Source organism: Papaver somniferum, chromosome 4 (genome assembly GCF_003573695.1).
Source record: "Papaver somniferum cultivar HN1 chromosome 4, ASM357369v1, whole genome shotgun sequence".
In the NCBI taxonomy this organism is placed as follows: Eukaryota; Viridiplantae; Streptophyta; class Magnoliopsida; order Ranunculales; family Papaveraceae; genus Papaver; species Papaver somniferum.
The window spans coordinates 2,928,711-3,000,799 of NC_039361.1; the positions used below are offsets into that span (position 1 = coordinate 2,928,711).

Genomic DNA, 72,089 nt, shown 5'->3' on the forward strand with positions numbered 1-72,089 from the left:
CGGAGACCCAATCGTTGTCTATAGACTTATAGCCAACAACCATCTAGGGCTGATATTCCATACTCCAGTTTCTTGGTTTATTGAGTGTCTTTTTGTTTTCAAATTTTCTTAACTCCTTATATGACTTTGTTTAAAAAAATATCTACAAGCAAACTCACTTTTAAATATTAAATGATTTTAAACAATTTCAATGTAAATTTTGATGGATGTGAAATGAATTCTAACAGTTCACCTCAAATCTTCTGCTATACTTTAAAGGTCTATAGACAGAGAACTCTCATTGTGAGAAGGAAGAGAATCCGTTCATCTTCTTCAAAACTGTATGTTTTCTCAACTTAGATTGTGAATTCGGTCTCTGTTTTTCCATTCCAGCAGCTCATCTCTAGAGCTTCACAGAGAATTAGAGTGACTCTGAGTGAGTGAGAGAGAGAGAGCACCCGCTGTTTAATGTAGTATTTCTTTAACAAAACCAGCAGTAAGTTATCTCTAGTTCTCAGTCTCACTCTGTTTAAGAGAATATTATAATTATTGTCTTTGATTTCTAGGGTTTGTACTACTTGTGGGTTTAGGAGTAAGTGTGTGTTCAATTTTTGTACATATGTTTATGCCGTTCTTGTCTTTGATTTCTAGGGTTTATTATCTGAAACGGGTTTAGTTACTGTTTGTGGGGTTGATAGTGTTTTTTGTTAATGGAGTCATGTTCAGAAGCTGATGATGGGTTTGATTTGTTTTTTTTTTTTGTTCTGATGCTAATTGGGTAAACTTGTTTTTTTTCTTTTTTTCTTTTATAGATTTCTGCTGGTTGTCTTTGGGTTTAACTAGGGTTTTCTTCTGTTTATTGATTCTTCAAAATGTTACAGAGAATCTAAAATCAATATTAGGCATCATGAACCGCAATCTAAATCTTCCAAATGGATGATGCTTGCATGCATATATATACATTTCAGTTTCATGTCGTGATCATCACTGTTTTTGTGTACTTAATAATTTGTAGATTTGAATGTGAAGAACCTGAGAGATGAAGGAAAGCGCTGTTTGTCAAGCAAGATTAACAAACATCAAATTTTGTTTAGCATCTCACAAGGAAATTGTAAGTACACCCAAATTTTTTCTTTTCCTGTTCGCCCCCTCTGTAGTAAAGTAAAATATATCCGTAAAAACTGGGCGGATTGATTGGTCAATCCAAAAGCCAAACTTCCGGGATGAACCAACCCTCCACCTCAAAGTTTAGTTATTGATTTTCTGGCTTTGCCCAAGTGTGTTGACTTATCGTGTCTCAAATAGTCAAAGTCCATTTTTGTTCACACTTTAAAAAAAAGTGTTGGTTTGATATGTTTGTTTGATGGGTTAAGTATAAATTAGATGATTTCATTATCATGCACATATACTAAACTTTTTTTCCTCTGGTTACTTAACTTCTAAGTTAAATTAAAAAATTAATTGCGTTGTCAAATAAACATATTTTAGAGGGTGTGCACAAAACCGGACTCTATAGCATACTTGCTATGATGTAACAAAAGAGGGTTATTGCGGAAGGTTTCGTGTTTTTCCAAGAATTTTAGATGATTCCTTATATACCTTGTATATCTTTCTAGTAGCATGATGAAGTATGTACCTCTTACTATAGTTGGACAAGATTTCTTGCCAGGTTAATGGGAACTCGGGTCTTACTCATGGTAATTCAAATTCTAAGTGTGCTAATGTTGGTGGATTTCTTGAGGTGGAAATTCAAATTGCTTTCAACCAGTTTAAGGAGTATGAGAAATTGTCGTGGGTTCCACTGGGTTGTCATGGTGTTACTTGGATTACCTAGCTCTACAGTTTATGGTTGTGGTAATTGGAGTTTCAGTTGGGTTGAGAATCATGGCCACTTGCTTAAGGATAGCTTATATGCAAAGAACAATGCAAACAGAGAACACACTCTGTGTTATTATTACAATGAAGTTTTCAATCTCAAAACAAAATATATACGACGACATCCATTCAACACTTCACCTATCTTTTGTCATGGGTTCTGTCAAATGCTTCTTAGTACTATTGCTAATCACTTGTTGGAGTCATGTGATGATGGCGATGTGTGTTGTGTTGAACATGGGGATGTTACACGAATTCTTTTAATGGAAGGCACAAGTCTAAGCGTGCTCCCTCTGCAAATTCTATATATTCATCTTTCGAGATTGGATTTTCTTGTACCTTCACAGATTTTCTATAAAACCATTCCAGTTCAAGCTATAGAGGAGCGTATTGAGGTAATTCGATATGCCTGTGGGATTATTTTTCCTACTCTTTTATATTTTCCAGCATGTTGTTGCCGATTGTTGGGGATTCATAGTGGCCCAGGATACTTAGGATTGAAGGGAGTCATGGTAAGAGTGGCGGAGATCATTGAGATGCTTGTAGTGTTTAAGGATTGTGAGAGCATAAAACAAGGGTCGTTGGAAATGTTTAATGTTGTTTGTTCTTGCATACTAGACATTGCATCTTTGAAGTTAACTCAAATATGCAGTCTTATTACAGCTTTGAGAGCTATTTATGAAGAAGACTGTATTAGGAGTTTACAGCTTAAGAATTGTTTGAGTATGAGGATGGAGAATCACCTATCTATGAGTTATTATTGCTCTTTGGGTTTCGAGCTAAGGTTCAAATGTGTCCAGCTCCATACATTCTTGCTGCTATCTGGTAAGGAGTTTGCATGGAGAGTGGGAATGGAGAACAGGGTCAGAGAAGCTGAATGGAACGAGCAGGACCACTTATCTAGAGATTCAGTTAATGGTAATATGGTACATTTTAGGGTCCGGTAGTGTTGAGGCAATCTGGATTATGTCAGGGTTTGCTTCAGGTCATGGGTGGCAGCAATTATTCTTAACTGTAGGAAGAAAGGACCTGGATAAGTACGTTGTGCTGGAAGCTGAGTGTTTTATTGGGATTACCCAACATGTATTAAAGCAACTAAAGCTCTATATGTATAATGGTATAACTAAACAGGGAAAGAAGAGACTGTTAACTCCATGTTAACAAATCAATTTCAGAAATTCTCAACTCGCATTGCTACTACAGCTCCTAATTCAGTTAGAATACTTATGACCGGAGTTATTATGCACAGTATCGAGATCTACAATGGATGTGCTACTTACTATATTTTCCTTGCACAAGTATGGGTCATTGCAATCTTGCAAATGGGTCTAGCTGGAGCTGTCATCGTTTTAGCCATTGAAGGGATGAAGAACCATAGATATGTGAAGAATGGCTTCAAGCAGTTGAAAACTCCACCAGTTGTGAAGGATGAAAAGCTTGGGTTACATGTCATCAATGCGATTTTTATCCCTCTCGGAAGAGATAGACTTGCTTTGTCAGTAGTGGGAGTCTATTGGAGACTGCAACTCTATATACAAGTTAATACTCATTCCTCAGAGGGTACTGAAGGAACATTTGCTGTGTGCGAAGGTGCTTATACAATTATTTGGAATGCAATTTTTGAAGTTGTTGTTCAGCACTACGATCGGACTATAGCCAATATTGTATTATTAGCACAAAATTGAGTACTAATAATACATAGAATTGAGATTAAATCAAACACAATAACGTGTCTATTAAATACCCTCACACTTATTATTTGCTAGTCCTTGAGAAATATAATCTAGGAAATAAAATTCTAACTCAGTGTCGCAGGCAACACGATTGCACTTAGCATGTGTAACAAGCCTTTAGGGGCCTTAGTATCCGAGTTATAGTTTCAGGAGAGTTTACAAAAGGTGTACCCAAAAAACCTTTATTCTAAAGCCTAGCTACCTATGCAGAATCTTGGAACGACGCCAAAAAATCTCCTTAGATGGCATACTCTCATTGACTACATAAGGAAGTATCTTGATGCGAATTCGATTGTAAGTGATAGAGCTCTACACAGATAGGCGCACTATGGACATCAATATCCGGAATCAAACAAATCACTTGAATAGATTTGTTATGAAGATGGATTCAGAGATATATGGTTTTCGATGTTGACTTAGGTGAACAGTGTTTCCCATATCTGTCTGAAGATTGTCAGGATGAACCTATGAATCCTTATGGATTGAGGTACTGGTACGAACTCTAATATCAACACATCTGGTATATACAAGGGACCCAGTGGTCGATAATCCTAATTCTAGATCAACTCAGCTGGTATATACAAGGTACCCAGCGGTCAATTTATTAACAATAATAATCTTTTTCTTTTTTCTATTTTTTTCTATATTTTTTTATCGTATTTTTTTTTTATTATTATTATTATTCCGATTGGTTTAATTGGTATGGTCTTTTTTTCAACTATTATTATTTATTTTTTATTTTTTATCTTTAGTAACTCATTCTGGCGGAGATCAATAAATCGATGTCGGTGCCCTACCAAATCACTTAGATAAACAAAAAGTTTGCAAAAATAAAAACAGAAAATAATAAGACGATTCCAAGATATAAACTACCATGCTCTAACACCCGAACTCTATCATTTTATGAATCAAATCTATTTTTGAGTTCCTCAATTCCTACAACTACAATGCCATTTTGCTGCAAATTCTGACATGTATAATGCCAAAAATAACTTTTATTACGATTGTATTATTGATGATTATAAGTTGGTAAGAATTTTTAAGACTAAGAATTATGGATGTCATCAAGTTGAGGTCTATATAGTAAGTTCAGAATTGTGGAAAACTTTCTAAAGAAATTATAGCTTTAGTGATCAAATAAAATATTTTGTTCGAATATTGAATGAGTAGTGAGAAATTTGTTGCTTTCATGTTTCCCGAAGAAGATAATCATCCGTTGAGCAACGACAACCCTATATTGCATTACTATATGGAGGTTATGAACGACTACCTTTATATATATATATATACTAGGTATCACCGGGGATTTACGGCCCCAGATCAACTTCTGATTAATGTCAAGCGTCATGTAGTTTTCCATATTGGAGACATAAATTTTAGCTTGATACGTCCCCTAAAAATATTATAAAATATCAATAATATGATTGTTATACTCTATTGATATCAGGGACGGACCCAGGAGGATGGATTTTTCATTTTCGACCCGGGTTAATACACATGGTTAACGTAAAATTTGGCGAAACAGGGAAAAATTAGGCTTGTGGACCGGGTGGGCGACCGGGGCTAAAGCCCCAGTTAGCCCTCTCACAGGTCCGTCACTGATTGATATTTTCTGGTTTATGTCATCTAGGTATCACCGTTGACGATTTCCTAAATTTTTTCCTTCGTATTGTCAGTTCATTGATTCCAGGATAACTATATGGTGGTCACCGATTAAACATGAACGTCACATGTCAAAGATGGCGGGCAACTTTAAGTGGATGATGTTGAGCACTTTTATCTAACGAATTAAGTTGAAATGTGGTTTGAACAAAAATTGAATTATTTACTTGAAACGAACAAATGAACAATTGCATTATTTGATTTAATAAATTATTCAGAAGAATTTTTATTTTTTTTTAAGAATTTTAAAGAAAATATATACTTTTAATAAGGCAATCCAGGAGAAATATATATTCCGAAGAGAAAACAGTCTGATATGGATAAGAATTTAAATTACCACAACAATAATAAGGTAAATAATTAGGTGAATAATGAAAAAGCTATTGAAGTTGTTCAAGAAGTTGTGAATGTCTTTGACACGGAAAAAAACCTGGTGAACCATGCGTGTGATAAAGTGAAGAATATAAAATGGAGTTATAATACACCTAGTCAAGAATGTAAATTGACTAAAATAACAAAAGAATTTAGATCCATTAAAAGCTACTCCAAAAAGTGCATGAATACAATTTTGACACGTCCATGAACTCCAAGCTTCTCTCTTTAGGAATTTCATTATTCTTGTACAATTGTCTTCTTTTTCGAGTACAAATTTTTCTACACCGGGAGTTGTATATCCTTTCTAGACATTGTTGTGAATCGTCATAGCCTGTGTTTCTGTTTTGATTTTAAATTAGCCTGTGTTTCGATTTCAATGCATCCTAGGTATCACCGGAGGGCCCATCTCAACCTCTCCTTATAATTTTAGAAGTATACATAATTTATTTCTTTGTAAAATAAATTAAAAAAAAAAACTATAACTTAGTTAATGTGTCCAAATACTTAAAAGACAACAACTTAGTCAATTATACAATAGATAACTTATATTATTCCAGGGTACCCATACTTCTATAACAGCACTAAACACCTAGTAACATTAGTACTAATAGGATCCAGCTAGTATTAATATAATCCAACTTTTTATATTTAGATACACAATTCTAGCAAAAAAATATCTTGAAAAAAAAAATCAATCACTTGATTTAATTTCATAAATATTTATCCCTGATTAGTTTTAAAACCAACCATTGTTACTCAATACCGAAATAGAAAAATCAAAATAACAGATGGATCCATGCTGGTAACTATAAATTAGTTTAGTTTAGAACGTAATGGTGATAATATTTAGAGAATGATATTGATCAGAAGTGCTCAGATTGGGTCAACTTCATGAAAATTCAAATTGATGGTGCTTTACTTCGAAATTAGAATATGGTAGTCATTTTTAGTTAAGATCCATCATGGGAGTTTGATGTATCTTAGCTCGAACCATCCTAAACCATTTTTCAACCACATTATATTCATCTATCATAATTTTTAATTTTTTGATGATTTCTATATCCAATTCATCATTCATCTTTTTCTTTGAAATTTTTTGTTTCCTGTCTCCATCACCTTTCGTTATTTTCAAAATTTTCCATATCAATTTTTTTCTTCAATTATCGCCTTCCACCAAAGGTAAAATGAACCAATGCATGCATACGGTGCATCACTCCCTTTTGATCAACAAACTATTGCATATACAGATTTTATAGCATCCAATTCTGTTGAGACGGTAAAAAAAAATAAGCATCAGGATTTAACAAAGAATTCAATTAGAAATTTGATTATTCAAAACAATATATGCAACAAAAAAAAGGATGTCTCTGTAGTTTTTGCATCCAACCCCTGATTAGACGTTGAGTCTTCTATGAGTTTTCCACATAAAGAAAAAAAAACATCTTGAAATTACATCAAAGTTCATATGTGAATTAAGTAGTTCTACAATAAAACCTCAGGGTAGACAATGTTTGTGGTTGAAAGGTCCTTGGTTTCATCCAGCAGTAGTATAGTTATACTACATGCGGCAGTGCATCTCAGAAATGATACGTAAAGTTGCACATAGCTAAACACGGGAGTGCATAGATCGATTTCGCGTATTTCATTCACTGTCCTTGTTGATTTTCAAAGCATAAGCAGGACGGACAGGAAACTAACACCTCATTAGTTTAATATTCATCTCCGATACTAATGGTTTAAAATTTATCCTTGAGATGAATATAATTTCTCTGATTTTTTCGACATTTTAAACTTGGCTTCAATTACATGATTTCCACATCTAATTACAAATAGTCGTGTACAGTTGCAGAGACCTTCTATTGGTGCAAGATTTCTCAACACCATGATTGGGAAGCCAACTTTGTTATCTAACTTGAATTGAGGCATTCCAGGTGGAATATTTCCATCGTCATCTTCTTTTAGATTATCTGCAACAAGTTATGTATACATATCCCCGTATAAGTTCTTCATTGCTTCTGCATTAATATTTTGCACATCGCATCATTGTAGGATGACAGTATAATCCACTCAATAAAGTGTTCTGGAGATATTATTTCATTTGTTCCCATCCAAGGATACCGACTGGTTATCAGTCCTAGGATTTCCGTACATCTATTTACTAACTGTGAAAGTTCAACAACTTCCTTAAGACTATCACCAACATATCATTCATATTCAACAAATATTGATCAGAGCCATGTTAAAGAACAAACTCAACAAAGAGATGTAAATGACATTAGGGTTATCCATACCTATACTAAGAATTTTGAAAAAATTACATTTTCCGGTTAAAACGCATCCAACAGCTTATTTTGATGGAGCACCAAGACGTTGACATCATTCCAAAGCAATAATATCCTAGAACATGCTCCAACGACTTCTTTATGACATCCACTGGGTATAACAAGCAATGTCTGTCTAAAGTATCCTTATAGAAAAACATTAATTCCACCAAATTTTCTTTCCTTAACCTCAATATTACGTAGCGTCCGATCAACTGCTTCAATGCAAAATCTATGTTGAATGGGAACTTCGTCCCATATAATTAGTTTCACTTTTTTATGGAGTTTATATTGTGAATCGTGTTTGTCAACTCCACAAACACTGTTCTCAGTTATTTTTATGGGAATCATGAACGTTAAGTGTGTTGTACGACTTCCTATTAAAAGAAGTGAAGAAATTCCAGACGAAGCATCGGTCAGAAAGATGTGTCCAACCCTGTGGCAGCTAGAAGCCTATATGTTGTACAAAAATGTTTTACCACTTCTTATGTTGTTTGAGAAAAAACTGTTTACCGTCACGACCTATCTCAGAACTGAACACGGCATTGTACACCAATTCTTGGGAGAATTCAACTCCCTGATACTTTCTTCGAATTCAGAATCACACACTGCGATTTGAAGGCACCGATGCTCCCACATGAACTTGTCACCAACAGGTCACTCCATGTTAGTTTTGCTTTGGCATATCCTCTAAATCTTCAAGAGACTTGGAAGATTCACGCAGTCGTTCATTCAAAAGATATAACCCAAAATCAAATACCTTATCATCGATTAGCTTATTTGTATTATACTTTGTGCGTAGTTTAAAATGTAGATCATCACAGATGTTTAGTCTAAACTTTGACCACAAAATATCTGGCTTATTTGGATTACATTCACAGGGAATAATATTGAAAAGTTTTCTTAGATGAACTTTATATTTCATCACTTTTGCCTCTTGTAAACACTTAAACCATTATTTTCTTCTTCTAAAATTCCAAGCGCAATGCACGCTCCTTTAAACGTATGATGCAGTTCTTATCCCCGATTTTTTTCTCAGGTTATCAAATGAATTTGCATCAGCTACAACCGTTAGTAATAAACGTATATAATACAATTCGCCGGCATTGGGACTGACAAAATACATCCTCGTAATTCCACAACCATGCTTCCTTAATTTCCATAGTTTCTTGTCCCGTACAAAATATTGTGGAAACTCTTGATAAGTATATCTTTAGTAGTGGGATTCTTGCGATAATACTCAAATAATCCCATCAATGTTGACGTACAGTTTTTTGCAGCAGTATTAACCTTGTCCATTGACTTAGTTGCATTATCGGCCTGAAAGACGAATATCCATTGACTCAATCGGTTCCTCAATCTCACTTGGTCATTCAGCTAGTGTTATTGGATATGGTGTTATTGGGTAGGAAAATGCCGCTAGTGTTATTGGATATGGTGTTATTAGATAAGAAAATGCTCCTTCTGGTGGATCTATTTCTGTCAAATAAGTGTATAGTCTTCCAACTCAAAACCAATTGTCAATGAGTGGAGTGGCCCATACAACTTATTTAGAGCATCTAGGCTAAGGGTCTAAGCAATGTGGGACTATTCCTTCACACGCCCTCTCACGTGTAGGGCACTAATTCGTTGGACTTGGCTCTACACATGGACCTTCGTACGTCGTTAGACTAATACGGGTCGCGCCATTTGACGCACCTACCTAGCTATGATACCATGTCAAATAAGTGTATGGGATTCCAACTCAAAATTGGAAATGAGTGGAGTGGCCCATACAACTTATATAGAGGATCTAGGCTAAGGGTCTAAGCAATGTGAGACTATTCCTTCACAATTTCAGACCTTGCTTAATTCGAAATTGTTAGAAATATTGTATTTATTCATTAGGTTTCAGGTTCTTCAACACAGCTTGGTTATTTTAGTCCATATGGTGGATGAGCTTCTGATAAAGAAAAGTATATAAAATCGGGTTCATTAGGTACATCTGGTCTTGTTCGCTCTGTATCTCGTGCGGACAATTACCTCCTTCCCATTGTCGTGACGATGATATATTATATATCAACCTTCATCCATACTTGTAATATCGATATGTTTTTCGGATATCCTCTGCTACATTTTCCATTCTTCATGTACATGAAGTCCACACCAGATGGACCATGTACCATGTTGTATTTCCTAACAGTCTCAGATAAAACTGGATCGGTTTTTTCATCCATCAGGACTGCACAAATTTGTCAACCTATTCAATTATCTTGTTTCTTCAATACCATCCAAGAATGTAAGAGTATGCGTATGAGCTAAACCATGTTTCTTAAAATCAATTGTGAACACATGAGCAACTAATTTCCGACACATTTCCTTTCTTCATTTCTTTCATCAACTCGGCTCTTTTCAAGGCCCGTGAGATCAGAATTGAAGCATATTGTCGAGGTAGAAGATCATCTTGAATTTCTTGCCAACACGGATTGGTAGTCATTGTTAAGAATATACCTGAATGATGATCAAACCGTGTAGTGGCCATTGAATATTTTGATAAATCTCATATATATGCCTCGGACCACCAATAAAACTCGATGGTAACATGTACAACTTACCTTCATCGCCGGTATTAAACCTAGATCCGCTAAGTCCTTTATATTTTTGCAAGAATTTTAGGATAATACAGAAGGTTATGTTCAGTTGATGCCAAAACATACGAAATATTTTTTTTTTGCTCTTAGAATAGTAGAATATTCGCCTGAACACTTTAAAAAGACAGAAAATGTTTCATAGTATGTTTTCACGTGTCCGGATCCAGCTGTTTCATGTCAGGATGCCAACTGATTTCGCCGTATAATATTTCATAATGCCACCGGCACGAACCAATGAGTTTTCCGAGGAAACATGTTAGATTGAAAAAACTGGGAATCAAATATATGGTTGCAAGCTAGGCAAACACGTCACTTCGAAGATTAATGAAATCTGGCAAAAGACGATATTTCCTTACATTGTCATCCAAGTTTAATAAAATTGTCATCTTGTACAGAATCCACCATAATGGTTTGATAAGAACTTTTACACTTACATGAAAGTACTCACTCAACAATCATTTATCTAACAAATACCCTGGAAATCTATTGCTTTTCAGAGTGACGATCTTATATATTGAAGACCATTTCAGATATTGGTAATTTAGTTGGGAAGTATAGATGCATTTTTGTGGGTCTATTATTAGATGTTGTCCCTTCAAAGCGTAACTGGATTCTGAATCAACTTCTGGCTGGGTATGTATTTGTCTTTTTGACTTCATAATTTAAGTTGGATGTATGTCAAAAGTTCAAAGCGCTTTATGAACCTTCAATCACACCTTTTATTTGTTCATGAACTTTATAAATATCTACTTAAACACTATCATATTTCCCGAACATGCTGTAATTTTTCTATCTGGCCCGACACGATTAAAGTTGATTGATAACTACCCTTCTTTGCTTGTTACTTACCCGTATGTTGGCAGTCATACCAAACCTTCATTGGTATCTTCTTCGCATGCAATGTGCCTGAATGTTATCGAATTACAAATTATTTGGTTAAATCCTATGGTTAATATCTGAAAACTCTGGAACATAAGATACAAAATACACGATAGATAGCTTAAAAGCAACTAAGTCAGTTCATAAATTCACATCTTTGAAAACCCTGGAACATAAGATACAAAATACACGACAGATATCTTAGAAGCAAGTAAGCCAGTTCAGAAATTCACTTTATAATTGGGAGGCTGTAATGAGTTAGCTCTTATTTATAGTTTTTGCTAGGTTTTTTTGTTTCTTTCTTTTATTCTTTTCCATTCGATTTACCTCTGAGTGTTTTGGATCCCTTTTGTAATTCTTTCTCAGTCTCGCTACTACCTTAGTGGTGAGCTTAACTTTTCAATAATACTTCCCTTTTCTGAGTCAAAAAAAGAAAGAAAGATAGGGTATACAGGTCCTGTATCAGATTGTGTTTTCAAATATCAGCAGAATATGATTGATTTTCCACTTATGTTATGCTAAAATAGATATTTAGAATCTTATAAAATCCTTTGAAGAAAAAACTAAACTACAACGAATTATATATATTTGTGAATATGGCCCGTATGTTACATATCTGTTATTCCAGTCTTGTGAAAAAGAATGCTATAACTGACTTGGGAAGCTTTACGATGCCTAAGGTAAATTTCTTATGGATCATCTAAAGGAAAAAAATCATTTCTTCAATACAAAACAAAAACTCAATAAGTAAGCAAGCATGTACTTGAGATTCAGTACCCCTGGTCTTCCCAGTAGAGCAAAATTCAGTCAACAGTTTCATTTCATACTTGATCCTCAGCACCCCTAGGTCTCAGTAGAGCAAAATTCAGTCAACAGTTTCATTTCATACTTGAGCCTCAGTACCCCTAGGTCTCAGTAGCAGGATTTACGAAAATATCATTTCAATAAGAAGGTTTTAGGGAAGACATGCATATCAATCGTCCAGTTAGTGTACTCTTAGCTACTCACAACCTCTTTAAAACCAAGTGGACCAAAGAAAGTAAAGAAATTTGAAATATGGAAATAAAAGTGTGCCAAATGACACAATTTCATGGTCGTTATATTTTTATCTTTTCCGAGGGGAAAAAAATGTCACTCCATTACTGTCACCTAGGTAAGAAAAAATTCACATTCATGGACATTCTTAATAATTCATTAATATTTCTCACTATTTGCATCAACTTATAATCCCTGTATTTTCAAGTGCCAGTAGGAGATGTTCTAACGTAAGCATATCACCAACTACGTCACTCTAATTTTTTTGGCCTTGGTAGCACAAACAACTATTCAAGCGCATAAATTCACGTTGATTCTCGTCCAAAAGTTATCCATTACTAAGGTAAATAATCACGTACATATAACTTAAACTTTGACCAAAAACTTTGGGTTGTGTTGGATACATTGTAACCAATCACGATCGTCTATTATCATGCGTAATACACATTGGTTTGGATATATCACACAATATAGGACACTTCTGTTTTTCCATCTTTAACAGTATGTAAGAAAACTGAAGTTAACCATATATAAAAGTATGCAAGTATTGGACTAAAACTTCACCTTCCACAATAGTTATTAGTAATAAGCATAATTAATACAACTCACGACAATGGAATAACTAATTGTTCAGTGAGCAGTTGTTTTTTAGCAAAATACTCAAAGTAAGTCATTAACATTTATTTATGGATTATTATAGACTACTTAAATGTCTTTATTGATTTTGTTGAATTACATAATTCTTTGAAGTCACAGCAGGATAAATGATCCACTAAATGCCAAACAACCTTGGGTAGTCCGATGTATCTTGCGTGAGTCTAGGGTAATACTTTTTGTGTTATCATGACCTTTGTAAATAGTTTTTCTCTTACACCTTCTCAAACCACCACATAATGTGAAAAATGAACATTCTTGACATATATGGGTTGTAAGGAACAATATCAGTGTTGTTCGCCTTACTGAAACTTACTTCTTTTCCGTCATTCAATAAACATCCATTTTCATCCAAACATGTACTATTAGTGTGTTTATTCATATAGCTTTTAGTACAACGCTACTTTTTCATCCATGGAGACTCGAAAGTCCAGCTACCACACGGACCAAGTACCATACATATATTTATGGTTATGGTTTGAAAGATAACGGGGTCATTAGAAATATCTGATATATTTCCTATGCCAACTTAGTTAATCACTCGCATTGTCTCCAGGTTATGCCTGAGACAGTACAAGCGTTTTTGTTCATTTGATGCCTATACGTCTAGTAAAAATTATTGAAAATGTTTTCTTTCTCTCAGTATAGTAGAATACTCAATGGAGCGAGCGTTGAGGAAACATAATGTATCTGAGTTAATTGGTAAATTATTAAATTATTTTTCCGTTCTTCCACTCTTTCATTTCAGGTTTCCAACCTAACTCACCATTATTTCATTCAAATTAATAATTTGATAACAGATAAAAAAATTATGGCCTAGAAAGACAACTTAGATATACTTTATTATTGCAACTTACATTGGTTTCGAACATCTACATGCACAAATTAATCCATATACCAAAAACATCTAAATCACCATCATTTGTAAATTTAATAATATATCATCCAACCGTAAAGTTTCTGCCGATTTCTTAGTTCAGCACAACCAAATCGGCATGTAGATATCATCATAAACTATTAGTACATGAAACCTTAACTTGATCTTAAATATTAACACAAACCTAAAAAATTTAAAAATCCCTTCAAATAGAAACCAAGCAAATCAAAATAATGTAAAACCCACGGACAAAAAAGAAAAAAAAAATCAATAAAAACCCTTAAAACCTAACCATCAGTGAATGTGAAACACGTCATCAGTAAATATAAAAAGATGATGACACTTGAGATCACTGAGTCTGTGGTTTTTATATACTGGCGTGGACAATCATCTCACTATCCCTGAACCTGTGATTTTTATGTATCTCGTGCATATTATCTCACTAAATCTGTGATTTGCACTACTAAAATAAAACTGCAGGCGCGTGAAACAGCACCCAATATCATATTTCATGCAAGCATCGAAGTGGAGCTAGGGATGTTCCGTTGCTGTAAGTTTTGACGGGAAACTATAATACTATCAATCTTAATATGAAGTTAGGCTTGATATGTACTTGAATTTTTTTTAGAAATTACCAACCAAGAGACTACTGCGTCGATTTTGAATTATTGTCCTATGCATTATTGTATCTGTGAAATATATGTATACAGAAATAACCATTAACTAAAAGCTCTTATCAACAAACAGCCAAATACCCGAAGCAGCATAGGCTACACACATGTAGACTTCACTTTAAAACAGATAATACCTGTGAGTAAATTACTCTTAACTGGAATTATGAAAATTATTACCTATGACCACCACAGCATATTATGTCCATGCATGAATCATTCACTTATTGCAGAAAGAGTTTAAGAAGCTTACACTAATTTATACCCTGAAAACCCATGGATATTTTGGCATCAATGGTGATCATTCTAATATCCCTTGGACACTTTTCTCTTATGTTCAAAACTGTAAAAACAGATCAAGTTTGTTAGGTAGTTCATTATGTACATATGTGTCGCGTAAAATGAATGAAGCAGCAGATATTATGGCTAAGTTAGTTAGGAAATCCCATGTATCTAGTGTTAGGGATAACACACCACCTGTATGTATTAAAAATAAGCTGCTTCCTGTGTTGTTATCTCTGTACTCTCTGTTCTGTTCGGTCTTAATATAATGTTACCTTCAGAAAAAAAAAAAAAAAAAAAAAAAAAACCGGCAAAAAATACCAAAAAAAGTAATGTTCAGCTATTAGACATAGAATTTACAGAATTTTTGCCAGTTGTTAGATTCCTTGCGACCATGTCCACCCATGCCCACGGTCCCTGAGAATCCACCAGTGACATTTTTACCTGTAAAGGATTAAAAAAAAAGAAGTTAAACGTTTGAGTACCTCTGAAAACAATCCAAGATGTCTCAATTCGATAAGAAGTCCACTTCAATATAAGAAGTATAAGTGGCCTGAAAAAATGAATAAAACTAAGGTAACTAATGAACTACCTCAGTGTGGTTATCTATCGATCTATCAATTTCCAGTGAAGTCCAATTCAATATAAATGTGGTACGTAATAAGATTTGGTACCGCAGGAAGAACCATGTTAGAGTAGTTGCAGCCTAAAATGCGTACAACTATAGGGTCCCTCAGCCATCTGTGGGAATCGAACCCACGATCACATGGTTCAAGCCCATGCGCTCTTCCAGCTGAGCTAAGATGTCAAGTGGTAATACATCGAAACTGAATGAGCTCTGCTAGAGTAATGAGATTCATAATCATATATCATCTTGGTTTACTATATTGTAGTATATTCACGGAACAAACAATCATTATGAATTAAATATTCAACATTAGAAAATCAGTCTTAGCATCGTAATGAACTTATCTAACAAACAAAGGATCCACATTCTTAGTAATTTCATTTAGCAACTGAGTTCGCTACCTGCAACAAAATCGTGTTAAAAGACATCACAATTCATACCATCAGTGGAATTTTGATCCATTACAACCATGAAAATGACATGGATTTCTGGATGGTCTAGGAAGTTGAACGTATTTAATACAAAAAGTAAGTTTTTAAGGAAAAACGGGATTCTCATATCTAGGAAATGCAAAGGAAAAGTCATATGTTCATGGATCTAGAGTTGACTATACCAATCAACCATACTTGTAAAAGAAATTTGCCAATTTGGCATACCTTGGCTATTGAGAGATAATTTTGCTTCTTGAACATATGCTACCAAGCCTTCCGAGGATTAGTCCTTGGTTGAATACCACCAACGAATCGAGAAATCTCCGTTGCAACGACAATTGAAATTAGGTTGGTTCACCTGCTTCAACCATTGAGCACATTAGTTACGATAATAGAGAATAATTAAGGCCAATTTGAGTTCAAATATGAAAATGGAATTCCCTGAGAAGGAACTTGATGCTCCTGCAAAGAAATAAAAAACCCAATTCAGTTATTCATCTTAATATATCGACTATGTTTCCAATTTCAGTTGCTAATTTTAAGAAGTGTGTCACACACATTTGCTAAAACATGAACCGATTTGCTCGTTCTAGAAGCCTTGTAAGATCCTTCATGGGTTAGTTGTACACATTCGCAAAGTTCAAATCATAATAGATACTGGCATTCCTAGGGATAATACATTTATGCCATCAGTTTGATGACCAAACGTAAAAGGAATTTACCTAATCATCTCCTCATTATATCCAATGTTGTAAAATAAAAAATATGAGGGAAAAGAATAACAAAAACGAAGGATTTGTTCAGGGCATCAGATCTCCAAGTTGTTAACATCAATGAAGCATTCAGACACACATTACCAATATAATTTCCTCATTTGCGCCTGTCACATCCAACACTTAAAGAAAACCACCATTATCATTCAATAAAATCTAATAAAAGCAATGCAAAAAGGAAATAAAAATGGTGTAAATAATAATAGAGGTCTACAAACTAACCTCGCTTGAAAACACAATAGAAGGACGTGTCTGACAGCTGAGGTGCAAAGTCAATGAAATGCAAGGATGCATACATGATATAGAGAAATTCAGAAAACACATTACTATACTATCATAAAGGCAAGAGCCATTTTTAAAGAATACAGTTTATATGTCAGTGGCAATATCCTGACATAACCAAAAAGAACTAATTTGTACTTGCAAAAACATGCAACAACCCTATGGCAGTGTGAATACACAGAAGATTCCTAACACCATTAACAATACATTGGAATGTTGTTGTGCATGTGAACCTTTTTTTCAGCCAAGGATTCCGACTCATTCTACTTTTATGCAAATACACACCGTGAGCACCATATCCTTGTTGGACATAATGCCACTCCTGATCTTACTTATTCAGCAAAACTATATCGCCAGAGCATAGCACGTGAAGTAAAAATATTATACCTTTTGCTTACTTCGAGAGATAAGGTCCCGTTGTGTTCCTATAAAGAAACTCCAGGGATTTTAGGGGAAATATCGACAAAATATTTATATATTTTTTTAATTTGGCATATAAAGGGTAAACGAATTTTAATTTTAAAAACCAAAAAGTTATATATGGAAATGATAATCATTTTCCCACCCATTGTGATCATGTTCGTTCTTAAACTGTCAAGTACTCAATTTCTTAAAATATGCAACTGCAAAGTGTAGGAACTTACTTGTGATGTGGGATGCAATTTGAAATGCTAATCGATGTCAGTTTATGTTCATTCATAACCTTAAACGCAATCTCCTCATTCCCCAATTAATGGGTTGCCATATACATATCAAGGAAAAAATACTAAACTCAGAACTTAATAGGGAAGTAAGAACAACATAAAAAAAATAAAAAAATTGTCACATGGGCAGTAATAATCTTACTACGTTTGTAGTGATTTCAAGTTCAATCCATGACTTGCAATCTTCCCTTGCATCAGCTCTCAAATGACATAAACAAAATGATAAATTGGTGATGCTGATGATCAAACATCGCCACAGAACACTCTAAAAGAAAATAAAAAAAACCAATCAAAGATTTATAGTTTATTATAACCCTCACTATAAAATTAAAATAAAAAATCGAAAGAAATGTATTACCTAATTAACAAAGGATGGAAAAAACGGTAAGGAAACCATTATACCAATGAAATTTAATATAAAAGCCCTTATCAACAAACAACTAAGTACCCAGCATCGGCTAAATATATATTAAAATTCTATGGATAACATATACAAAATAAAATTTCAATTTGAAAATGTTATAGTCCAAAGCATGCTAAGTACATATATGGATCTTAATTCCCAGGTAAGATTACAATGCTAAGCCCATAAATTTCACAGAAAATTTTAGAAGCTCACGCCCGGCTATACCCTCAGACCCCGCAAAAGATACAAAGAAAAGTAATGTTCAGCTTTTAGGCATGTAACAAAGCTTGCAATTCCGTTCCATACCTCCTTTTTATCATAATGAACCTATATCAATAGTCTTAGGGAACAAATTAGTTACCATCAAAAAGTCTAGGCACTTGGGAGAAAACTCATCAAATTCAACTGAGATGAAGGCATGCCTGACATTACTTCAAGTTCAACTTTTTAGGTTTGTACCAACTCTCATACAGAACCCAAGAAGCTTTTGGAGGAACAAAAGGAACAACCTCGAACTTGACATCGCCTTCGGCAGTGAACTGACTCAAAGACATGGATGGTCCTCGCTTAAAATCTTTTTAAGAAAACAATAATTCATAATTTGAATTAACAACTTATATAGAATCAATACACTTCTAGCAAGTAAATTGAAGAGTCACCTCATTAAGACTGCACAACCATACAACCTTAAGTCATTAAGAACTTTCCACTTAGAATCCTTCACTGTCTCTGTCTTTGGTTTTTCTCACGATCTTCCTCTTGTTTTTCATCCTCTGTGGAACTCTTTGCAAAAGTAAACCATGTGAGCAGAGTTCAATTATGAGCATCAGGTAAAAGTTAAATGACTAAGTACGTACGTGATAGACACATTTTTGTATCCAATTTGTTCTCAATACTATATATTGTTGGCACTCGATTTTGTACTAATTTTGTTATTTTATGTATTTGTAGGTATTTTTTTGGAAATAAATATTTTAAGAAAATTCGGCTCGAAAAGTTGGTTTTGGCACCCGGAGGACACGTGTTATTCGGACTCCCAAGTTTGGATAAGGGGTAACCTAATTACTAAGGGGCACCCCCAGGTCACCCCCAAAGCATCTGCTATTCTCACCCCAGTCCAGGATAAGGGGCACCTTCTTCAACAATTTGAAAACTGAAAATTGGCGGGAAAATGTTCACAGTTCAGGAGAATTTTCGATCGAAGAAATGAAGTAGTGGTAGGTCGATTCAATGGCTGAATTTTGGCAGAAAGATGTGATTTAGTCTAAGGAAGATAGTTTGGGTGTCGAATTTGATCGGAATTGGCTAGAAATATCGATTTAATTCTCGAGCTCAAAACAGAGCTACACGGAGTGAACACGACCTGTACACGGTGTTGTGTGTGTTTTGGTTGTGCATGGAAGTGTTTTGGAGGAGTTGGATGACTTATGAGGAATGTATAAGGCTTACTAGAGCGTGCAGGATCAAAGTTTACGTGTGAAATTCTAAATCTGGTAAGAAAATATTCAAAAATAATGTTATTCACTGCCGAGTAAAGACGAATTATTTGGAGTTATGGCGAGGGATTTCAGCGTGTCTTTGAGTATAAATATGATCTTTGGGCCTACTAGAATGGTTGTCGAGAGTTGGGAGGAGAGAAGGAACGCTGCAGATCGAGAACCATGATTTCTCTCTGCTGCTGCTGCTGCCATTGATGAAGATGAAGAACACGAAGAACGGACTCGCATAAGCAGTCGTTTATCAACAGTGTCTAAGACGCACACGCGTGGGTCGTAGTTCTTCGTACAACAGCAGTTATCATTTATCGTTCTTTTTGTAACAACTGAACAGCGCCTTTGCAACAGTTATTTCTGTTGCGATTTTTCTGTTCAATTGTTTTACTCTTTTTTATCATTTGTAAACAACTTTTTGAGCAATAAATAATTATTTTGAGAGCATTTTTACTATGGTGAGTTAAAACCCAACACTGGGACGACGGAGGAGGCCAAACTTCATACTTGGGGTAATTTTATTTAATTCTATATTTACTTTTTGCACCAATTTTAATTAATTATTTGTGATTTCATTTGATGGTTTATGCTTAGTCCTAGGGATTTTTGATATGCCATGCTTAAGAAATACAAGTAATATTTTATAAAATCTATCTTGGCAATAAACTAGAGTTAAGATTTGTTTTGTTTTGAACTATAATCGCCAAGAATTAAATTCTGAACCACTTGAAAATGAAAAATGGCCGAATCTTTAGTCCCAGTAACTCTCGCCCATTGTGACAAATATTGTGTATATATTTTTATTTTTAAATCTTTACAAGTCCGAGCAACGAACTTTTACTACCACTTTCAAAATTACAATAGTACGTGATTTATATTCAATGTTAGAACTTCAACAATATTTCCCTGGCTGGGAGGCTGGAATTTATACTATATACTAAATCCCATAACTGAAAGCATCATGCAGAAGACAAAGAGATCATAGAGACTAATAGAAATGAGGACGAACATGATCTTGAATATTGTTTCTTTGGCACGCTAAAGAGCTGAAATAAAAATTTTATACATAAAATTCTTCTGATTCTTCTTATTACTCTCGAGTGGATGGATGAACGCAAAAAGGCGAGAATACAAAGATGTTGCAGGAATTGACTGATCAGTTGTTCTGCAAAAATATCCCATAACAGATAAAGTAAAGATACGTCAACTTGTACATAAAACGTATGTAGGTTCAATTCTTCCTACTTATGGAAGGGCAGTGTCATACTGAAACCGGGTGCAGAATAAGGATGCAAAATACCCCGCTTTTATCTTAAATATACAACCAAACGGCCAAAGAGAAGAAATAATCTAGGGTTCCTTTCAAAAATACATATGTGTTTGATTAATTAGGGATTGATAAGAAGAAAACAATAAAACACCAAATAAGAACATGAGATAGCTAAAAATTAAAGAGAAAACCCTAGAATTTGTGCTTACTAAGTACTAACCTAGTATCGATTTTTCTTCTCATATAAATTCTTCACATCTCTTATCTTCGACAGAATTTTTGAAAGGAGCGCAGAACTAAAAGAGATCGTCGAAAATAAAAATGAATAAGATGGGAATTGGACATAGAATATGGGAATATGTACTGTATAAGGTCAATACATTTCCTTTACCTTCGAAACCTTATCGAGACTCGAGATTACCAGTTCGTTTGAAGGTTTGATCAAAGTGAGGCCTGCAGTAAAGCACTCCGCCTTCAAAAGAATTGAAGTTGCCAAGCTACATATAACACAAAAGAAGCAATTCAGATTAAAATTTGAAACAAAATGAGACAACTTGATGATTAAAATTAACAATGCTTAATAGAATGTTGCACCTACCGGGTTCAATTCACAAAACTAATAATATCATTGAATTCCAAAAGAGAAGAAAATATTTTAAGGTATCCTAGGATGCGCTCTCTTTACTGATATAAATCAAATGTCCTACGATCCCACAAAATTAATGGAAGAATAACAAATCAATAATACCTTAAGGCGAAACATATTTTTCAATTGAATATCATTATGCGTGTGTGTTTATATTACCTTAAGGGTGCCTTTGCAGTGGTGGCATCCAAAGCAAGCCACCAATTGCACACCAGTAAATCAAAAATTTGACAATCCAGAAGATGAAATCCAGGAATCTATCACTCAATTGCACAAAAGGTATGAATCGTTCCAGTCCCTTGACGTCGATGATTTGAGTTGTTGAGGAAAAACTGATGGAAACCCATATTTAGGCCCTTTACGTGGTGAAATCTTCATAATACACACTGAAATCGTTCAGAACTATGAAATAATCATTATCGACCTGTGATAAAACCGAATAAACAACCAAAAAAGTTTAACCTATATAAATTTAAGATAAAATCAAATACACCCTGCATCTTGCTTCAATCTTTGTGTGTTATGTCTGAACAACTCCCAAATCATTCCCTGTTAGATTTTGATTTGGGAATTTTGTTAAGAGTTGAGCAAAGAACCCTAAACTAAATCAAAGATTATCTGAAATTAAAAATAAAAAAATCAAAGAATATCTGAAATTGAAACGACAAAAAAGTTAACCTATACAGATTTAAGAGAAAATCAAACAAACCCCAGGTCTTGCTTCAAACTTTGCGTTTTAGTTCTTAACAACGTCGGAAGATCAGATCCAACGCCATGCCTATCATCACTACTTTACGTATTTCAATTTCATGTTTATTACACTTTGATTTGGAATTTTTTTTAAGAAAAATGGTTTTGGTTGAGGCGGAGATAGAGAGGAACATACCGAGAAAGATGAAAGAAGGAAGAGAAAGAGGAGAGGGAAGTTTGATTTTTTTGATTTATTTTTTTTCCCATCGTTTTAAATATCCAGGAATCTATCACTCAATTGCACAAAAAGTATGAATCATTCCAGTCCCTTGACGTCGATGATTTGAGTTGTTGAGGAAAAACTGATGGAAACCCATATTTAGGCCCTTTACGTGGTGAAATCTGCATAATACACACTAAACTCGTTTAGAACTATGAAATAATCATAATCGACCTGTGATAAAACCGAATAAAAAATCAAAAAAGTTTAACCTATATTAATTTAAGATAAAATCAAATACACCCTGCATCTTGCTTAAATCTTTGTGTTTTAGGTCTGAACAACTCCCAAATCATTCCATGTTAGATTTTGATTTGGGTATTTTGTTAAGAGTTGAGCAAAGAACCCTAAACTAAATCAAAGATTATCTGAAATTAAAAATAAAAAAATCAAAGAATATCTGAAATTGAAACGACAAAAAAGTTAACCTATACAGATTTAAGAGAAAATCAAACAAACCCCAGGTCTTGCTTCAAACTTTGCGTTTTAGTTCTTAACAACGCCGGAAGATCAGATCCAACGCCATGCCTATCATCACTACTTTACGTATTTCAATTTCATGTTTATTACACTTTGATTTGGAATTTTTTTTTTAAGAAAAATGGTTTTGGTTGAGGCGGAGATAGAGAGGAACAAACCGAGAAAGATGAAAGAAGGAAGAGAAAGAGGAGAGGGAAGTTTGATTTTTTTTTGTCCCATCGTTTTAAATATCCAGGAATCTATCACTCAATTGCACAAAAGGTATGAATCATTCAGTCCCTTGACGTCGATTATTTGAGTTGTTGAGGAAAAACTGATGGAAACCCATATTTAGGCCCTTTACATGGTGAAATCTGCATAATACACACTGAAATCGTTCAGAATTATGAAATAATCATTATCGACCTGTGATAAAACCGAATAAACAACCGAAAAAGGTTAACCTATATTAATTTAAGATAAGATCAAATACACCCTGCATCTTGCTTAAATCTTTGTGTTTTAGGTCTGAACAACTCCCAAATCATTCCCTGTTAGATTTTGATTTTGGAATTTTGTTAAGAGTTGAGCAAAGAACCATAAAAGAAATCGAAGATTATCTGGAATTAAAAAGATAAAAATCAAAGAATATCTGAAATTGAAACGACAAAAAATTTAACCTATACAGATTTAAGAGAAAATCAAACAAACCCCAGGTCTTGCTTCAAACTTTGCGTTTTAGTTCTTAACAACGCCGGAAGATCAGATCCAACGCCATGCCTATCATCACTACTTTACGTATTGCAATTTCATGTTTATTGCACTTTGATTTGGAATTTTTTTTTTAAGACAAATGGTTTTGGTTGAGGCGGAGATAGAGACGAACAGACCGAGAAAGATGAAAGAAGGAAGAGAAAGAGGAGAGGGAAGTTTGATTTTTTTTGTCCCTTCGTTTTAAATAAGTGTGTCCCTATCATTCTCATCCGTCCAAGTCAAACAAAATCCAGACGATAAGGACCGTGAGATGACCCTTTTCGGTGAATCATGTCCACCGATTGACTCTTTAATCAAGGAGACAAACAACACCTTTTTTTTATTACAGAGATATATGTATATATATATTTATTCTCCCTCTGTTCCATATAGCATTGATGTGTGGCAGATGCAAGACTATAGAGTAGGAAAATGTTGGACTAAACCTTACCAACGAACCTAATTTTCAATATTAGATATTTGCAGCTGTAGGAAAACAATGGGTTTGGTTCAACTTCCATAATAAGATGGAATACCTAAATTGACCATAGTTTTCTAGTTTAGGATAACTTCCATATAAAGATGAGTTACCTAAATTGACCATGGTATTCTAGTTGGAGATGGTTTCCTTATTCAAGGAGGCTAATACTTGGTAACTAAGTTTGCGAATCATATATAAGGAGGTTTAGGATATGTGGTTAGTCATGGAATATTCAATGAATTATCATCAGAGATGCGAGGGATTCATCCAATCTCTTGGGGGTTGTATATGAGAGACCATGAATGGTGGAACGAGTACATTGTTATGGTGCTTGGGGAATACTTATCAATGTTGAAAGATATGTCGTTATGGAGTATTCATATGGAGATGTTGATAAGATATTTTGTTGAGAAGAAGATCATCTTGGTGGTGATGGCTTAGATTATTATTGTTGAGATGAAGGCGTGCATGGTAATCTATGTCAGGGTGTGCACAGAAGATCATCTACTTGTGATAGATAATATGGTAAACATTATCACATATGGATGAAGACACTTCTTTTGATCTTATAGGGTGGTTATGAGAGTTCTTGTATTCGGTTACGTTGTGGTGAGTCGGTGGATTGATTTAATCAATGAGGATGTGTAATTCTCAGTTGATTCTATAATGAATAAAGAGGCCATAGCTATAATACCCAGCATTTTTAGTCACCGTTTCGGATCGGATTTTACCCAAGTTAGGTTATTGTTCTATTTTCGTTAGCCTAATTAACTTTAATAATTAAAAAAATTATGAGAAAATAAAAAAGATAAATAAAATAATTAACAAAAAGGAATATATTTATAAATATGATGTATTATTATTATTAATAATAGGAGTGTTATTAATATGGAAATTAGAGAATGGTTTCTAAAGATATTAGAGAGAAGAAAAAAAATAAAAAGTTTTAGCCAAAAAGCCAGAGAAAAAGAGAAGGAGATGAAGCTAGGTTTTTAGAGTAGAATTATATGGACAACTTAGAGGAGCCTGTAGCTAATAAAAGGTCGAATGTTAAATCCTCTTTCTCTTTGTCTTTCTTTGTTGTACTTGATCTTAATTCTTATATCATTAGGCTTGTGAAATGTATCTGTGTAACATTGTGCATCCGAATGATGACCAGCCTCTGAATATTGATATATAACATGATTGGGCATATATGGTTAAATTTGAATTTAATCCACCATTGAATGTTTGTTTTAATTTGGGTGATAGTTTCTGAATTTCTTGACGGTTTCGCTTTGGTCATAGTTTGGGCTATCTTATGTAACCTAAATGATACTAAAATGATTATATAAAGAAAAACGGTTGTAGCTTTGTGATTTATCTATCACTATGCTTTGGATTGGGTCAATTTCAGTTTGTTATGAATTTATCATGAATTGTTTGCTAATGACTTGTAATCTGCCCAGTTTTTAGAATGTCATAGTAAATTCGATATATTTTGTTTGGACCGTTGGTTTTCTGTAAATTTGTTTTTGAGTTTTTTTATTGAGGTATATATGTTATCCTAGAATTTCAGGAAGATCAGAAAAAGTAATCACCATGAGATGTATGATGTAAAATGTCTGCAGTTATGTTGTTAGCATAAATGCTTGGAAGAAATTCATGTGGTTAATCCATGGTTTATTGTGTTATTTGTAAAAATATTTTATAAAAGTAAATGAGTTCATGTTTTACCGTTATACGGAACATGTTTCATGCTAACGGCGAGAGTTAAATGGGTAATGATCCCCATGTAGGAACTTGTGTTTCCGGACCATCGATGGTTGTTCGTGCCGGATAATGAAAATGAAACGGGTAATGATCCCCGAGAGAAAATGGGTATGATACTCATAGAAACTTTTGTTCCTGGCCATCGTTGGAGGATGTTCGTGCCGAGAAATGATAGGTGGGTGTGCGAATCAAGGTTTTCGTACCGTAAACTCATGGTTTGTTCATGACAACATTAATTTGTGAATTTTGTGTTGGAATCTCTATTGAATGATTTGTGGAATTTAAACTTATTGGTTTTATAAACTCAAGCATTGAAATACGAATTGAAGTACTTGTAGGAAATATTAATAGTGTTATGAACTCATGTGTGAAATCTAATTGGATGAATTGCTAGAACTAATACTTGTGTGGTAATCTTGTTGGTTCAATATATGTATCATTAATTGCTTGAAATCATGTCGTATACCCATGTTGTATGCTACTTGACTCATTGATCTTGTTATGCATGTTTGAGATTGGGAATGCATTCTACTGAGCTGTCATCTCACCCCAATTGACATCCTTGTAGATTTCATGGAAGTTGGAAGTGGCAGTTAGAAATGTCTAGCTTAGCGATTTCGTTGCGTCCTTTTAATTGCTTGACGTGTAATTTGATATCATTGTTTGTTGGAAATATAACTAAAGATGTTTAAGTAATGTATTATTATTTTTGAATTCTATTGTGCTTGGTTAAATAACTTAAACAATAAAAATAGATATATACATAACTCTCCTTCCGACCTGTAATGCTTCGAGTGCGGATCTCCAAATGGATTTGATCCTGGTACGGAACTCGGGGTGTTACAATATATATTTGGTGGATTATACAATAACAAATCGTGTATATTTTTGAACCACGCTAAATCTGTGAGTACTTTACTTCTTGTTTCTTTTGTTTAAGGATTTCATTTGTGTGGTTCTGTTTCTTTTCTTCTTATCATAGATCATAGTAAGGTTCATGGAGAAATCCGAGATATCAATTATTTCTTGTTACCTATCTTGTTTCCGCTAGATTAATTAGAAAGTGGATAGCTCTGAACCCCAATAATTGGTATCAGAGATTTAGGATGGATAAAAGATTATGAAGAGAGAAGTTTTGGGTTTTCTGGTTAACGAAAGGTTTTGAAGACAAAGGATTTGGTTTCATCAAGTATGAGGATTTGATGTTACAGCTTCCGAAGATGCATAGTTTGGGTACCAAGCAAAATAAAGCGCACTTATAAAGGAATGATATTATATCAGGTGATCTGCATTCGATATGGTCAAGATGTATGGTATTGATATTTATGGTGTTCTAAACTAGAGATTTGACATAATACTTATTGGAGCGTAAACTCTATGCATGGATTCAAGTAAGTTTATTTATTCTTTATACTTCGTACCATATTCTTGTTAATTATTTGAAAGACCTACATGAATTTGTTTTCAATTAATCGGTGTTTGTTTGAAAAGACACAAGAAGGAAAAAATATCGTAGATGGGATACAAATATTGGTTTGTATGTTTGTGGAAGTAAATATGGAATATTAGCATGTCAAAGTCTCAATTTTTCCATACCAAGGGAAACAATAATTTCATTATCAATTGTCATCAGTTGGATCGTGTTGCTGAGTTGTCTTAACCTGAAGTTGAAGAATATGAAGATGAATTCATACTCGTTCTGCCTTAGTTGTTTGTTACAATAAGGATATGGGAATATCTTGCAGTAGCTTTCCCGTTGGAAGTATTGATCGTTGGCCAGGATTTGATACGTTCTAGCTGTTAATAATTTGAAATTTGTCTTAGTATTTGAAGAATGTGGCTACAAATAAGTTGTAGAACAATGATCGTTGGATGAGATGTGATATTGTTGGTGGTGGATCTATAGTTTCTTATTATTGTATAAGAAACAGTTTGTTAACACAATTTGTAGGGTTTGTTTTCCTATGTTGAGCATGACATTATATCATGTAGATTAATCTTTTGGACTTTCTCTCGTACTGTTTCCGATGGAGAAGCTAGATAGTTTGTGTTATTTTGATTCTTGTCGATGACATTCAGTCGAAGAGTTGTTTGGTTGTACACCTTTTGGAGTCGATCGAAGCTGGTTGAAGTGCAAGAATGTTGGAAGAAGAAAAATTGGTATATTGTGTTGCAGATATGTTCCTACTTCGGTAAAGACCCGTTTTGAGGAATTGAAACGGTATTGCTTGGACACTTCAAGAGTATAAAGAATAAAGATATGATACTACAAAATATGTGTGGTGGTGTGGTTATGGAATCTAGCGCATACTACTTGACTCATTGATCTTGTTATGCATGTTTGAGATTGGGAATGCATTCTACTGAGCTGTCATCTCACCCCAATTGACATCCTTGTAGATTTCATGGAAGTTGGAAGTGGCAGTTAGAAATGTCTAGCTTAGCGATTTCGTTGCGTCCTTTTAATTGCTTGACGTGTAATTTGATATCATTGTTTGTTGGAAATATAACTAAAGATGTTTAAGTAATGTATTATTATTTTTGAATTCTATTGTGCTTGGTTAAATAACTTAAACAATAAAAATAGATATATACATAACTCTCCTTCCGACCTGTAATGCTTCGAGTGCGGATCTCCAAATGGATTTGATCCTGGTACGGAACTCGGGGTGTTACAATATATATTTGGTGGATTATACAATAACAAATCGTGTATATTTTTTAACCACGCTAAATCTGTGAGTACTTTACTTCTTGTTTCTTTTGTTTAAGGATTTCATTTGTGTGGTTCTGTTTCTTTTCTTCTTATCATAGATCATAGTAAGGTTCATGGAGAAATCCGAGATATCAATTATTTCTTGTTACCTATCTTGTTTCCGCTAGATTAATTAGAAAGTGGATAGCTCTGAACCCCAATAATTGGTATCAGAGATTTAGGATGGATAAAAGATTATGAAGAGAGAAGTTTTGGGTTTTCTGGTTAACGAAAGGTTTTGAAGACAAAGGATTTGGTTTCATCAAGTATGAGGATTTGATGTTACAGCTTCCGAAGATGCATAGTTTGGGTACCAAGCAAAATAAAGCGCACTTATAAAGGTTTTGATATTATATCAGGTGATCTGCATTCGATATGGTCAAGATGTATGGTATTGATATTTATGGTGTTCTAAACTAGAGATTTGACATAATACTTATTGGAGCGTAAACTCTATGCATGGATTCAAGTAAGTTTATTTATTCTTTATACTTCGTACCATATTCTTGTTAATTATTTGAAAGACCTACATGAATTGGTTTTCAATTAATCGGTGTTTGTTTGAAAAGACACAAGAAGGAAAAAATATCGTAGATGGGATACAAATATTGGTTTGTATGTTTGTGGAAGTAAATATGGAATATTAGCATGTCAAAGTCTCAATTTTTCCATACCAAGGGAAACAATAATTTCATTATCAATTGTCATCAGTTGGATCGTGTTGCTGAGTTGTCTTAACCTGAAGTTGAAGAATATGAAGATGAATTCATACTCGTTCTGCCTTAGTTGTTTGTTACAATAAGGATATGGGAATATCTTGCAGTAGGTTTCCCGTTGGAAGTATTGATCGTTGGCCAGGATTTGATACGTTCTAGCTGTTAATAATTTGAAATTTGTCTTAGTATTTGAAGAATGTGGCTACAAATAAGTTGTAGAACAATGATCGTTGGATGAGATGTGATATTGTTGGTGGTGGATCTATAGTTTCTTATTATTGTATAAGAAACAGTTTGTTAACACAATTTGTAGGGTTTGTTTTCCTATGTTGAGCATGACATTATATCATGTAGATTAATCTTTTGGACTTTCTCTCGTACTGTTTCCGATGGAGAAGCTAGATAGTTTGTGTTATTTTGATTCTTGTCGATGACATTCAGTCGAAGAGTTGTTTGGTTGTACACCTTTTGGAGTCGATCGAAGCTGGTTGAAGTGCAAGAATGTTGGAAGAAGAAAAATTGGTATATTGTGTTGCAGATATGTTCCTACTTCGGTAAAGACCCGTTTTGAGGAATTGAAACGGTATTGCTTGGACACTTCAAGAGTATAAAGAATAAAGATATGATACTACAAAATATGTGTGGTGGTGTGGTTATGGAATCTAGCGCATACTACTTGACTCATTGATCTTGTTATGCATGTTTGAGATTGGGAATGCATTCTACTGAGCTGTCATCTCACCCCAATTGACATCCTTGTAGATTTCATGGAAGTTGGAAGTGGCAGTTAGAAATGTCTAGCTTAGCGATTTCGTTGCGTCCTTTTAATTGCTTGACGTGTAATTTGATATCATTGTTTGTTGGAAATATAACTAAAGATGTTTAAGTAATGTATTATTATTTTTGAATTCTATTGTGCTTGGTTAAATAACTTAAACAATAAAAATAGATATATACATAACTCTCCTTCCGACCTGTAATGCTTCGAGTGCGGATCTCCAAATGGATTTGATCCTGGTACGGAACTCGGGGTGTTACAATATATATTTGGTGGATTATACAATAACAAATCGTGTATATTTTTTAACCACGCTAAATCTGTGAGTACTTTACTTCTTGTTTCTTTTGTTTAAGGATTTCATTTGTGTGGTTCTGTTTCTTTTCTTCTTATCATAGATCATAGTAAGGTTCATGGAGAAATCCGAGATATCAATTATTTCTTGTTACCTATCTTGTTTCCGCTAGATTAATTAGAAAGTGGATAGCTCTGAACCCCAATAATTGGTATCAGAGATTTAGGATGGATAAAAGATTATGAAGAGAGAAGTTTTGGGTTTTCTGGTTAACGAAAGGTTTTGAAGACAAAGGATTTGGTTTCATCAAGTATGAGGATTTGATGTTACAGCTTCCGAAGATGCATAGTTTGGGTACCAAGCAAAATAAAGCGCACTTATAAAGGTTTTGATATTATATCAGGTGATCTGCATTCGATATGGTCAAGATGTATGGTATTGATATTTATGGTGTTCTAAACTAGAGATTTGACATAATACTTATTGGAGCGTAAACTCTATGCATGGATTCAAGTAAGTTTATTTATTCTTTATACTTCGTACCATATTCTTGTTAATTATTTGAAAGACCTACATGAATTGGTTTTCAATTAATCGGTGTTTGTTTGAAAAGACACAAGAAGGAAAAAATATCGTAGATGGGATACAAATATTGGTTTGTATGTTTGTGGAAGTAAATATGGAATATTAGCATGTCAAAGTCTCAATTTTTCCATACCAAGGGAAACAATAATTTCATTATCAATTGTCATCAGTTGGATCGTGTTGCTGAGTTGTCTTAACCTGAAGTTGAAGAATATGAAGATGAATTCATACTCGTTCTGCCTTAGTTGTTTGTTACAATAAGGATATGGGAATATCTTGCAGTAGGTTTCCCGTTGGAAGTATTGATCGTTGGCCAGGATTTGATACGTTCTAGCTGTTAATAATTTGAAATTTGTCTTAGTATTTGAAGAATGTGGCTACAAATAAGTTGTAGAACAATGATCGTTGGATGAGATGTGATATTGTTGGTGGTGGATCTATAGTTTCTTATTAGTATAAGAAACAGTTTGTTAACACAATTTGTAGGGTTTGTTTTCCTATGTTGAGCATGACATTATATCATGTAGATTAATCTTTTGGACTTTCTCTCGTACTGTTTCCGATGGAGAAGCTAGATAGTTTGTGTTATTTTGATTCTTGTCGATGACATTCAGTCGAAGAGTTGTTTGGTTGTACACCTTTTGGAGTCGATCGAAGCTGGTTGAAGTGCAAGAATGTTGGAAGAAGAAAAATTGGTATATTGTGTTGCAGATATGTTCCTACTTCGGTAAAGACCCGTTTTGAGGAATTGAAACGGTATTGCTTGGACACTTCAAGAGTATAAAGAATAAAGATATGATACTACAAAATATGTGTGGTGGTGTGGTTATGGAATCTAGCGCATACTACTTGACTCATTGATCTTGTTATGCATGTTTGAGATTGGGAATGCATTCTACTGAGCTGTCATCTCACCCCAATTGACATCCTTGTAGATTTCATGGAAGTTGGAAGTGGCAGTTAGAAATGTCTAGCTTAGCGATTTCGTTGCGTCCTTTTAATTGCTTGACGTGTAATTTGATATCATTGTTTGTTGGAAATATAACTAAAGATGTTTAAGTAATGTATTATTATTTTTGAATTCTATTGTGCTTGGTTAAATAACTTAAACAATAAAAATAGATATATACATAACTCTCCTTCCGACCTGTAATGCTTCGAGTGCGGATCTCCAAATGGATTTGATCCTGGTACGGAACTCGGGGTGTTACAATATATTTGGTGGATTATACAATAACAAATCGTGTATATTTTTTAACCACGCTAAATCTGTGAGTACTTTACTTCTTGTTTCTTTTGTTTAAGGATTTCATTTGTGTGGTTCTGTTTCTTTTCTTCTTATCATAGATCATAGTAAGGTTCATGGAGAAATCCGAGATATCAATTATTTCTTGTTACCTATCTTGTTTCCGCTAGATTAATTAGAAAGTGGATAGCTCTGAACCCCAATAATTGGTATCAGAGATTTAGGATGGATAAAAGATTATGAAGAGAGAAGTTTTGGGTTTTCTGGTTAACGAAAGGTTTTGAAGACAAAGGATTTGGTTTCATCAAGTATGAGGATTTGATGTTACAGCTTCCGAAGATGCATAGTTTGGGTACCAAGCAAAATAAAGCGCACTTATAAAGGAATGATATTATATCAGGTGATCTGCATTCGATATGGTCAAGATGTATGGTATTGATATTTATGGTGTTCTAAACTAGAGATTTGACATAATACTTATTGGAGCGTAAACTCTATGCATGGATTCAAGTAAGTTTATTTATTCTTTATACTTCGTACCATATTCTTGTTAATTATTTGAAAGACCTACATGAATTTGTTTTCAATTAATCGGTGTTTGTTTGAAAAGACACAAGAAGGAAAAAATATCGTAGATGGGATACAAATATTGGTTTGTATGTTTGTGGAAGTAAATATGGAATATTAGCATGTCAAAGTCTCAATTTTTCCATACCAAGGGAAACAATAATTTCATTATCAATTGTCATCAGTTGGATCGTGTTGCTGAGTTGTCTTAACCTGAAGTTGAAGAATATGAAGATGAATTCATACTCGTTCTGCCTTAGTTGTTTGTTACAATAAGGATATGGGAATATCTTGCAGTAGCTTTCCCGTTGGAAGTATTGATCGTTGGCCAGGATTTGATACGTTCTAGCTGTTAATAATTTGAAATTTGTCTTAGTATTTGAAGAATGTGGCTACAAATAAGTTGTAGAACAATGATCGTTGGATGAGATGTGATATTGTTGGTGGTGGATCTATAGTTTCTTATTATTGTATAAGAAACAGTTTGTTAACACAATTTGTAGGGTTTGTTTTCCTATGTTGAGCATGACATTATATCATGTAGATTAATCTTTTGGACTTTCTCTCGTACTGTTTCCGATGGAGAAGCTAGATAGTTTGTGTTATTTTGATTCTTGTCGATGACATTCAGTCGAAGAGTTGTTTGGTTGTACACCTTTTGGAGTCGATCGAAGCTGGTTGAAGTGCAAGAATGTTGGAAGAAGAAAAATTGGTATATTGTGTTGCAGATATGTTCCTACTTCGGTAAAGACCCGTTTTGAGGAATTGAAACGGTATTGCTTGGACACTTCAAGAGTATAAAGAATAAAGATATGATACTACAAAATATGTGTGGTGGTGTGGTTATGGAATCTAGCGCATACTACTTGACTCATTGATCTTGTTATGCATGTTTGAGATTGGGAATGCATTCTACTGAGCTGTCATCTCACCCCAATTGACATCCTTGTAGATTTCATGGAAGTTGGAAGTGGCAGTTAGAAATGTCTAGCTTAGCGATTTCGTTGCGTCCTTTTAATTGCTTGACGTGTAATTTGATATCATTGTTTGTTGGAAATATAACTAAAGATGTTTAAGTAATGTATTATTATTTTTGAATTCTATTGTGCTTGGTTAAATAACTTAAACAATAAAAATAGATATATACATAACTCTCCTTCCGACCTGTAATGCTTCGAGTGCGGATCTCCAAATGGATTTGATCCTGGTACGGAACTCGGGGTGTTACAATATATATTTGGTGGATTATACAATAACAAATCGTGTATATTTTTTAACCACGCTAAATCTGTGAGTACTTTACTTCTTGTTTCTTTTGTTTAAGGATTTCATTTGTGTGGTTCTGTTTCTTTTCTTCTTATCATAGATCATAGTAAGGTTCATGGAGAAATCCGAGATATCAATTATTTCTTGTTACCTATCTTGTTTCCGCTAGATTAATTAGAAAGTGGATAGCTCTGAACCCCAATAATTGGTATCAGAGATTTAGGATGGATAAAAGATTATGAAGAGAGAAGTTTTGGGTTTTCTGGTTAACGAAAGGTTTTGAAGACAAAGGATTTGGTTTCATCAATTATCCATGGATTGGTTGCATTTGGTTCGCAATTAGAGTCATGCTCAATATACTTTGGTACATACAATATGGTTAGTTTTCTTGGAAGCTAATATGAAGGTTAATTTATTATAAAACTAACGCAAAATATCTCGTTTACTCGCTTTGAAGGACATGGTCATGAAAAATATGAATATTATTATGGCTGTCAATATCATCCCTGGATCTCTTTGAAGAGTCAGTCTTGGCATTCACTACCTTGAGCATACTTATTATTCGACGAAGAAGAACAAAAAAGGTAAAGGAAACCCCTAAAGAGGCTTAAGGGTGTAGTTCTTGCTCTAAGTTATTATCTCTGACACAAACTTCTCAATTGGGTCCATAGCTCAGTGGTAGAGCAATTGACTGCAGATCAATAGGTCACCGGTTCGAACCCGGTTGGGCCGTTTTTGATTTATTTTGTTTTTTCCTTTTTTTATCTATTTCATTTCTTTTTTCTCCAAAGAAGTTTACACATTAACCCAAGTCACCCAACCAGATGATTGTCATCTATCACTGAACTGCAGAATGTACCAACAGCTCGTGTCCCATTCAGAAGGCTAAGCAGGCTAGAAAGTGGGCATGTGCGTTGTAGAAGAAGCTAAGATACTCGGCCAATTTTTTGCATCACTGCGTCTGTCACTGTTGTCAGAGAATCAAAACCCACCGAACTCAGCTATCTAGTAAATGGGTTGCGTCATAGGGAGTCCAGCTAGAACTTTTGCAGTTGTTGTTTTGCCGGTATTCATGTTCAGTTTCTTGTTTGATTTTGTGCACACTTTTTGCTTAGATGACATCTCTCAGCTTCCACTGCGACACTTTTTGAAAGAGTTTTTGTGCAAAAAACTTAATTTCCCTCAAGCATAATGCAGACACTGTGTGTACTCAGTGAGATGAGATCTTACCCGTTTCTGAAGTTAATAATCTGTTAACTTTCTTTTAGTGTCCTAGACCTTGTGTGTGACGGGAAATTTAATATGTGCATGGTCCTAGACCTTGTGTGTGAAAAAATAGGATCTTGTTCGCTTCTATTGAATAATACTAGTTGAAATGGAAACCATCGTGTTGTATCTGATTTCACTTCTCTTCCATTAAGTAAAAGTTAAACCTTCCATTTCGATAATGAGATCACACTTCCTTTCACCTTCTGTTCAAACTTACATTTGGACTTGAGATAGCAATTGTTAGAATTTTTGATTAAAATTATTTATGTGAGTGAAAATTGATTTTAAATATTAAACTCCAAGAGATGTGTTTGGGTTATGCCCTTTCACCATAAGACACCTAGTCATGAATAGGTGTTATGGAGAGTCACCATTGGCCATGGAGAGTCACCTATTGGTGAAAAGACACCTTATAGAGTCATTATTGACTCTATATAAGCCCATCTCTTAGAGTTGTTTTGTATGGATTTTTCAGAAGTTTTTGAAAAGCAGAAAACAAGTCTTTATGTCAAGAGTCAGAGTCATTTAAGAGCACAGTAATCGGTAACATTCGCTGGCCTAAAAGTATTGTAGTGTTACTTACTATAAGGCGTGATCGTTGTATCTTGGAAGGCGACATCCGTAAAACCGTGAGCACCGTATGCGGGGATGAATTGTTTTTAAGGAAAGAGAATTACCTCGCCTCGATCAACCAATCCGATAAGTCTTTCTAACTCTCTTCTTGTTAGTATTTTGTTTGTCGCATGATTATGATTTCCGAGAAACCGAAACCGCATATTATTTCCAACAATCTTAAAGACAATTCTCTTCCTTGTTTTTGGTTTCTTAGAATTTGATATCGGCGATCAGTTACGGTTTTTGCTAATCGCTTTTACTGCATAATGATGCTCTTGATGTAAGAAACATGTGGGTACTGTCATTTTGCATTTGTCAGCATGTTGTTGTTTAACAGTACTGAGAAGTATGATGGTTTGAACTTTTCCTGGAAAGTGTATGATCAAATGCATCACTGTATATCTTGAATCTTGTTATTTATTTGTTTCGGAAATAAATTGTGCATGGGTGATTCGGCACACTCAGAAATGGTGGCGTCCTTTCACGTGGCTAAACGTTGTATCCTTTTGCATGGCTGATCACGGTAACTTCCATGTGAACGGTTAGTTGGAATAATTTTGAAACATAAACAAATTTGGCATGAAGATACATGATTTAAATTTTTTTGGATTGTTCAGATTATCGCTTGTGCAAAAGGTGCCTACTTAATGTGTCGGTTCATTTGTAATATGAACGCATTAAGCTTTGAGTCATGCACTCGACTCTGTGTAACGACATCTTTTTATGGTGTCAATTGGTGGAAGTTGGTAGGCATGAGCACTTCTCTGTAAAGATTTTGAATTAATTGATATGCAAATCCAACCGATCTCTTTCCTATATCTATCTATCTCCATTGGGAATTTCCCTTGCTTGTATCCTTTGGTATGAAAAGATGCAACAATGCATCTTTCCAAATCTCTGGATTTGAATTATCAAATCCTAGAGTTTTTAAATTTGTGTCTGTTCGTGGCTAGGTTGACATGAATAAGAAATTGATGACCCTTGGAGAAGGAATGCATTTCCAAATGCTAGGGAAAGGAATCCATTCTTAATGTAGGGAACGGAATGTGATACTTAAATCACAAGCCTGTTGGTGTTCACCGTATGGATACAGTGAACATTTACATCGTGAATCGCATAAGAAAATCTGGGATTACAAATGTGTGGCGAAACCTGGCGCTGCAAATGGAGATCCATTACTCTGTGCATTGGTTCTCTTTACGTGAACCAAAACGGGACTTGGTGTTTTGAGCACACAAGTAACACAACTAGAATTCTTTATCAGTTAAAGGTTTGATTGAATCTTTATTCATGGTTTTATAGTAACTGATAATGATTCCTTATGGTGGTTACAAAAAGTAATTCCCGTTGGTTTCATGACAACCAGAGATAGTCATGAAATGTGGGGGATGAAGTAGATGGCCCCGGTGTTATCATCAGATTGAAGTATTTTGAGAGGTTCAAATATGACTATTGATGATCCATGATCTCATTTTTGTCATTCTTTCGCCGAGAAACGAGACGTCCTGAAACATTCAGTTAGGATTTTGAATCTCGTTTAAATCCTGATGATTTAATTGCATAAGAGATGCATACCTTGGGCCAGTAACTGGTTTGATGGGCCATTTGTTCATCACTTGATTATGGATGTGCCCCTGCCACCGATTGGTGCTTTATAAGAAAGGTATGTACTGTAGCTGTGCAGTCGCTTGTATGGAATAAGTAGAACATTCCAGTACTAGTGAGCTGTGATCAACTTTCACGGTATTGAGAAGTTTGTCATCGCCCCTTGGATGAGCGAGGGGCAGTTCATTAACATAGAAGATGGCTTGAAATGTTGGGGGATAAGACAAATGTATTGCGAGGACTCTTAGTATGTACAGTTTAATACTCTCCAAATGTGGGGGTTAGAGATTCCAAGATATCTTTATCAGTTGATTAAGGGAATCATTTGGAAATATTTGGAATCTGTATTTCTCATTAGTAAGTATTATGAGAATCGGATAATTTGGCACCTAGCTATCTAGCTAAGTAAGAAAATAAGTGATGGATATTTTGAGCCAGTGCACCACAGAATTGTGGGGTGGTCGTCATATAACAAGAGTGTTACATTGACAAATTCATCAAAATGTGGGGTGCCTAAAATGGTATTATGGTTGTTCCTTTTAAATACAAGGTCAACGCAATACCATAAAGCAATTGCTCTCAAATGTGCGCATTTTTAAAAGAAATAACGTTTGAGAATTGTATCAAGTCGACAGTGGATACAAATTCTTGAGAGAGCTTATAATTGCATTATCGAGGGGAATGGGCTTATAACCTTATTAAAGAGTAAGTTGCAGCGGTAACCCAACCTAAGCGATTGGAGATCCCATGGTCTAGGTTCAAAAGCGCAAACTAAGTTGTGAGGAACTCGCCAGATAACACTGAAAGAAATTTCCTCTTTCCCATTCCTATGATAAGAGTTAGTGTTGTCTGTCACGTAAGAGGTTGAGATTTTCTCTTAATGATTCCTATAGCTTAATCTAACTAAGAAAAGTATGGTAGGATACTTTCAAATAGGAGATCACCTATATGAGTGAGAAGTGGGGCCGCTTCTATGATAACTTCAAAGGCTAGGTTAATCTAGAGCACTCATAGAATTCCAAGAACTTTCAGGACCGAAATGAACACAACCGAGAATTTGACGATTATAAGGAGATATAATGTGTGAGATTTATTGTATCGATTTACATCAACGGCTGACAGTTCAACGACATCGCGTCCACTGATTGACTAGTAAATCCGATAGATCTTCACTAGGTTTGGTTCAAAGCCAAAAGCTACCATTTACCGATGCATTATATTTTCTGCTTGTGCTCTTTAAAGTTTGTAAGTTTTGTTGAGTCCGCATTTTCACTCATGTGGGGGATTGTTGGAATTTTTGGTTAAAATTATTTATGTGAGTGAAAATTGATTTTAAATATTAAACTCCAAGAGATGTGTTTGGGTTATGCCCTTTCACCATAAGACACCTAGTCATGAATAGGTGTTATAGAGAGTCACCATTGGCCATGAAGAGTCGCTTATTGGTGAAAAAACACCTTGTAGGTCACTATTGAGTCTATATAAGCCCATCTCTTAGAGTTGTTTCGTATGGATTTTTCACAAGTTTTTGAAAAGCAGAAAACAAGTCTTTATGTCAAGAGTCAGAGTCATTTAAGAGCACAGTAATCGTTAACATTCGCTGGCCTAAAAGTATTGTAGTGCTACTTACTATAAGGCGTGATCGTTGTATCTTGGAAGGCGACATCCGTACCGTGAGTACCGTATGCGGGGATGAATTGTCTTTAAGGAAAGAGGATTACCTCGCCTCAGTCAGCCAATCCGATAAGTCTTTCTAACTCTCTTCTTGTTAGTATTTTCTGAGATCACACTTCCTTTCACCTTCTGTTCAAACTTACATTTGGACTTCAGATAGCAATAACAGACTTAATCCATAAGTGAAACCCAACAAAGTCCATGTCCATTAGTAATTCCCTAGAATTATCTAGAGGACAATAGTTAGCCAGATAGCTGGCTAAAATCATCTACACTGTGTAAAGAAATAAAAGTTAGTACCTAGATCGTTTAGGCTAAGATACTGGGTTCCGAGAGAATTATTCTAGATAGTTCCCGGTCGGTCGGACACAAGTATAAATAAAAAATGATGCTCCTCATTTGAAATCACTCAAACGATTGGGTGAGAGTGAGAGTGTCAAGTGGAGTTGAGTCCTCATTGCGTGGGAAGAGAGTAGAGCTCTCCTTAGTGAGAGTAAGAGAGAGCCAGTCTCTCCCTACCTGAGTTATGTGAATGTGATGATGGTGCGACTGTGTGCACAATGAGATTAATGTGCACGTACGGTTGCTTTGTGAGATTTTCATTTAGAAAAGTAAGAATGATGGTAGAGCGGGTTACTAGAGATAAACAATGGAGATATTACAAACCCGGCATAGAGACAAATGATATCTGATAACCCCAAAACTCAAACAGAGAAAAATAAACTAACTTACAAAAAAATCTATACCAATTGGCAGTTACGAAGCTTGGTATCGTCTAGAATATGTGTGTACAGAGATAATATAATGAATTAATGAAGTTAATGTTGAAATTCTGCGGAAATTCCGGTTCACTAGGTACCAAAGCTCCCACGTCGGTAGGGTACCAAATCTTAAACTGCCTATTTGTCTCCCTGTTTAGTCTCCAGTCCAAACAACCTCAGGCCTAATAGGTTTAAACTTGCTTTTTGATCGCTGTCGTAGGCGTCAAAAATAATTACACTTTCTTACTACTCAAAATATATAATGAAGCAAGGGCAAGAAAGAATCGTTCCCACAAAGAGGATTAAGGTTGTCAAGTTGTTTCCGTTTCTTATATATAAACAAAGGGGGGAGTTTTCTGATTTTTATAAATTAAACTACAATAAAAGCAAATAAATAAAAGTAAACAAATCAACTCAAGGATATGTGAAAGTATTGGTCAAGGATTTCGTTTTCATTCACTAACACGTTCTTGTCTTAATAACTAGAATTGATATTTAATCTTTCATTATCAAAAGCCCTAAGATACCTAGCCGAAAGAATTTCCCGCAATTTCCTCTTATCATCACACATACATGTAAAACGATGCAAGTATGAATTCTATCAAAAGAATAACCTAACGCCTTGCGCTAATCAAGTTCAATTCCCATGGAGCATTAAGATTCATGAAATAAGGCTAATCAATGCAACTGAAATACATTGCGCAAACAATTTAACAAAGGTCACGGTTCACATATGATTACAAGGATGTATCACTACAAGCTATAACCATATTTATGCTACTTGTGTTCAAGGATTATCGCTCGATGATGAATCCTAAACTAGCTATATATATGAATACGAGTTCTACCAATTTGCAACTTGACAAAACAAATACTCAATCATGTTGTAATACGTCAATCATACAACAATATTTTCAGAGAATCATGAACGATAAATATGAGACAAAACTAATATATTGAATCAAAGAAACATGCCATGTGAAATCCAACTCAAACCTTAAACCAATAATAAAATTTTAGCTCATGTTCATGGAGTTCATAACAAGAAGAAAAAGAAAAGCTTTCATGTTTCTAAACCCTAGAACCAAAAGTAGAAGAAGAGATATGACCAGAGATAAAAACCCCCTAATGGAGATATATAGGTATAGAGAAATACTTTTCTATTTATATGCTTCTCCAATTCCAAAAGGATACTCTTTCCAATATTAGGTCTTCTCAAAACCCATCTCCAAGTGATCCACCAAACCCATGTGTCAAAAGATCTCTTCTGGAAAGCCCATGTGTCAAAAGATCTCTTCTGAAAATTCTGGGTCCAAAACTGGGTCGCCGGATTGCTGACATCATTACCGGAATCCAGTCACTATCGTCAGAATCCGGCTACGGAAATTGGTACTGTCACCAGAAAACTGTGTCCGGCCATCATATCTCAACTCCGCTTCTCTGGAGTCCATACATTCACAACCCAAAGCAATAACTTATAGAAAAATCATCCAAGCCAATTCCCGAATTCGCGCGGAAACGTGCTTAAAAGCGCGACTCCAAACTCATATATCCAACCGTCAACTTTCGTATCTGCCTCGTTCTACCTTTATGATTGACTCAAACTTTATGATTCATGTTCTAATCTCAGAAATCCGGCATCCCGGTCTATGCTCACCGACTCGCCATTCTTGTTGTGTTTTCGCACAGTTTCTGTGACATTTCAAACTTGTTCAGGCTAACTCTCATTCACTTCATATCTTGTTTTCCAGCTCCTCTAACCTGTTCTCACCCATTTCAGCATCATTCCCATCATCATTTGTACATTCGTAGCCAATGCAGTCAGCACCATCACCTGCAACCTGAGCTTACGACCACCACTGCACTATCATCTTCTCTCCAGCTTGCCTCAAGCCATTCTCAGCAAATCAACATACAAAGACTAAAACTTTCATATCCATCATCTGTAGCTCATTGCACTCTTCGCACTTCACAACCATTCCAAACATCACTTCGAATCGACTGCAACAGTGAACATCTTGCCCAACATTTCTTGCACTTATCCTGCAATTTCCAACAGCAACACCACAACCTGAATCCTTGTAGTTTATGCTCTCTCCACTGGTCATGTTGAGCTAAGAATCGCCAGCAGATTCGGTTGCCAATCATGCAGCAACAACAGCACCACGAACCCATGAAAATCATCGCTTCCACCTGCAATCTCCTGTCAACAGCATCACCAATTGTTGTAATTCTGCAACACAGATGCATATCTTCTCTGTCTCAATAGTCAATTCAGAAAACCAACACACATAGCACCAACACCATTCTTCTTATTGCAGCAACCACAAATGCATCTGCGCTGGCCTATAACTCCTTGTCACTTCAATAACAGCAACTGATCCTTTCATGTTCTTCAGCTCTGCCTCAAGCCACTTCTACTGTTCTATCTCCAACTTCTCCATAACTCAGCAACAGACTCATATGGCCTAGCCATCTGAAACAAACTTCCGTCATTGCACCTGCACCAGCAGAACCACAGAAATGCCACCTGTGATACAGCTGCAGCATGCCTGCAAAACCAACTCAGCATCAGCAACACAAAGTTCAACCAAATCCACCACCAAAACCTCCAATTGAAGCAGCTGCAATTGCATCTCTCTCTGTTCTTCAACATTCAGTCAAAAACCCATTTGTTCTTCTCTGCAGCTTAGCTCAGCAAACTCAAATCTCAGCCCAACTCTCCATTTCTCACATCTGTGACTGTATCGACCATTACCTCCAATTCTGCCATTGCAGCAGCAACAACTGGAAGCAGCAACACAAACTTCCTGCAAGGCCAACTTCATCTCCTTTCGAATCCAGTACTGCCACCAACAGCATCTCTTATTAATCCTGCCTATCTGAACCACAACACCATGGCACCATCTCTGCAATTCTTGGCTAGAACCACAAATCAGTCTCAAACCCTTGAAACACAACCAGGATATCGAATTTGACCTCGAATAATCCCATCACAATCTTCATCTCTGACTCAATCTCAGTAACCCAACACCGTTAGAACCATTAATTCGTTTCCATCTCTGCCATAATCCTTCCAACCTTGCATCTGAGTCTCACTCATCACAGCAACTCAAGAACCATAGATTCAACAGCACCACCATCATCTCGCCCAAATCCATTGTAACCCCCAGTAGATTCGATCGAAACCCCCATCTAAATCTTCTCGTTCTTCTCAATATCAAAACCACTCCCAGATTCAACACATGAGATCCCCTTTCTCTCTTATTCACTGTAAATTCTTCGTCTCTCTAACATCTTTCATGTCTCATCGGTGATGAACTGAACCCAATTTGTCTCGTCGATATAACAACCATCTCTCCTCTCACAGCCTTGATAATCATTCATTTCTCTTTTCTTTCTCAATTTCGGGTGCAGCTCTGTCCTTTCAAAATTTCAGATAGATGTAATGAGGAGAACAAATCTCGATTAAGGGTTATGTACTAAAACTGGCACGGCTATAGGCACCCAGTGACTCAGATAAGGGCTGCCCACAATTCAATTGGCCTGTCAGTTTCAGGAAACCGACAATTCATTTTCGCTCCTTCGTGCACGATACTAGTCTGCTCCAAATATCGTCTGTAAATCGATCCTTTTGTCTTTTCACTCCAAATAAACAATTTCTCCTTCTTTAGCTCCCAAATGACTCCATAATACCTAAATAACTCAAAAACACACATAAGATACATAATTTACACGACAATAACAACGAAAGCATAAATACTATATATAAAATTAGGTGTTTCAGATACCTATCATTTTTAGGATCTAAATCAACATAATAGCCCTATGATCAGATAGTATTATGGTAGAAAGTCACAAACAAACGAAGTGATGCTTTCTAAATGCTTCATTGTGATCTTTAATGTTTTCAATGAAATTCTTTTGAGAGATTGGGTCAATTGCTCAAACATTTTTAAAATATGGTTCCAATGGACAAGTAAAAATTAGTATGGGTGAAATGGACACCAAAAAAATATCAAGAATGAATCTGGATTCATCCTGCCTTAAACTTAAAAAATAGCGAGGGTGAAACTGGATGCATCCTGTTATAAATTAAAAATAAGAAAACATATTTGAAAATGAGAATGATGAAACTGTTTACATTCTGGCTATTTTTGCATTCTCGTTCATTTAAACAGTATCAAATTTTACGTGTCTTTTTCACCTAAGAATTATCGTTATTGGGTTAAGTGACCAATTTTATAATTTTTCTTTTTCCCATCAAGTCTGGTCCGTCTACTCGTGAAAGTTCATTACGAGTCTCCGATGGAGATAAACAATAGCTCAGTGGTAGATCAAGAGGTCACCGGTTCGAACCTCGTTGGGCCCTTTTACCTTCTTTTTTTTCCCTTTGGCAACATATGCGCGTCGAGACAAATTTTGATGGGGCAAATTTCCATGGGGTATGGGGACCAACCAGAAGCCGACATTTGTCATTCTTAAATCGACAGTTTTAACAAATTTTGATTTGGTTTTGGACACCCAAACTATCCAAAAATAAACTAGTCTAAATTGACGGATCTCACATAATACTATCCGTTTCTCTTCATAGAAATATTTTTATTAACTTCCAAAAACTAAATTAGTTATGGTTCTTCTCGATCAAATACTAAGGACGATTAAACTTTGATGACCAGTAGACTTCGATAACTAAACCTCATAATCTTAAAAAATCTCGAAGTTTGAATTAATTTTCTACTGATTCTTTTTTATTTTTACCGATTACAGTCGCAACATTAGCCACAAAACACCGGATTATGTTCAGTGTAGTATTGGACTCCTTCACTTCTAAGAATCCTAAGATATACTTGAGTTTCCATTGATATCATTCATTCTCCATTGATATAATTATGGCAGAGTTATGATAATTAAAGATATTTAGGCCAGTTAAGATATACAAATTGTTTGTGATGATGTTAATCACTTAATCTAGGGCACAAAAAGATTTTGGAGCCTATTGCAGTGGTAGGGAAATAAAGAAAAATCTATACCGGTTTTGGGACTTTTGTGCCCAAAATATTTCCTCCCGAAAATTGTGACTTCGTTGAAATCCGGTATCCTGGGTATTCATCATCTTCTCATTTCTCAAAGTGAGTTTGATTTCTCCCCCTAATAAACTAAACTAGGTTTTGTTTCTTCGTTTTATCCGTTTTCAGTACTTCTTTTCTAGGGCTCTGTTCTAGGGCTTTGATCGATTTCATAGAGATGGCTTCATCTGATGATAAAACTAAGAAACGGAAAAAGGGTTTGATAAGTAGCTTCACTTTTAACTAGGGCTGCACAACGGGTAGGGTGGGTAGGATATGGCCTATACCCGCCACCCTACCCGTTTACCGGCGGTTAAGAAAATCTTTACCCGCCACCCTACCCGCCAAATAATGGATAGGGTAGGATACGGTTAAAAAACTGGCGGGTAGGGTAGGGTTGGCGGGTAGGAGTAGGGTATGTGCACTTCTAGGTAGGGTGGGTAGGATATGGCCTATACCCGCCACCCTACCCGTTTACTGGCGGTTAAGAAAATCTTTACCCGCCACCCTACCCGCCAAATAGTGGATAGGATATGATACGGTTAAAAAACTGGCGGGTAGGGTAGGGTTGGCGGGTATGGGTAGGGTATGTGCACCCCTACTTTTAACAAGGTATAGTGCAACAACAATACTAGCTCTACTTAAGGAAGTTGCTCAGTATCCAGATCTCAAAATTGATTGGAATGCACTGATCAAGAAGACGAACACCGGTATTACTAATGCCGCGGAATATCAGAAGCTATGGAGGCATTTGGCCTATTGCGCTAGACTTCCAGAAACAGTAGAAGAAAAACCTGAGGCGCCATTGCAAGATGACGATAGTGACTTGGAGTATGAGTTGGAAGCTTTTCCTCCTGTTAATGATGAAGCATCATTAGAAGCAGCAGCTTGTGTCAAGGTGCTGCTTGCTTCTGGTTTGTCAGATTACGCAGGACGGCAGGAGGAGGTCCTGCAACTGTAGAAGCTCCATTGATTATAAATATACCTAGTTGGCAGGATTCTAAAAGTCCACTGTATAATAATCCCCAGAAGTGCAGCTTAAAAGGAATGGATATTACTGTTCCAGTTTCGGTACAAAAACAATCTCCGCCTGGGGTGACAACAACAGCTAAAGGATTGTATGGAACTGTGGTGACAGAAGCTAAAGAATTGGATGGAAATGCGGCGAATCCTGTTTGCAGCCAGCCTGCAAAAAGAAAAAGGAAACCCTGGACGACAGAGGAGGATAATGAACTCATTTCTGCTGTGAAGAAATTAGGTGAAAGGAATTGGGCTAACATTCTTAAGGCAGATATTTTCAAGGGTGATAGGACTGCTTCACAATTATCTCAGAGATGGGGAATCATAAGGAAGAGAATAAATGTTAAATCGTTGCCAGGTGGAGGAGCGTCTGGCATACAATATGAACTCACTGAGCAACAGCTTGCTTCTAACCGAGCAGTTTCACATGCTCTTAATATGTCTGTAAATAATAGCTTATGGGAAGCATATGGAATCGATCTTACAGAAGGTACTACAGTTAGCGGTCAGCAAATCCGTCTCCAGACACCGAAAGGAACATCAAGTGTCACGGAAAAACCTCTAGTAATTACTAAAAAAGCAGATTCCATAGTCCCGAATTCAATAATACAAGCTGCTGCTGGAGCACGTATTGCCACTCCTTCGACTGCCAAATCGCTGATCAAAGCTGCACAATCCAAAACTGGTGTGCATATAAGTACTATTGGGGAATCATCAATGCCAGGTGTAACACCACCATTGAAGCCTAATCACTCAGGCGCTCGGCCTAATGTACATTAATCCGCACAGGCTTGTCCACGGCATCTACAGCCACATGCTTTACTGCAGTGCCAAGTGTCTCACCACCACCACCTGCAATGGAACGCAAGATTTCATCAGTCAGTAGTGGTACTCTCTCCTGTGCATCTACTTCATGTGGAACTATTGCTGCAGGCAAGAGGACATTTGGAGTTAGGAGTGTCGAAGTCGGGAACACGTTGAAGGAAGAAAAGGTTCAGGGCTCACCTAAGGAAGATGAGGTTAAGAACTCACCTAGGGAACTAGTTAGTAACTCATCCAAGGACGGCGACATCAAGAACTCATCTTATGAAGAGTTAAGAACTCGTCTAAGGAAGAACATATCAAGCCTGAAGAGATAAAAATTGATTGTTCGGCAGATATAGCCGAAGATGGCAAACAAGATCATCAAACAGTTTTGCCAGATTCAGTTAATGTTATTGAAGATCAAACGACGCAGAATCTTAGCAAGTTACTAAATGTAGAAGATGCCGCCAGTGACCCAATGCGTTTAGACAATCATCATATGGTGAACGAAAAAGAAAGTGCGAAGAATTCGCCCGGAACGGCCATGTAAGGTTTGTATTAACAACTGTTAATACAAATTTCATGGAAACCAGACCATTTAGTTCAATTAGTAGAGGCGTTTAGGAATTGGGCGAAGAAGAAGGAAGCAGAGGCGGGAAAGCAGCACTGGCTATGTATATCTGTATGTTTTAAGGTAGAAACTTGAATCATGTGGTTAGTTGTAGAGGTTATCGTGTTTCTGCAAACGAATTATTTCTTTTTCATTGCTTGGTGTATTTTTTTCTCTTCATATTATTTCTGATAATTAATTCTGCCTAGTGTGGTAATTAACCCAAACTTAAGGATGGTTTGTTGCAAGCTTTTCCACCCTCACACAATCCGAAAGCCAAATCTGCTGTAACTGTCCGAAGACAACCAAAGGCCTAAATTAGGCTTTGGAGCCAGCAGGGCAAGGGTGCAAGTGGGCTAGCTCCGCCCCAGGTCACTGAATAGTCAAGAGCATTGAGGGAGTTTTACTATGTGAAAACTACAGGGAGACCCATTCTCCCTGATGTTTCTACTGTGAAACTCACGCTCCCAAAACTACAGGTACGCACCCAAATTCTGAAAGAAAATTATTCTCAAACCCAAAATATATAAAAATCATGTTTTCCCTAGATTTCTTTTTTATCTGCTTCATTGATATCTGCTTCATTGATATCTGCTTCTAGATCTGTTGATGCTGTTTCTGGACCTTCTTCTTCCCAGTAAAAATATTATTTTAAGTGGTTTTACTGTTGAAAATCGATGTGGGATTTGGAAGTTGAATCGCTGATGTTGTTGACGATTGAGGAGTGTGTTCTGATGGGTTTAATTAGGTCATTATATAGAAGGTTAGGGTTTACTGAAGGTATAAAAATTGAATTATATGAAGGGGGGTTTGAATTCGTAGATGGAAAAATGGATTTACGGTGGTTGTGTTAGAGTTTACAATGAAGACATGAAGTTGAGCTGCAACAGAGAACAAAGAAGGAGAAATTGAAGTTATGTGATGAAATAACAAATGAGTTTGGTTGATTATAGGGTCTGAGAAGGTTAATGGAGCTGTTATTGCCATGGGTTATTTGATCGAATGGAGGATGGGTGTTGTGTTCGAGCTGTTGTCGCTGCCATCGGTTTAGTGTCTGCACGAAAGGGTTCGATCTATGAAGGCATGGATGCTTTTTCTCTACAATCTACAGTAGATTATGACTAAAAATGGTGTTGTTTGGCAAAGATAAACAAGGGTTAAAACTGTCGAGAGTTGGAGGTTAGGAAGTCGAAGGTGGGTGAACAACTGTTGCCGGTGATGACTTGGAGTTAGCTGTGTTGGCTTTGCGTCCTCTAATGACTGGGATAAGTTTAGTTGGCGAAACTGGAATCGAAATAGGACTGTGGGTCATACTGCGAATTAAAGATAGAGAAGGTGGAGATAAAACTGCGACTGCAATGGGAACTCGAAGATGGACTGTTTGTTGGCTGATTTGAATTCGAAGTGGAGATGTTTGTTGGCTGCACTAGTCGAGAATAGATAAGATATTGTTGTTGGTTAGCTGGTCAGAGAATAAGCAAGGAAGTGAAGGGAAGAGAATGCATGTTGTTTGAGTAGTCGATTGAATCAGAGGTGTTGCTGCTGCCATGACATGAACAAGGAAGCTAAGACTTGATTGATGCATTACTCGTTATGAAGATTTGAAAATGGTTGCATAACCTGTTATGCATATACAAAAGTTGTTGCATAACTTGTTATGCAATTTAGAAAATGGTTGCATAACACGTTATGTAGTAACTTTTTTGTGACTATTGAAACCAATAAAAATAAAGAGAGCATAACTTGTTATGCACCTATAATAATATCTGCATAACAAAAACAAAGACCGCATAACTTGTCATGCACCTATAATAATATCTGCATAACATGTTATGCAATCGCGAAAATGGATGTATAACCTGTTATGCATCCGAAAGTATGTCTGCATAATGCATTATGCATCGAGAAAATTGTTGCACAATGTTTTATGCATTATGCATCAATTTTTTATGTAGTTACGCACTAATACAATGACTACATAACTTGTTATACATGCATAACTTTGTTATGCAAATTATGCAGTGGCATAATTTGTTAGGAAAATTTCTTGTTTGGTCCTAGGCTCATATAGTTATTTATAGTAGGGTCCAACCAGATTTTTTTTTTATCCGGAGGTCCAAAATTCATTAAAACATGGAAATGTCCATAATGCCCATTACTACCAAACGTGTGTGTCTACACTGCTTACAAATTTGAGTACATATCTGGTACACTGCTTAAAAATTCGAGTACATATTTGCTACACTGCTTACAAATTTGAGTACATATCTGTCGCACTGCTTAGAAATATGAGTACATATCTGTCGTACTGCTTACAAATCCGATTATATATCTGAATGCTTACAAATTCGAGTACATATTTGCTGCACTGCTTCCAGGTAGAGTACAAATCTGTAAGAATCAATGATAAATAAATTAGAAAACGTGTTACATCACATACATTGTGATGATTATAATTTTTCTTCGACTGTATTGCCATGCTTCTGGGGGCAAAGCAAGGATCTTCTATTATCGTTTTCTTCTTAACTGCATATAGATTGACTCGCTTTACGTACTGCTAGTGTCAATGCCTGCAGACACACAAAAATTAAAACGTTCATCATAGGGGCCATAACTTATGCCCAAACACACAGAGTCTAATTTGAGGAACCATACAAACCAATGCAAATAAAACTCATAATGCACGATAAATGGTCTCCACCAATAAATCCAGAATTTAATGAACCTGAAAAACTGTGGGCTGCACGGTGATATTACTGACTGAGCCATCCTGCTCTTTCGCGGTCTCCACCAATAAATCCTGCAGAAATACATCGAAGTCTGGTCAACAAAAGCAACAATCTCATAGAAATACAGTCATAATATAACTGAAAAACTATATTACTTCTGCTGAAATAAGTCGTGCAACTATGTTTTTTGTTTTTGCTAGTTTCTTACAGTTAATCGACAACCAAAAAACTAAACTGGAAGCACATAATTGGCATTCTTGATGCCCCTGCCATTAATCCAAAGCATCTAATACACAAACAGTTAATACATTAAGAAAAAGAAAAAAATCATTAGTATCAACAATGAGAAGACATTTACATCATAAGCTGCGCTTTACCCCGAAGCTAACATTAGTAGTTTTCCTCAATCATAGCCATAAAGAATTTAAAATGGGTGTAATTAAATTCAAATTACCATGGGAGGTTATCAATGATTTTACATGTCGATTGTTACCACATAATGAGAAATTTTTTATCAACAATAGCTTAATCAAATCTAAGAAGAGCCGAATCTGAAACGCATGAGGCATTAATTTAACATCTAAAATAAAAATGGTTCTAAGCAAGCACAGGGATTGCAATTCGGTGGATCAATGAATGAACCCCAACCTTGAGTGTTACTGAGAAAAGTACACATCTGTTCCAACAACGAAGTTCTCTATGTCACATTTGTTATGCAACTCAGATATGCGCACATATTAATAAATTTAATCTGCTTGCAAGGTTCTATTATTGTCATGGAAATATATACTCGATAGAATAATAAAATAGCAAAACCCAAACTCCTGAATCAGCTAATATCAATATATAAGACAATGGTCATGGAAAAAATCAATTAATGTTCCACTGAAGAAGAATTATTTTCAAAGACATCTAAATCAATTCCTGAGTTTTACGCCATGTCTCCAATTTATGCTCATTTCCTAAGCTTTATCAAAACCATTGTTTCATCTGATGTGTTCAACTTAGTCAGCATTAACAACTGTCCAGATGATAAATAAGAAAGTTAAGTTAACATATTAACTGAACCAAACCTGTGAGAGCAATCATTCTACACCGGAAAATCCCTATTATTGTGGCGATTTTTCAATAGCATTTTTCTCATCTTTGGTCGACTCTTCCTGCAAAGGAAAAATAAAGAAATGGTTAACCATTTAGTTGTTTATAGAGTTGATAAAAAAAAAGAATAATTAAGGATCTATGAGAAACAACAAAATCGAAGCACATAATGCGGTATTTCACATATGTACTGATGGATCAAACTAAAAAAGTGAGAGATCTATGAAAGAAACAAAATCTAAGAGAAGTTTCTATGAGTATGTCATATATGTACTGCAGTTTCATGAACTACAAATCAACTTCATGACAAGAATAATTAAGAATCTATGAGAAATAACAGAATCGAAGCACATAATACGGTATTTCACATACGTACTGATGGATCAAACTAAAAAAAATGAGAGATCTATGAAAGAACCAGAATCTAAGAGCAGTTTCTATGAGTATTCCATATATGTACTGATGGATAATACGATCTGAAAGTACAAACAAATCGAAAACAGAAAAATAATAAAATCGATAGCTAAAATCATTAAAAACATGATAATCTAACCAAATAACAGAATAAATATGAACAAGATTCATAAAAAAGAACAAAAACGACCGAGCTATATGAGTATTCCGTATATGTACTGCTGGATAATACGATCTGAAAGTATAAACAAGCCTGATTTTGAAGCGAAAACAGAAAAGAAAATGAAATCGAAAGCATAGATCTCTCACTTTTTTAAGAATCTATGAGAAACAACAGAATCGAACAATCACAAAGAAGATTTATAAAAACAAAAACAAAAAAAGCAATTCACAAATAGAAATATAAACAATGTAAATCACAGAAATCACTAACATAGAGAACATCATTATAATCGAGTTACCAAAATCATGAAATCGATCTAATATTTATGATTCAGTTGAAAGCATAACAGAAAACAAAAACAAACATTATAGAAAATATTAGATAACATACCTGCAAAAAGAGGGCGACCTTCAGAAACCCTATGTCTAAATTCACCAGCACCAACAACAACAGAAGAAAGAGAAAGGATAGAAGAAAACCGATCTGAATTTTTTTGATCAAGAATATAGAAAACTTAAAATGTTATTTGTTAGGTGAAGGTTATTTTAGGAATTTTTGAAATACACATCTTTGGTCCCGCACGTGTACAGGACCTGGGCTTAAAAAATTTGGTCCATTTTCATGTTTTCTTTTAATTATGGACCTCTGATTAGTAGGCTTTAATGGGTGGACCTGTCACTAACTAAGTACACTATAATGGTGCCTATTGGTAATTCCTAGAATTTGTTATGCAGTGGAGAAAATGGTTGCATAATTCGTTATGCGTCTGCAGAAGGTGTTATGCATCTTTTTTAGTGACTGCATAATGGTTATGCATCAAGTTTTCGAAAATTTAGCCTAAAATGATGATCGCCTCCGATATTTTCGTGAAAAACAAAAATTTGATATTGTTGTTTGTACTCGTTGTGTAGCTCTCTTAAAAAGATTTCCAACAATATAAAATTTGTAAAATTCCAAGGCGCTAATTTTTAGATATGTTATATCCAAGTTGCGTTGCCAATTATACCCCTGAAAAATTAGGCTGCATAACGAGTTATGCTTGAAAAATAGTATGCATAACGAGTTATGTATTAATTCTTAATGATTTTGGATAATTTTGGGTGTCAGAGAAATAATTATGGGTGTCACGGTATACAAAATTAATTGTGGGCCTGAGAATGAGAATTTTTTTTTTGGGTCTCCCCCTAATTTCCACTTTTACTATATTAATCGAGTTCAGTGAAAGAACAGTTAAATTAGGCAACTAAAGCTTAAAACTCGATGTCTATTGGACATGACTTTTTTTTTTTTGATAGGCTAAAGCCGGACCAAGGTCCCTACCCAAATCCAGTTGGACTAGCCCCTGCTAGACCCAACCCCGCCAAACCACTCTATACAACTAATTTAAAGGAAAAAATACGGTTTAGTCCAATATCCCATCCAAATATACTAGTTAGTCCTGACCCATTCAACTAGGTACAAATTAGTCCTTTTTCATTAAAAGAACACAAATAACCTTCCTAATTTATAATTTAGTCTAAATATTTACAGTTTAGCCCAAAGTGACTCATAATGATGTCACCAATTTTAAATAATAATAAAAAAAACAGTTTATCTTTCAAATCCCACATCCAAAATTCACAAACTTTATATATTTGGAAAGCATTTTTCTATATCTACAAAAAGAGTACCCATATGACTATATAATTTTTGTTTTAATTTTTTTTTAATTTACACTGGTGTACATGTATGTACGCGCCTGCAAAAATCCAGTATCCATGATAGCCAGACTGCCACTCTAGTCTATACAGACTTACAAAAATATCAACCACGCCAGCTCTAGTTGGATAATAGCCAGATTTGCAGAGGTTGGTTTAGTAGTCAACCTGTATCGAGGACAAAACGATATAACATAAGAAATCTCGGGTTGAAGTAGTCAACCTGTATCTTTTCCCATGTGCACCAATTTGTACACCCAAGTTACTTATGCAAGAATAATCTTATGAAGTCATTTTTTCACATGTACACCAGATTGTACACCCTGGTTATAGTTTATGCGAACCCGCTCGCTCTGTACTACATTGCTATTCAAGCATTCCAATCTTCCTATAAAGAATGTACGAACTATAAGGATCCAAAGTAGTTGAAGTAATGGATGATATACCTCTTTGGTACTGAACTGTATGAAAGTGAAACGTCGTGTCTCCCCTCGCTTTGGACCACGAGTATGCCGTAAAAAATCAAGGTTAGGATCAGATGACAACTCTTGGGGAGACCATTGTGGATATTCATCGGAATTCATTAGCTTACTTACCCTTGGTTTGGAGTTCCCATCAAGAAACCTAGCAATTGCGAAAAAAGATCAGTCCTTTTAACAATTAAAGAACAACCCAAAGATGTGAGTCAAACACATGTCTATCTGAAATTCATTAGGTGCAACTATCAAATTCACTTCAGTCCAGACTCGCTATTTTGCTGAAGTTGGATTACAAAATTTATAAAGAATCACACAAAACACTATCCACAAAGTTAAGTCACCAAATGGGAATGATGATACAACATTGTGCTCATTGTTTTGCCAATTTGAGAAAGATTTCAAACTTAGTGTGGTTCGATCTTTGCAAATACTACCAGAAGAATACAAGGAAAGATTTAAGCATAGTCAGTGCAGCAGCTGTAAGGCACATGGGTCACAAAAGGAAAAATGCAAGATTTGGTCTTTCTAAGAAAGCCATCACTTATCGAGATGGAAAAGCGCAATACAAAGCTAACAATGTTGAAAAAAATGCAGGAATTCTGCTGAACATAGAAAAAAAAATTCGATGTAAAATCTGGCTAGATAATTCCAATATTATGCACAAAGAAGGATACTTTTCAAAAAATTACTAAGATTGGGATGTAAACAAAAAGAGGAGCTACTGCAATGTCATAAACAAATTCAACAAGAATGAGCGATTTTAAAACTCATAAGTTTTGATAAAGTCCGATGCGGCATCAATGTAATGGTTGATACTCGAATTATCTCTAAAGGAGATAAGAAAAATACGCATGAAATTAAAAAATTATTAATGTGTACAACTATATACACATTAACAATAAACATGTGTATAATTATGTACACATGAAAACCTTAAGTTAAAGCAGTCCTTAAAGCCTGCAAAACATTTTTTTGTAAAATGTAGGATATGCAGTTGGTCATTAACCAGCAAGCCAAACCAACCTATTGTATTTTCTAATATCATTTTCACATTTGTCACTTACCCCAAATCTGTAAACTCAATGTTTGTTAAAAGAAATCTCATGTGGTTAAACCAAAACTTCATGACTTAAAAAAAATATTAAATAAATAAATAAAAAATTGGGAGAGTAATAACGTCATTAAGCAACCGGACATGCTCACCTAAAGAAGTTCTTAATTAAGTAATATAAGAAAATATTTTCAAATAAACTTTTAATAAAAGAAGTATCTTATAATCAAAACATGTGTACAATCATGTACACGTTAAAAATCTAACAGATGTACATAGTTGTACACCTTTACTTTGAAGAGAATATGCAAACACCCACTACATTTTAAACATCACGCCTACTCAGAGGATGCGACTTGTCCATTATGTAAGCCCTACATCAGTGATGCAATATAAATCGAGACTAACATGCTTAAGGACATGAGACCACTACATCAAAAATCCACAATGCAAAAACAAACAAGGCAAATTGGGATCAAAATAATAAACTCACCAAGCTGTTCTCATTACATCATTAGTACCAGTTTGGGGACACAAGCCAACCTGCATTAACATAACTAGGTCATCAATAGACAATAAAGGGGTAGAAATTTATACGCACACAAAACCAACATGGGTACAACTACGTAAACATTAAAAATCAGCATGGGTACAACTACGTACACATTAAAAATCAACCGGTATACAACTATATACACATTAACTATCAACATGTGTATAATTACACATTAACAATCATCATTTCCAGAATGTTATCAGGAAACCGTTTTAAATCAAGGTCTTTCACTTTTCATGGGATATTTTCCAGCCCAGCATTTTGACATGGTATTTCTTAATTATAACTAGCGTGACTTATTTTTCGGACATGATCTTATATTTTGACTTGATCATTTTAGAAGATTTGTCATTCATGCCAGATGCACAACAAAATGAATTCTAACAAAGCATGGTATAAATAGGAACTCCAATTCATACTCGGGATAAATGGTAGGTCGTAGGCACTATCTAAAAAAACATAATTAGTAAAAAGGTACAGTGCAAGAAATACTCACGGTATTAACATCCATTTATTTTAGTATGTATCCCACTACATCGCACATCTCTCCTAAGCTGGATCCTCCTATATTCAGTGGCAGCTTAACAAAGTGTTTGACATTTCACCAGATGAGACATGGCAGACACCAAGGAAGATTTGTGAATGATAGAGTTTTATAGGGAATTATTTCTACTTTTTGCATTTTTTTGGTTTCTTTCTCTAATAGGGAGAAAAAAATGTGAGTTTGTTTTTACACACTAGATTTAGAAGTAGTAATTGAAGTGACATTACATCCACTTATATTAGTAGTGCAGTTGATAGACGTAAAAGAAAAAGTTTGTTGCAGGGGGTGCTTTAATGGAGGATGGAAACTTTAAAAATAAAAAATGTCATGTGAGCTATAAATATGTGGGCGTTTTCTTTTATCTAGGGACATAAGACAAACTAGTAGTGATGATACATAAAGTCCTCTCATCTTAATAACACTACCACCTGCTGTTGTAACTTATCTTGTCACTCTTAAAATGAGTTGCTATCACCCTACCCCTCTTCCTTTTCTTATAACTGACCTCCCCTATAGTTCTTTGTGATCTTACATTAGATTTTGTTTGGATTTTGTGTGAGTTCACCCGTGATGCTCCTTCAAAATTATGAACCAAAAATCAACATCATAAGTTCACTATTCTTTCTTATTTCTTTCTTTCTCTCAGAGTCGACATTTTGTAGCTTCCACTAACTTTTCCATCATTAAAACTTGGGCAAAACAACAACAACACAGAGATGTTCTGTACCAGGGGGAGAAATGAATTTATGGAGATGCTACACTCCAAAATTAACCACAACTGTGTAATCATATATATTTTGTCTTACGGAAGTAACTAACTAAATTGATATCACTGTTTTGAAAAATTTCCCCAGAAATCTCAAACAGTAAAAATCAACAATAAAAAATAACAAATAACAAATCATATAAAGAAAAACAAAATTGGAAAGAATGTAAATATGAAAAATCATATCTATTAAAATGAGGAGTGAAAGATGGAGTAGTAGCAAACCTAATCGGTGATGTAGACGGAGAATAAATTAGGATTCTATCAGTAATTGTTGTCCCTAAGCATTTCTGTTGATGAAATCTTAAGATTCACTTGTTGTTGGTGATTTTATCGACCTTCCACGTCAATTTCAAGCTAATTCTTCAAGAACAACTGTCGATGATGTCGGATTCAGCCTTACGAAATCAAGTGCTAATTGGTACTCAAACTTTGGTTTTGATGATGGAGATTGAATTGTTCTTAAACTCAATTTATGAATCGTAGTTCCACTGATCTATCGATGAAACCTAATACATTTTTAGAGAAGAATTTGTCTTCAGAGAATCTAGATCGAGAATGACAAGAGATTGAGATTTAGGGTTTCGTAGAAAATTAGATCGAGATAGACAAGAAATTGATATTGAAATCAAAGAAATTCGAAAGGATAATTGATCTGAAATAGGGTGAACATCTAAAACCTAGAGATCGATTTTAGCTGCGAAGCTCTGTAATGGACTATGAAATGTTTTAATGAAAAAATCTGACGCGATTTTGTATTGAGGGTTATTTCTGCCATAATAAAAAACATTTTTGGACTGAATCGTTCGTAAACGGATTAACTCGTACCAAATTTTATATATTTGGATCTCCTAGTACTGGGATTGAGGAGGCAGGATTAGAATGTCTAAAGCCCAACTAATATGGGATTAGACGTCAATTTCTACTAATTTAAATACAAACCTCTATTACGGTGGGGATCGAACCCCTGACTTCCTCCTTACTGGAGTTGATGGGATACCCTTGCTAGACATGACTCTTATTTAATATTATCATTTTATAGTTTCTGGTTTGTTACGTAGTCGCTCAAAATCATGCTGTATTTACCACTTTCGTGTTTCAGCATTTCCAAGCAGCTTCAGATTCAGACTCTCTCGAGTTCCCCGCAGTTTACTGGGCTTTAGATGGTCATCAGGTATATCACCCTTTCCCTTCTTTATATGTTGGAGTATGCCAATTTCCTAGTTTTAGAATAAAGACAAAATCGAACTTGGTTGTAGATTAAATTTCATCTCCAAACCTCAGGTTCTAAAAAGACCAGAATCATCCCTAACTTAGCTTCGCATCTTGTCTTCTTGGTAAGTTTTCTCCAAAATCTCATAAATGAAAACATAATGGAAAACAAACCAACATTCTCAAGGCGAGGAGATGTCAACCTTTTCTATTGGGAAGGAACGGAAGAGTAAACTAGACATATTTATAGGCGTTTAGCATCGTTATGGTCGTAATAATATCATGCATAATTTAACGTCACAATGCAAATGACATGTTTCTTACATCAAACTTGACCCTGTTAACAAGAATGAAGTGTGAAAGCAAACCATCTGAGTTTAAAACCTGTCCGGCACCGAATTCTTTATCGATGAAAAGAAAACTTCCTTTGAATTATTTTACCACTTTCCCCTAAGGATCCACTAACTAAGAAGTAAAAACCCGCATTTGGTGGATACTTTCACAAGTTCGGGGTAATCACGGTTAACGGGTTAAGTGGAGGTGGGTTTTTGGCTGAAGGGGAGGTTTGAAGATTCCATTGTAAACTTTATCGCTTTTTCTTAATAAATTTCTTTAAAAAAAGTACTATAATCAAAATGAAGTTAATAATCCTACTGTACTTTTTTCTTAAAACCAAAATAAAATAAAATGTGAAGAATAAATTCCCAGCAATTGCGTCTAACAGTTGGCACTGTATTTATCATGAACACAAATGCCGAATGTTGCAGTCGGCATTGTACATGATGAATACAAAGCTGACGATGGCGGAATACTCTGATGTAAAAAACACTTTGTCGGCATGATCGATTAAAATTCTTTCAACGCCACTGTGTATTAGTAGTACTATTCGACCCTCATTATGACAATGCCGACTACAACTTTAGGGGAATAGAGGATGTTGGCATAGCTAAATAATGAGTACAATATCGATTCTTTAGATTCAGCATCATCATTGCCAACCGTGGGTCTGTATCTTCATTTTCCTTGCAGATCAAACCAAAATATCATTTCTCTATGCTATAACTAACACCTAGAAAAAAAACTCATAACATTAAGTTTAATCTTAACTTTGTCCAAAGTTTAGTTTATCGTAAATGTTTCCACACCCCTAACACAATCAGAGAGCGTAATTGTCTAAAGACAACAAAAAAACAGTTAACAAAAAGATAATTAAACTAAATAGTGAAATCTTGAAACTTATTTCATACATGTGGACGTGGTTTTGTTTTGAAAATATAAGATGTCGTGTAATTAGTTGTTTCTTCTATAATTGCCCAATATTGTACTGTGTTCAGTATTTTCCTACAACATTTTTAAGCAGCTGCAGACTCTCGAGTTCTTCTAGTTTGCCGGGGTTCCCATATCATTAAGTGTATCCGTGGATTCAAACTCTTACCCTTTTATTTGATTTACCATGTGTTTCCCGTCTTTCTATTAAGAGAAAGACCAACTTGGTTCTTGGTTAAATTTCTTTCCAATAGCTCAGCTTATCAAAATACCAAAATCATTCCTCGCTTAACTTCACACCTAATCTTATTGGATAGTTTTCTCCAAAATCTTATAAGGAAAAAGAAAAAAAAACACTAACATACTCAGGGCTAGGAGATATCAACTTTTTTCATTGGGAACAATAGGAAGGAACCAAAGAGTAAACCACGCATATATTTATAGCAAAAAAAGTAACGAAACAAAATTACAATTCTATGAACTCATGAGAATGAATATTACAGGCATTTAGCATTGTTATATTGTATGCGCAAAGGTTAATGGGTCATAAATCATGCATAATATGTCATAAGAATTAAGTATGAAAGCTAACCACCTGAGTTCAAAACTCATACTGTAATCATGGTGCACATTTCGTTGGGTCCGCCGTCCGCGTCCGCATCCGTGACTAATCCACTTTCCCCCAAGAGTTTGCTATCTAATGTGCCTCTATCTTGAAATTGGGTCTGCCTAACCAAACAAAAAAATGACTACAAAACCTTTGCTTTTACAGCTGCTCCATGCTGTAATCATTTTTCTTCCCCAACCAGAGCTTGCCTCTACCCCAATTCTCTCTCTCTCAAAATCAAGGGTTTTAAGCTTCTCAATTGAACCAACTCCATGGGTAATGAAGTTTTTCACAAACAGTAACGCTATACACACCGAGGAATATCCCGTGAAAATTACCATGGAGAGATTTAGCGGTGCACCGGTTGTAGGAGTTAAATATCGCACACGATAATAATTACGCGAAGTGAAGAATACAACCTGAGCAAAGAGCATCGCACATAGCAAAGTTGAGATGACGCACCAGATGATGTCAGCAAAGTCACGAGTAAAGTGTGAAGAATCATGCGAAGAAATATGCTATGCGAAGATGAGCGATTGTATATGAGCGAATATGTCGCATAGTAATCCCGAAAATAATGGGATTCTTAGCTGTCATCCACTATGTAAAATCCTATATAAAGGAGAGTCATTGTTTCTGGGAGGATTTTAGGACAAGTCTTGGAAAAGAAATAGGAAGAGAGAGAAAGTGAGCTTAGGTTTCAAGTAGAATTGTTGTAATACTTGAATCATTCTTGTAAACATTCTTATTCTTTAGTTAATAAAACAAGAGTTCATAATGATCACCTAGAGATTGAATCAGTTATTGTGGAGTGTAGTTGTAAGATTTCTTACAACTACATTTTTGGCGCTAGGAAACAGGTCTGGATGCTAATTCCTGATAGTATATCATAGATTTTAAGGGAAAAAGTGAGATCTAAAAATTTAGAAATGGTAAGGATCGAGTCTGTTGTTGAACAAGGAATGACAACTAGAAGACGTCATAGATTGCTGAACGAAGACGAATTACAAATCTTGAGCAACAAGAGGAAAGAATGGAAAAACATCAAAGAAAAAAATTCCAATTGGATCTCAGCGAGAACAAGGACAGAATAATGATATAGATTATGATAGAGTGAGTGTCCATACTGCGATGACGAATTCTACAGATGAAGGACAGAGAATTGGGAACGAAGAACCAATTACAGCGAGTGAAGGAAATATGACGATTGCAGAGCTTAGGCAAAAATTAATAATTGAAAGAAAGAGAGAAGAAGATGAGCGTGCGAATTTAATCCGTCAAAATGATGATTTACGAGAAGAGAAATTTAGATTACAAGAACAAAGGTCAAGGAGTGCTACACGCTCAAGGTCAAGATCCAGTAGGAGTTCTTCCCGACAGATCCAATCTAATCGAAGAAATGATAGGCGAAGGCAACATATGGAAGTCATTGAAGAAAACTCGCAAGAAGATGAAAATTTGGAAGATCAAAGAGAAAGGATACGTGTAATTGACTTAGCAACTAATCGATATGAACACCCACGCGAACTTCTTCGTCGTGCAAATACTAATTGTGAAAGGGAAGAAGAGGATCCAAGGCAAGGACAAATGATATTGCATGGTATAGAAATGTTGAGAGACGAATATGAGCATGAACGAGAAATTGCACGTGCGAGAGGTAGACAGAGAAGAAGGGAAGAATTATAAGAAAGATAGTTACAAAGCGGATTGCGTCATATTGATAATCGAGTAAGGGGACGCGAGCGTCATCGCATAGATGATATAGATCAAGGTCGAATTACTCCACAAGAAAGAGAAATATCAAGACATAGATATGATCGCACATGCAATGAAGAAAGACTTGATAGAGTACAAATTGAAACAAATACTGAAAGGTGTAGGCGAAGAAGTGAGGAAACTGAACAACAAGAGATACAAGAGGCAATACGCCAAAACAATCATGAGAATAGATTGATACAAGCAAGATTAAAAAGACCCATGCGAGAGGATTTGTATCAATCATTAAGCGAAGAAATTCTTAAGAAGATGGAAGAATTAAGAGAAATGATGACTACAAAGAGAAATGATGGAAGAAGACAACTAGAGGAAGCAGTGGAGGAAGCTGGAAAAACTCCATTTATAAAATAAATTCAAAGAGCACCGATACCATCTAAGTGCAGTTTACAAGCATTACAAGTATATTTGATAGAAGCGCATGTGCGATACAACATGTGAAAGCTTATTCTAGATGTTTATTGCAGTGGGAAAATTATGATGCAGTAATGTGCAAATATTTTGCTGCAAGTCTAGCAGGAGAAGCTTTGAAATGGTTTGAAGGCCTACCTGTAGAATCCATTGGTTCATTTCATCATCTACAAAATGTCTTTTTGGGACAATACATAAGTAATAATCTATCAAGACCAGGGATTGAGACTGCATTCGGACTTCGCAGAAGAACAAATGAGAGTTTGTGTCATCTAACGACTCGTTAGAGAACAATGTGTAGTGAAATGGGAAGACGGGTGGATGAGCGACATCTTATTCTCGCATTCATTAATGCTTTCTTTGCAACAGACCTATTATATACCCAAATTTTCAGAGTAAAGGATACAATCACAATGTCGGAACTGTGCGAATTTCAAGAAGAATATATATCCCTCGAAGAAAAGCAAAGAGACATGGAATCTTACCCAGTTGCAATATCTTATTCGAAAGGTGGAAATACAAGTTTACTTCTGAGGCTCGCAAATGTTGTTGCCAGTACATCGCAGGGTAATCAAGGAAGGAGTAATGCGTAAATGGAACAAAAGATAGTGTCTATAGGCAGTGCAGATCAAGCAGAGTTTGATAAAGAGTACAGAGACAAGCAACTTCAAAAATATGGAGGTATTAATACAATTCAACTAGGAAGCTCTGCAGGACAACAAACACATTATAACAAGAAAGCTGGAAGAATAGTGTGGGAACAAGTAAATCTGCCAAAGTTGAACACTACAGTGGATAAAGTATGGGAAGCTGCTCTCCTAATGGATGATATTCCAGAACCACATAATGCAGGCGAAGAGCCACCACCATGGAGGAGGAGTAAATAATTTTGTGTTTATCATAGATTCCATGGTCACACAACAAGCAACTGTAGAAATGTGAGGAAAATTATATTGCGAATGATCGAATAAGGAAAGTTGGACCATTTCTTACTAAAACATCCAAGGAATTTACCACCACCACCTCCACCTCAAGGAAATACATATGCAAAGGAGAAGGACAGGAATGCATTTGTTATTGAAGTGGGAGCGAAGTCAAAGAATTTATATTGTAACTCGATCAAACACTCGTTCAGAAACATAGAAGATTTTCATGATAATGTCTTAAGTCGAGTATATGCAAGAGATGCTGAAGGAAGGGAAATTTTCAACCTGGAAAAAATATCATCTTTGAAGGACCGGCAAAGGCAGAAAATCTCGTTCAGCGCAGATGAAATACCAGAAGGAAAAGCATCACATGAGTGCCCATTGGTGGTGAGATTGGGAATTAATCCAAAACCGTTAGAAGAAGATGAGGAAGAAAATGAGAAAAACACCTGGGCGATAAATATAATTCTTATAGACACTGTAAGTTCTGTGGATATTCTATTTTATCACACATATAAAATAATGGGTGGAAGAGTTGATGAGTTGATCCCTTCAACATACAAAATCTATGGTTTTAATGGTTCTGCAAACAAACCAAAAGGGGAGGTGACTATGCGAATTCTTCTACAAATCTTACCAATAGATATCACATTCTGTGTAGTGGATGTTGAATCACCATATAATGCTCTCATTGGAAGACCATGGCTGCATGGTATACTCGAAGTTGCATCAACATTTCATCAGTGCATCAAGTTTCATTTACCTCAGGGTGTTGGAATTATAAGAGGGGACACAGTTGAAAGCAAAAATTGTCAAGTAATTGATGTTGATAGATGCGAAGCAAGAGAATCCAAGAGAAGGAATTGGAAAAAGTATACATCAGATAGTCAGAGAGCAAAGATATTAATGGTTGATGTTTGATGTGGTGAACAAAGTTGAGAAACAAGTATGCGAAGTGCTGAAATTTATTATATGGGAATGTTTAAAATCAAGAATCATCATGAGGAAGAGAAACAAACTAGGTGGAGACAAAATAGTATAAGAAATCAATAACGGCAGGAACATAAATGGATAATAAAAGATGAAGATGAATAGAAACAAGAGAGAGAAGCTAGGTGGAGACAAAATATCAAAAGGTGGAAGGCACAACGACTTTCGCACAATACCAATTGAATGATTATAAACATATGTGAATTTACGAAGATTCAAAAGTGAAGAAGACAAATGCGTAGAATGAATGTGTATGATTTTCTTTGAGCAAGGTGATTCAGTAAAAACATTTATGTACTAGAGTTGTAGAAGTTAAAAGATTGGAATGAGAAACTTTAGTTTCATATGGTAAATCCATAATAAGAAAACACAAAGAGAAATCTTTATAATAAGACCTTTATAAAAGGCTACAGAAAATGATATTTATTATCAGATTGGCTAGGAATCCAAATACGGCGTTCACCCTAGTTCGCTCATATGCAAGAGGCAAAATAGTAAGACCTATCGCACGCCATAATCGGAAAGACCTAGAAGGCATGACTCAAGGGAAGGCTATACCGACCCCGGAACTTGAGTTGTGGAGATTTGGGGTGAGAATATAACGATAATTCCCATCCGGGAGAGATACCTTAAAATTTCAGTCTAAGATAGAAATCTTAGATTGAGAGCCTAAGGTGAGAAAGGCTCTCCCAAGGAATGCAGAAACTCGATCAGGGCGCCGAGGTACACGGTTGAGTCAAGAGTGCCCGGACGTCTGGATCGTACCTTGCCACTCTTGACAAGTCCTGACTATGATGCACTCGGTCCAAAGATACCCCACCTAGGGTGCGATGTTGCTTCCATAAACCCTATAGGTAGTATATGCGAGATTGCGAAATCAACTGGTTGTTGAAAAGAAGGATGGGAAGAGCCATAATCTTAACCAGATGGAGGTAAGATTCCTTGAAGGGGCAATCAGAAGGGAAGATAAGGACGGCACCCTCCATTAGGGATCTGAATTGTGTGAAAAGACGTAAATATCATAAGGCTTTTACTCATGGGAGTATTAAGACTTGTGATATTTATGCGACAAACCTGAAGAGGAAATAATACAAGCGAAAAAGATAAGACTAGATCAATGGGTCGATGTACTAAAATGCAAAGACCGCCTGCGATCTCGTCGCACAAAAATGAGGCAAGATAAGACATTTACATAGGAAGGCAAAAATAAGACTTCCTAGATAATACAAGAAAATAAATTAATTATAATGTTCGCACCAAGAATTTTTCTACCAAAATCTACCAAATAACAAGAGGCAAGAATGGGAATGCAAAGGAAGTATTATTTGCCCCATTTTGATAAGTCTCACATGCATATGTAGAAGTCATAAATATGAAGCGAAGGAAAGAAGAATCATATTAAAAAGATGAAAACTGAATTTACAAGAATTACAAGTATATTACAACAAGAAGAAGCAATCAACTTTCATCTTCTTCATTCCGCTCAGACTCAGAATCACTAATTTCTTCTTCGGAATCTTCTTCTCCATCAGTAACTTGGATATCAGGAATGGGTACATTTTCATGAATCGCTGGAAAGTTGTATTTCGACAAAGGAATACCATTCTCTAGACAAACTCTTTTAACAGCAGCCTCACGAGAACGATTAGCATCGTTACTGTTATTCTGGACTAAGTTAAACCAATTCTGCTTCAGTTATTGATAGTTTGAGTTACGAGCAGATGATTCTTCTTCCTTAGCATCCAAGCGAGTTTCTAGCTCTGAAATTATCTTTTGATATTCCTTCTCTTTCTCTGCAGCAAAAGAGTTAAGATAACAAACAATTATTCTTAAAAAAAAATATGAATGAAGATCAAAGGACAACAGATGACCTTCATAATTGGAAATAATGTCTGCAACCAGTGTAGAATGCTCAGTATGAAGACTAACATTTACACCTAGATTATTTATAGCATCGTTCAGAACTCTATCAGCCCAGTTGAACTCAGCTTCACTTTCTATAAGGAGTTGAGATCGAATTAAGTTTCTTTCCTCAATAAGAATGTCTCTCTCACGACAAGCTGAATCACGTTCTATCTTAACCTCAATAATGGATTCTTTAAATTGTTCTAGTGCTTTCGCACCCCTAAGTGCGGTTTCATCTTTTTCAGTAATAAGATCGTTCTTCTTCGCCTCCAATACTTGAATTGCTTCTCTCTCCTCATAAAAACGTCGTTTCAAATTATTAGCAGCGGATAATGCATTTTTATGACGTTCTCTAAGGGTAGTATATTTTAATCTTAATTCTTCCAAGATAAGATTTTCAAATCCTCGAGTAGGATAATTATTTAAAGAGGAATTGAGGTGTTCTAAAAGAGTTTCAGCATCGGGAAGGTTAGCCGCTTCATCTGAAAGGTCATACAGGTCTGCGAAGACAGTCATGTAAGAAGTGGGAACGATCGCATAAAAGAAAAGGAGTGAGAAAATATAAGTTGCATACCAATGAGTTCCTTGTTTTATTTCTCGAGCTTGGAGAACCAATTGAGAATTAGTTAAATTCTCATTTTTGAGTTTTGTATTCTCGCCTGTAAGATTCGCATTCGCATCCAAAAGAATAAATTTCTCATGTTTCAGTTTGGCATTCTCATCCTGCAACCTGCGAAGTTTTCTTTCATTGTCTAAAGAAATCGCATAACATATGCGGCCACTCTGCGAAAATAAAAGCATCATAACTAAAAGAATGAATAATAAGGAAAGGATAAAAGGCAAATGTTGCAGAATATTAATTATCCATATTTTTGCAGATTTCACTTTTCTTAGGAATAAAAAAATTAAAAAAATAAATAAATCAATTGTATAATGTCTATGTTTTGCTCGAGGACTAGAAAAATACAAGTGTGGGGGTGTTGATAAGCATGTAAATGCTACATTTTATACCCATATTTATATTAGATGGGATACAATATTTTAGTTACTAATACTATTTTAGTGCTTTTGTAGAAAGTACAAGTGAATTCGATCATCCAGCGAATAAACAGCAAAATAAATTATTCTATGAAATATCTTGCATGCAAGTTGATGTCGTCATCAGTATCTTTCCCAAAATAATGTTGCCACCTCGTTCTTCCAATGAAAGAATAAACTCTCCTTATTTCCAAAATCTCCCAGATGAAGCAAGAGTTATTTTATTTCCAAAATGATCTCACCTGTAAATATTCCTCAATTAATTCTTCACATGAAAAATAAATTATCTTTCTCGGTGGAATATATTTATAATAAAGTAAGAAAGATAAATACTTCTCATTTTCAGTTTGCATGTGTCAACCCCACTTTGATTTCAATTCCTTTGATGCGTTTGTGCCTCGCCTATGAAATAATTCTATGCTGCTGATATATATGGAGATACCAGGCCAGCTACATTTTGTCATTTTCTTCATTGTGGTTGTTGATATATGGAAATACTAGGCCAACCCCATTTCATCATTGTGGTTGCTGATACATGGTAATACCAGGCCAACCATTTTGGTTGCTGATATATGGAAATACCAGGCCAACCCCGTTTCATCATTGTGGATGCTGATACATGAAAATACCAGGCTAAACCATTTCATCATTGTGGTTGTTGATATATGGAAATACCAGGCCAACCTGGCTGCTGATTCATGGGAATACCATGCCAGCATAATTAGTGCTGCTGATATATAGAAATACCAGGCCAGCATAATAAGTGCTGCTGATATATAGAAATACCAGGTCATCATATTTGATCATTGTGGTTGCTGATACATGGAAGTACCAGGACAACCACATTTTGGCATTTTCGTCGCAAACACCATTATGTCTCACATTTTGCTGTTTATTCGTTGGATGATCGAATTGTACTTTCTACAAAAGCACTAAAATAGTATTAGTAACTAAAATATTGTATCCCATCTAATATAAATATGGGTATAAAATGTGGCATTTACATTCTTATCAAATATTACCAAGCCATTCATCGCAAATTGAAAATCTGCGTTTATCACAGAGGCAGCTCCACGAAGAGATCAATCCCCCCAATCAGAAGCAGTACAGATCTTTGAGACCATCTTGAAGGCATGATCTGTTTCATCATCCCCAAGAATAGCAAGAGCATCTCCAGAACAAAGATCAGACAACTTCTTTCGATACGAATCAATCGACACCTCTTCCTCAGATTCAAAAGTATCTCTATCTGAAGATTCTGAACTTGAAGAAGAATCAAACCTCGCACGCTTTCTAGAGATATCATCTTTTAACGAGGTTTTCTTGGATTCATATTTTGATGCGCGTTTCTTAGGAGTGCTCTTGCTTTTTCCTAAAGTTTTGTCGTTCAAAAGATTCACCTACGCAAATAATCAAGATAAGAAACAGAGGCAACAATATTGTTAAAAATAGAAAGTGTGTTTCTTATTTCCTTAGTCTGCGAAGATGATACTTTGCGCGAAGTACTGACCTTTTTGGCATCCTGCGAAAGAGAAGAAATAAGATATAAGAAGGAAAGTTACGAGAATTTACAAATTGGATTAAGAGGATTACATACCGCTACTTTCTTTTCCTCATTTTCGAGTAATTTAAATTCCTAAGGATGGTAAAGAGGGAAATCTTCGGGCAGAGGATTGTCAGAACCATCCGTAGCTCTACCAGATATAAAGGACCCTTCCAAGATAACAGGGCAATTAAGCCAACTAGAGTCATTGGATCTGCGAGCAGCGCGATTAGAATTTGAATTCCAATCAACGTCTCGCATAATCTTTTCATCTTCAGCAATACCATCTACTCTCCTTATGCGAACAGACCACTTAGTCACATTACTCTTCATAATAGCGACGTAATAATTTTTAAAGAAATTATCAAGAGTATACTCAACAGGATCTATAATTTTATCGCGATGATCCTATTTTCGCACTTCATCAGGATAAGAATTTCCAAGACCAGCTGTGCGACGAGCATACTCTAATGGTATCCTGATAGCATCACCACTCAACTGAAATATTCCTCGTGCGAACCTTTCATCAACAAGAATTCTATAGAAAAGAGGAATCTCAGGATTATTTGGGAATTGGTAGAAATTGAAGTTGACCTAACGAAACGATGATTTTTCGGTTATTCCATTGCTCAGATTTGATTAGATCAAGATTAAGTTTGGATGCGAAATTACATGGAGGAAGAGAGAGTTCATAACCCCTCTGATTGAAGTCAGTTTTCACTCTGTTAAATTCGATCTCCATCTTTTTACTAGCAAGAGCCATTAAAGAATGGGAATGAAGAATATAAATTTGCAGAGAAGGTGAAGAAGAATGAAGGAAATAAAAGGAGTAAGATAGAAGAGAATATATATGAAAGAGCGACCCGTTTTTCAAGATTTATTCTCATTAATGCGAAGAAATGAACGGATAAAACATACGGTTAAAAAGGACGTGCCGAAAGATGAGTGGCTAAAAGGACACGCGTACATAAGGAGAGCTTGAAATATGGAAAATTGTCGGCAAAGTAAAATGAAAAAAGACAAGCATGTGCGATTTGCAAGAGGATAATTTATCATATCGCTCACTCTGAAGAATAAGCAACATGAGAAGAGGCAAATGTAGGAGTTAAATATCGCACACGATAATAATTACGCGAAGTGAAGAATACAACCTGAGCGAAGAGCATCGCACATAGCAAAGTTGAGATGACGCACCAGATGATGTCAGCAAAGTCACGAGTAAAGTGTGAAGAATCATGCGAAGAAATATGCTATGCGAAGATGAGCGATTGTATATGAGCGAATATGTCGCATAGTAATCCCGAAAATAATGGGATTCTTAGCTGTCATCCACTATGTAAAATCCTATATAAAGGAGAGTCATTGTTTCTGGGAGGATTCTAGGACAAGTCTTGGAAAAGAAATAGGAAGAGAGAGAAATTGAGCTTAGGTTTCAAGTAGAATTGTTGTAATACTTGAATCATTCTTTTAAACATTCTTATTCTTTAGTTAATAAAACAAGAGTTCATAATGATCACCTAGAGATTGAATCAGTTATTGTGGAGTGTAGTTGTAAGATTTCTTACAACTACATCCGTGGTCTGGCCAGTCCCTCTATCATTGGGACAAGTGCTGGTACCATGGGGTTGGCCACTCTCTCAATGGTATTCACTGCATGATTCTCCCACGGTGATTCCGCCATTTTCGAAATCCAAATGATATGTTCTTTTTAGTTCGTCGGAAGAATTCCAACTTACAGTCATTTGGAGTATCTGAAAGGACCAGTGCAGTCTTATTTGCAAATCTTATTCGTTCCTAAATACTCATTTGGAGAGTTATTTATTTCAAATTAATCTTTTCCTAAACTTAAAGCCAAATCAATCAACAAAAAGAACAAAATTCCCCCAGCTATCTTCTGTTTTTTCGGTTCCAATAGCTTTTCAAACATATTGGTACTTCTTCATTCTTTGGTGAGCCTAGAGTCAGGTATAACGCCCTTGGCCTAAGTTTTCCTAGATATTATTATGATCCGGATACGGTAATTCATGCTTTTAAGAACCAAAAGTGCTATAGTATCACCTCGGGAAAACTTGCTGCCAATCTAGAAAAGAAGAAGAACATATGTCAGAAATGTCATTATCAATATCCTGCCTCCTTAACCATCAAGGGTTATCCCAGTTGTCCAGGAGCCTGACTCCCAAGTAGGAGGTCAATGGATCGAATCTCCGTTCACCTCCTCGAAGGGATTCAGGTAGATATCTTTGTCAAGTTACCATTAAAGTCCATTGGAATATGTAGGTGGGTTTGAAAGGTATGGTGTTCTTTAGTTTGTAATTTATTAAGACTTACCTTAGCCATACTGCCAAGCATAATAACAACTCTAGGCTCATGCTTGCCATATTCGAAAACAAAACTTTATAATTCTGCCCAATAAATTACGCTTCAATATTATCAGTTTCATCACCAGTCATATACAACATGTACTTACTTTATAATTCTTCCCAATAGATTATGCTTCAATATTATCAGTTTCATCACCAGTGCCGGGATCATATACAACATGTACTTGTCATGGCACTATACCACAGGATTACCGTTTTATAGATACAACCTGTGATAAGGCATAAATAAATGGGGTTAAGTTTTTCATCTTCAAAGGAAAGTCGTCAAGAAATGTTTAGTGGTGTGGCGAAAAATCACAAGGGTTTAAATGTGGAAGAGATTGATGGAAATCCTACTTATATGTAGCTTGCGCTCTTGTTTTAGTTCGCAAGCAACAATGGTAGTTTAGTTTTTAAGGGTTATCAAAACGCCTTCGTTGCTTTTTGTTTAATTGTGTTTATTTGTGAAAGAGGTTGATGAAAATCCCCTCTTTTTGATGTATTCGCTCGCGCACAACTTGTGTGCTTCTTAATACAATTCCTTTTGATCCATCAAAAAGAAAAAAGGATACAGCCTATGATAAATATAGAAATTTAGATTCTTGTAATGGTTTGATTTTCATTGGTATTTCAAGTGAAAAAATCTTGTATTGATAAAAATGATAATTATTTATGTATTTGGAACCCATTAACAGGTGAATATAAAAAAAACACGAGTATTGCAATGCCATTTTGCAGCAAATTCTGACACGCGTAAAGCCAGATATGGGTTTCATTGCGATTGTATTAATTGACAATAGTTTGTTGCAAGTTTTCCCATCCTAACACAAACAGAAAGCCATATGTCTTGTAATTGTCTAACGACAGCAAAAAGCAGTTAAGGTAAACAACGGAAATGGTTGAAGTAT

The 72,089-nt window shown here is 35.5% G+C and overlaps 1 protein-coding gene, 1 long non-coding RNA gene, 2 other non-coding genes and 1 pseudogene across 4 annotated transcripts; 2 read left to right on the forward strand and 3 right to left on the reverse strand.

The window, feature by feature from the left end:
• Positions 1-15,708: 15,708 nt before the first annotated feature.
• TRNAQ-UUG lies at positions 15,709-15,781 on the reverse strand. The gene has a single exon. It is a non-coding gene; the product is annotated as a tRNA-Gln (tRNA).
• Positions 15,782-16,832: 1,051 nt separating this feature from the next.
• LOC113276890 lies at positions 16,833-16,915 on the reverse strand (annotated as a pseudogene).
• Positions 16,916-34,887: 17,972 nt separating this feature from the next.
• TRNAC-GCA lies at positions 34,888-34,959 on the forward strand. Its single transcript has one exon. It is a non-coding gene; the product is annotated as a tRNA-Cys (tRNA).
• Positions 34,960-45,796: 10,837 nt separating this feature from the next.
• LOC113271810 lies at positions 45,797-48,294 on the forward strand. Its single transcript, XM_026521734.1, has 5 exons — positions 45,797-46,165; positions 46,249-46,963; positions 47,068-47,286; positions 47,397-47,589; positions 48,255-48,294. The coding sequence occupies exons 1-5, from the start codon at positions 45,797-45,799 to the stop codon at positions 48,292-48,294; spliced, it is 1,536 nt and encodes a 511-aa protein (XP_026377519.1).
• Positions 48,295-50,051: 1,757 nt separating this feature from the next.
• LOC113273421 lies at positions 50,052-51,542 on the reverse strand. The gene is made up of 4 exons (XR_003322389.1): positions 51,456-51,542; positions 50,591-50,668; positions 50,379-50,453; positions 50,052-50,223 (listed from the first exon to the last, which is right to left on the reverse strand). It is a non-coding gene; the product is annotated as an uncharacterized LOC113273421 (long non-coding RNA).
• Between the last annotated feature and the right edge of the window lie 20,547 nt (positions 51,543-72,089).

What these genes read in the sequence shown, in the direction of transcription:
- LOC113271810 (XM_026521734.1), top strand. Translation starts at nt 45,797, where the DNA reads ATGGGTAGGGTATGTGCACCCCTACTTTTAACAAGGTATAGTGCAACA. An exon ending in ACGCAGGACGGCAGGAGGAG is followed by an intron (nt 46,166 to 46,248) that starts GTCCTGCAACTG and finishes AATAATCCCCAG; the next exon opens with AAGTGCAGCTTAAAAGGAAT. An exon ending in TGGGGAATCATCAATGCCAG is followed by an intron (nt 46,964 to 47,067) that starts GTGTAACACCAC and finishes GCTTTACTGCAG; the next exon opens with TGCCAAGTGTCTCACCACCA.